Raw genomic sequence first — 72089 nt, 5'->3', positions numbered from 1 at the left:
GATGTCTCCACCATGACATGGACCAGATTTGTTGAGCTATTCCACAAAAAGTACTACAACTCGGTAGTCATTCCTACAAGGGTCGAGGAGTTCACTAGTCTGAAGCAGGGCAACTTGACGGTAGCAGAGTATGCTCGGCAGTTCGACCGATTAGCTAAGTTTGCACCAGAGATGGTTCCAACTGACTTTCTGATAGTTACCAAGTTTTTTAGAGGACTTAGACCAAAGATTAAGCTAGGGGTTAAACTAGAAATCCCGGGAAATACTACATATGTCGATGTTCTAGAAATGGCTATAGAAGTAGAAAGGCTTCAGGCGAATGTTAGTAAGGAGGAAGTCAGTAAGCCAGAGCCTAAACAGCAGGGTCAACCTCATAATGGTCGGAACAACAACCATAATAGCCATCAGGATAACAACAATAGTAATGGTCAGAAGAGAAGGCATCCTGACAACAAGCAGTCCGACAACGATAGAAGAGCACGAACGAACAATGGAGGTAGTAGGTCAGGTTATGTAGAATACCCACAGTGCTCTAAGTACCAAAAGAAACATCCTGGTGAGTGTCATGCAAACACTAAAGGATGCTACAATTGTGGTCAAGAAGGACATCAGAAGAGAGAATGTCCCCAGCTCAAGCCAGAGGAGAAAAAGGACAATAAGATGGTTCCTGGCAGAGTCTTTTCCTTAATTCAGGGAGAAGCTGACGCTAGCAATAAAGTGGTCGCAGGTCAGATTCCTATCCTCAATAATGTATGTTCAGTATTATTTGATTCGGGAGCCACTCACTCGTATATCTCGTCAGGAATGATAGAGAAATTAGAAAAACCTTGTGAAGGATTTAGAACTAGGTGTGTAACAGAGGTGCCTTCAGGCGAAGTAGTCATATCATCACAGATAGTACAGGGCGTACCGATAAAAATTGAGGATGTAGAACTAGAAGGAGACCTGATAGAGCTACAGATCAAAGACTTCGACGTGACACTGGGAATGGATTGGCTAGCAAGGCATGGTGCAACCATCGACTGCAAACGTAAGCAAGTAACGTTCGAGACTCCTGACGGTCAGAGACTATGCTTTATGGGAAAAGTTTAAGGGCTACGCACACCGCTTATTTCATCTCTCAAAGCTCAGAGGATGATAGAAAAAGGATTTCACGCATTCTTAGCTAGCATCATAGATGTGGTAAAGGAAACACCACTAAATGTTGGAGACGTCCGCATCATAAAGGAATTTCCAGAAGTATTTCCTGACGACTTACCAGGGTTGCCGCCGACTTAAGAAATTGAATTCACAATCGAACTAGTACTGGGCACCGAGCCTGTCTCCAAGGAACCATACCGGATGGCACCTACCGAACTCAAGGAGTTAAAGACGCAGTTACAAGAACTCTTAGACTTGGGTTTCATTAGACCAAGCCATTCTCCATGGGGAGCACCGGTTCTATTTGTGAAGAAGAAGGACGGAAGGATGCGGATGTGTATAGATTACCGCGATCTGAATAAGGTAACGATTAAGAACTAGTACCCACTACCCCAGATTGGTGACTTGTTTGATCAACTCCGAGGAGCAACCATGTTTTCAAAGATCGATCTACGGTCCGGGTATCATCAACTCAAGGTACGGGAAGAGGATATTCCTAAGACAGCTTTTAGAACTCGTTATGGTCATTACGAGTTTCTAGTTATGTCTTTTGGTCTTACCAACGCTCCAGCCGCATTTATGGATTTAATGAATAGGGTCTTCAAGGATTATTTGGACAAATTCATCGTAGTCTTCATCGACGATATCTTGGTGTACTCAAAGGACGAAGACGAGCACGAAGAACATTTAAGGTTGATCTTGTTACGACTAAAGGAGCATCAACTTTACGCTAAGTTCAAAAAGTGTGAATTTTGGCTTTCGCAAGTAGCGTTCCTCGGCCACATAGTATCCAAGAAAGGAGTTGCTGTAGACCCATCTAAGGTAGAGGTTGTGAAGGATTGGCCAAGACCAAAGAACGCGTCTGAGGTAAGGTTTTCTGGGATTAGTAGGTTATTATTGGAGGTTTGTAGATGCCTTTTCTAAGATAGCCACTCCACTCACCAATCTGACCCGAAAGCAGCAAAGGTTCAACTGGACGGATAAGTGTGAAGAGAGCTTCCAGTTGCTTAAGGATAAGTTATGCTCAACACCAGTACTTTATGTACCGACACCCAACGAGAAGTTTGTAGTCTACTGTAATGTGTCGAAGCAAGGATTGGGTTGTGTGCTGATGCAGAATGACAAGGTGATAGCCTACGCCTCAAGACAGTTGAAGGAGTATGAGCAACGCTATCCAACGCATGATATGGAGTTGACAGCGGTGGTCTTTGCATTAAAAAGATGGCAACATTATCTTTATGGAGGACGGTGTCAGATTTATACGGACCACAAAAGATTAAAGTATTTCCTCACGCAAAAGGAGCTCAACATGAGGCAGCGCAGGTGGTTAGAACTAGTAAAGGATTATGACTGCGAAATTCTATACCACCCAAGAAAGGTAAATGTAGTTGTTGATGCGCTAAGCAGGAAGAGTTATGGAAGTCTAGCAACATTAGCTGGAATAGAAAAGCCGCTACAGCAGGAGCTGATCAATGCTGGAATAGAAGTAGTCATTGGTAAACCGGCTAACTTGTCCATCCAGTCAAGTCTGTTAGAAGATATACAGATTGGGCAAGGGCTTGATGACACGTTAGTAGCACATATGGATGCAGTTAAAGAAGGCAAGTGTAACGCTCTGGTTACCCCAAGACCGTTACGATGAACGTTGAACCGTGAATTTAACTCGCTAATCGAGTTCTTTGGTTAAAAAACGTGCTTCTAGGTGTTATTAATAGGTTAAGGTGGAAAACCAATCAAAATGAAAGGATATATTTTATTTAAAACATAAAACTGTTCATGGGCCCATAAAAATGTTTACAAGTTATTTACAATGCAAAATGGTCACTACATTATAAAATTTACAACCCACTAATCTAAGCGGCAAAATAGGGTAAACCCACTAGTTCCCCTGAGAACTCCTTGGTCGTGGTGTTCAAGCGGCCGCATATGTACACATCACCACCTAAGCTCTCCACTCAAGGTTGGGTGAGATTTTCTTTCCCTTTACCTGCACCACATAGCACTCATGAGCCAAAGCCCAGCAAGAAACTCAATACTGCATGAATATAATATCAAACGATGATCATAATAACCATCTAGGACTTTTAGTCCATAATAAAGGAGTGACAGTTGTAAAAGTCACTAAGGTGGGTTCCGTTCCCATTAGCCATGTGACAAAACAGTCACCTAGGCCTTAGACCCTAGCTCTTAGTAACTAGTCATAGACTAGTCAAGCGCTTTTAGTTTTCATCGAACATAGGGTCGGTCCAGCATTAATGCTCATATTGAGTCACCCAATGCGGATGTCGATTAGATCTAATCTTTTATCGGCTCTGCGTTCATGACGCTTATGCCGTTTCTGGCTCTTAGGTCAGTAATACGCGACCAATGCCAATCCTTAATAGTCAGGGCCACGCACAAGTAAGCAATGCTACCAAGCATATATCATATGTCAAATATCCAAATACAGGGCATTCAACATGCTTACTTAACAATGGCTAGCATAATTAGGATCATGCATAAACACAGAGACTCAAGTTCTGATCAATCTCATATTCATTATTCATGGCATGCCCTAATCACATGTTTCTTGTGCATCATATGCATCACATTTAAACATCCAACATGCATCAAGAATAACCATGCATGTCACATATTGGGTGCAGGTTTTCTTACCTCTGATTCGAGCGAAAATAAGTAAAAGAACGACCCTTGAGAATGATCTATCTTTTAGTTCCTTAGCAGTCACCTAGTCATAAAAAAATATGGGATTCCATCAATAAAATGATTAACGAAGGTTCCCGAACCAAAACCTAGCCTCTGGGACATCGAATCCCACTAAACCGAGTAGTAGGAATGATCCTGAGGCCTAAGATTAAGTTCCCATGATCAAAACACCCATTTGGCCTCAAAAACCCTCATGAGCCGTGGCCCCCAACCAAGCCAGGAGCAAGTGTCGCGACGCACCTTACCCAGTGTCGCGGCCCCCATCACACACAAAACCCACCGTCATCAACATCGAGCTCGGGCTGCAGCGCCCAAGAACAGGGCTACGACCCCACCTGGGAAACCTGCCATAACTCTACTTTCTCACTTTTAAATCCCTCCAAAAACATACCTAAACATCTCCAAATCCACAAATCAAAGTTCCCAAACATCCCAATCATCCAAAATCATAAAATCTTGAGGCTCAAATGAATCAAAAACTCATTAACACACAAAATCCAAATCAAAGCTTAAAAACTCTAAAACTCAAAGCTTAAAGCTTAGATTACCTTTGATTGGGTTGTTTCTCGCTAAATCCTTCAGTCAAGAAGCTTATAATCTTTCCTAGGATCGTTATGCCTCGATCCTCGTTTGATTTCGACTCCTAGAACTCGAGATTTCTTCGAAATTGCCACGAATGGTAAAAAGAACTAACAGGGAAGAGAATAAAAATGTTTTTAATGTAAGGTTCTTTCTGACAGACTACTTCAGGCTTAAGTAATCTCAAATAAATCCTAATGCTCGGGGTCCCAAAAACACCCCCGGGGACCAAATAGTCAAAACTCCCAGAATTTCCTCCTGATCTCAATAACACCCAATATATCATCAAATAAACATTCTCATTACCCAATATCTCAATAATTGACCCTGTTATGAAAAAACCGCTAACTTGCAACCTAAGACCGTCTCATGCCGAATAGCTCGAATACATCCACATAATAATGGGAACTCATCCATAAATCACAACATGCACCAAAATATAAAAACATGCCCTCAACGGGCCAAATTACCAAAATGCCATTATAATCAAATGTGGACCCACATGCATGCATTTAACATCATATTATAATATAATTCACATAAACATACATATAATCATTTAATGGCATAATAAAACAATTATGGCCCTCCCGGCCTACTAATCCAGCCATCAAACCGCATTAGGGATTTTGGGGCATTACAACTATCCCCTCCTTACAGAAATTTCTTCCTCGACATTTACTTGAACATCTCAGGATACTGACTCTGCATATCTTACTCCAGCTCCCAGGTCGCTTCCTCAACCTTGTTATTCCTCCACAATACCTTAACCAAAGGTATCGTCTTATTTTTGAGGACCTTATCCTTTCTGTCAAGTATCTGGACTGGCTGCTCTTCAAAGGAAAGATCTGCCTCAAGTTCCAGATCTTCATAGCTCAAAACATGTGTCACATCAGATACATACTTCCGAAGAGCTGAAACGTGAAACACATTATGCACGGCTGACAATTCCGGAGGTAAGGCCAACCTGTAAGCCACCTGACCAATCCTCTCCAGGATCTCAAATGGACCTACAAATCTAGGGCTCAGCTTACCCTTCTTCCCAAACCTTCTCACCCCTTTCCATGGCGAGAATCTAAGGAAAACATAGTCTCCCACTTGGAACTCCACGTTCCTACGCTTGGGATCTGTATAGCTCTTCTGTCTACTCTGAAAAGCAAGCATTCGAGCTCTAATCTTCTGAATGGCCTCACTGGTCCTCTAAACTGCTTCAGGATCCAAGTATCTCCTTTCACCTGTCTCATCCCAATGAATGGGAGATCTGCACTTTCTACCATACAGCATCTCATAAGGTGCAACTCCAATGGTAGAATGATAACTGTTGTTGTAGGAAAACTCTATCAAAGGTAGATACTTACTCCAAGATCCAACAAAGTCCAGTACACACGCTCACAGCATGTCTTCCAATATCTAGATCGTCCTCTCAGATTGCCCACCTGTCTGAGGATGATAAGCAGTAATGAACTTCAACTACGTTCCCATGGCCTTCTGTAAACTCCCCCAGAACTTGGAAGTAAAAGTAGGGTCACGATCTGACACGGTCGACCTTGGTGCTCCATGGAGGCGCACGATCTCTTTCACATAGAGATCTGCATACTGATCAACTGTATATGTAGTCCTCACTGGCAAGAAGTGACCTGACTTGGTGTAGCAATCCACTATCACCCAAATAGAATCATGCTGACCAATAGTCCTGGGTAATCCCACCACGAAATCCATCATGATGTCCTCCCATTTCCACTCCGGGATATCCAGAGGCTGTAATAACCCTGCCAGCCTCTGATGCTCAGCCTTGACCTGCTGGCATGTTAAGCACTTAGCCACATACTCTACTACATCTCTCTTCATCCCCGGCCACCAATACAACGATCTCACATCCTGATACATCTTCGTGGTGCCTGGATGCAAAGAGTAAGGTGTAGTATGAGATTCATCCAGAATCTCTCACCTCAAAGTAGTGTCTAACGGAACACATATCCACCCCTTGTACCGCAGCAAGCCTAAATCAGACACTGTATAATCTTTGGATGCTCCAGCCAAAACATCCTCTCTGAACTTGATCAGCTGTGAATCACCCAACTGACCCTCCTTAATTCTCTCCAACAGTGTAGACTGTAGCGTAATATTGGCCAACTGGCCCACCAGCAACTCTAAACCAGCTCTGGCCATATCATCTGCTAACTCTCTGGCTATCAGCCTCGCACCATAAATCTGCCCCGGACCCTTCCGGCTTAAAGCATCAGCTACCACGTTAGCTTTTCCTGGATGATACAAAATCTCACAGTCATAATCTTTTACTAACTCCAGCCAATGCCTTTGTCTCGTATTCAAATATTTCTGTGTGAAGAAGTATTTCAAGCTCTTGTGGTCCGTATAGATCTCACACTTCTCCCCATAAAGGTAATGCCTCCACACCTTTAAAGCAAAGACCACAACCGCCAACTCCAAATCATGAGTGGGATACCTCTTTTCATACTCCTTCAACTGACGTAAAGCATAAGCAATTACTCTCTCTGGCTGCATCATAACACAGTCCAAGCCTTGATGAGAAGCATCGCAATAAATCACAAACTTCTCCTAAGCTGTTGGAAGACTCAGTACTAGAGCTGTAATCAATCTCTGCTTCAGTTCCTAGAAGTTGTTCTCACATTTATTTGACCACACAAATTTCTGATTCTTGCATGTCAGTTCAGTCAATGAAGTAGCAATCTTTGAGAACCCTTCCACGAAACGCCAATAAGAACATGCCAATCCAAGAAACTTCTAACCTCTGAAGCATTCTTTGGCCTTGGCCAATCTCTGACTGCCTCAATCTTCACTGGATCTACTTTAATCCCCTCCTTACTGACAATGTGCCTAAGAAAAGATACTTGAGATAACCAGAATTCACATTTCTTAAACTTTGCAAACAATTTGTGTTCCCTCAGTCTCTGTAGAACCAACCTTAGATGTTGCTCATGCTCTGACTCAGACTGAGAATAAACCAGGATATCATCGATGAAGACGATCACAAACTGGTCCAGATAATCCTTGAACACTCTGTTCATCAGATCCATAAAAGCAGCTGGGGCATTAGTCAATCCAAAATACATAACTAAAAACTCATAATGCCCATACCTGGTACAAAAAGCATTTTTCGGTATGTCCCCCTCCTTGACCACCAACTGATGATAACCAGAACGAAAGTCGATCTTTGAGAATACCTTCTTACCTTGCAACTGATCAAACAGATCATCTATCCTTGGCAAAGGATACTTGTTCTTGATTATTAGCTTATTCAGTTCTCTGTAATCAATACACATCCTCAGAGAACCATCCTTCTTTTTCACAAACAGAACTAGTGCACCCCAAGGTGAGAAACTAGGTTTGATAAAACCCAAATCCAACAGTTCTTGCAACTGTACCTTTAATTCTTTCAACTCAGTTGGGGCCATTCTGTAAAGTGATCTAGACACTGGCTCCGTCCCTGGTGCCAGTTCTATCACAAACTCTATTTCTCTATGTGGTGGCAACCCTGGAAAATCTTCTTGAAATACATCTAGGAATTCACAGACTAATCTGGTCTCTTCTGGTCTCACTGGCATGACCTGAGTGGTGTCAACCACACTGGCTAAGAATCCAATGCAACCTTCTTGCAATAGATCTCTAGCCCTCAAAACAGAAATCAAAGGTATACGAGGTCCATGCATAGTACCAACAAACACAAAAGGATCCTCACCTTTAGGCTCAAAGGTGACCATCTTCCTTCTACAATCAATGGTTGCCCCATACTATACCAACCAATCCATACCCAATATCATATCGAAGCCAGTCATAACTAACTCTATCAAATCCACTAATGACTCTCTGCCCTCCACTATCACTGGCAAAGATCTGACCCATCTCCTGGATACCACTAACTCCCTAGTGGGTAATAAAGTTCCAAACCCCATAGCATAAAAATCATAGGGTCTACACAGTCTATCAATAATTCTACTAGAAACAAAAGAATGTGTAGCACCAGAATCAATCAATACATTATAAGGGTTTCCAGAACTAAGAAGCTGACCTGTAACTACTGAGGGAGAAGCCTCAGCTTCTGCTTGTGTCAATGCGAACACTCGAGATGGGGCCGAGCTAACCGTTTTCTTGGGTTCTTCTTTTCTTGCCTTAGGGAAATCCTTCTTAAGATGGCCCACTGCTCCACAAAAAAAGCAGGCCCTTGCCCTACACTCTCCCAAATGATGCCTCTTGCACCTAGGGCATTCAGGATAAGACTTTTAGGCTTCACTACCACCTTGATGACCCATTGTGATACCACGAGGTCGCCTATCAGAACCTGGAACTGGGAAGGTGTCAGGAGCCTTCCTCTTCTGATCACTGGGGCCTCCACCCCTACCAGAACCCACAAATGAAGGACCTGTCCTCCTGAACACCATTCTGGCCGCATTATCTCGCCAGATCTTGTTCTCTGCACTCTCAGCTGTGAGTGCCTTCTCAACCACCTGTGCATAGGTAGTAACCCCAGCCACAGTGGTAATGCGAACATCATGGGCTAATCTATGTAGTAGCCCCTGGAGAAATCTCTCCCTCCAGGTCCCATCAGTGGGCACTAACTCCATGAAAAACTTTGCCAATCGATCAAACTTCAGGGCATACTCATTCACTGACAAACTCCCCTGAAGTAACCTGATGAACTCCTCAGACTTTGTCGCCCTAATGGCATCATTATAATATTTCTCGTTGAACAGAGTATGAAACTCTTCCCAACTCTGGGCATTGATGTTTCTGGTTTGGGTTATAACTTCCCACCAAATACGGGCATCCTCCCGAAACATACACGTGGCACAAGCCACCCTCTCATTACCAGTCACCCTAATGAAGTCCAGGATGGTGGTAATCAAGCTCATCCACTGCTCAGCTTTAGCAGGATCTGTACTATCCTCAAAAACTAGAGGTTGCTGCTTTTCTGAACCTTTCATAGAGAGGCTCCCATTCGTTACTTATCCAGATAATCCTTGAAAACCCTATTCATCATGTCCATGAAGGCTGCTGAGGCATTGGTTAATCCAAAGGACATAACCAGGAATTCATAGTGTCCATACCTCGTTCGGAAAGCGATCTTTGGTATGTCCCCCTCTTTAATCCTTAACTGATGGTAACCTGATCGGAGGACTATCTTAGAAAACATTGTTCTTCCTTGTAACTAATCAAATAAGTCATCGATCATAGGCACTGGATACTTGTTCTTAATGGTCAACTTATTTAGCTCCCTATAATCAATGCATCCTAAGAGATCCATCCTTCTTCTTGACAAACAACACTGGAGCACCCCATGGCGAGAAACTCGGTCTGATGAACTCCAAATCAAGTAACTCCTGCAGTTGAATCTTCAACTCCTTCAATTCTGTTGGAGCCATTCTGTAAGGTGTCCTAGATACTGGCTCCGCCCCTGGTACCAACTCTATAACAAAGTCAATCTCCCGCTGCGGCGGCAACCCTGGCAAATCTGTCGGAAACAAATCCAGAAACTCAGACACCAATCTAGTCTCACCCGGTCCAACCGACACCATCCTAGAGGTATCCACAACGCTTGCTAGAAATCCCATGCAACCTTCCTGCATCAGGTCTCTAGCCTTTAATGCTAAAATCACTGGTACTCGTGGTCCACTAACCGTCCCCACAAACACAAAGGGTACCTCCCCTTCCAGTTCGAAAGTCACCATTCTGCGCTTGCAATCAATTGTTGCCCCATACTTCGATAACCAATCCATCCCTAGAATCATATCAAAGTTGTCCATCTCTAACTCAATCAAATCAACAGACAGTTCCCTACCATCTACCCCTACTGGCAATGCTCTAATCCATTTCCTAGAGATTACCAGTTCTCCTGTTGGCAACAAAGTCTGAAATCCCCTAGCATACACACCACTAGGTCTACAAAGTTGATCTATCACTCTAGCAGATACAAATGAATGGGTAGCCCCTGAATCAAACAATGCAGTATACAAAGAACCAGCGCTAGAGATCTGACCTGTCACAACTGAGGGGCTAGCCTCCGCCTCAGCCTGTGTCAAAGTAAATACCCTGGCAGGAGCAAGACTGTCACTCTGCTTCAGCTCCTCTTTCTTGACTTGAGGGCAGTCCCTCTTCAGATGACTAGCACTTCCACAGACAAAGCAGGCCCTGTTCCTGCACTCACCCTGGTGTCGTCGTCTGCACTGCGGACACACTAGAAAGCTCCTCCAGTTGTCACTGCCACCCTGACGGCCAATAGAAGCACCCCGTGTCCTCCTATTTGAACTGGGAGGAACAAAAGAATCGGGGGCCTTCCTCTTCTACTCACTAGAGCCACCACCACGACTGGATCCAACAAAAGGAGGCACTATCCTCCTGGCATCGCTCCTAACAGCGCTTTCCTTCCAGATCTGATCCTTGGCCCTCTCAGTTGTAAGGGCCTTGTCCACTACCTGAGCATAAATAGTAGTCTCTGGATCCAAAGTAATATTCACATCGCGGGCGATCATAACGTTCAACCCCCGCACAAACCTGTCCCTTCTTGCCGCATCAGTCGGCACTAAATCTGGCGCAAACTTCGCCAATCTATCAAACTTCAAGGCATACTCTGTCACTGTCAATTGGTTCTAAGTTAGGTTGATGAACTCGTCAACCTTCGCAGCTCGAACTGCCACACTGTAATACTTCTCATTAAATAAGTTTCTGAACTCTTCCCAAGTCATAACTGTTACGTTCCTTCTCTGAACTACCATGTCCCACCAGATGCGAGCATCCTCTCTAAACATGTAGCTAGCATAAGCTACCCTCTCATTTCCCTGAACCCTCATAAAATCCATAATTGAGGAAATCATATTCATCCACTGCTCTGCCTGCAGTAGGTCTGGTCCACCCTCGAAGGTGGGAGGATGTTGTTTCCTGAACCTCTCATACAAAGGTTCCCACTTATTCTCCATAGCAGATTGAACTGGCACTGGCGCCACAACCTGCTGAACTGACAGCCCAGTGACCTAAGGTGAGGCCTGCTGCCTCAACTGTCGCAGCTCTTCCTCTGTTTGCTGCAGTCTTGCTTCCATCTCGACAAACATCTCTTGCAAAATCTGTGGGGCAGGTGGAGGGTCCTGACCCTGGTTGTCATCCTCGGCCCTACTGCCGCGGAGTTTAGATGATTGTCGAGGCATCTCAACAAATATGCCTACAACCAACGACGCCGCTCATCAGGCATGATAACAACATCCAAAACCACCTCCCAAACACATTAACTATCCACAAATAGTAATTCACATAACATACAGATAGCATATAACACACAATGGGCCATGCCCTGGCATCATGCATATGTTAACTCATTCTTCATGCTCTATATGAAATAAGTAGGCAAACAGGGCATTCGAGCACATATTCAAGCATATCATACCAACCAACCCTGAGTCGAGCTTGTCACTGACAACGAGCGTACATGTTCGGTCAATCTCCAGAACCATAAACCTTGGCTCGCTCTGATACCAAGTTGTAACACCCTACTGCCTTAGAGCCGTTACTAAGTGAGTTTAAAATGTGCATTCAACTCGCTAATTGAGATTTTAGGACAAAAAGTGTGATTAAGCCATAAGCAGAGTTATAAACTTTGAAAATAATTCCATTTACTGAAAATCATAAAGTGTTTGACACTTGGGATCCCAAAATACCGTTTAGAAATATTTACAACATATAATTACAACCCAGGTCGACTAGACGACAAAATCTAAGTTTTAATACAACCATCTCCCAAAATCATTGGCTGTGGCAGCTAGGCAGGCCAAACATGTACGCACTGCTTCACGCTCTCCGTACTCATGGTTGGTCGACTTTTCCCTTGCCCTTAACTACACCATAGAGCATCCGTGAGCCGAAGCCCAGCAAGAAAACCCTCACAAGCAGAAACATATGCATAACAAACACATAGCATATAAACATGCCATCAATAGGCTAAACACATATGGCCAAGCCGTCCCAGGCGCTTTACCAGGCCCTAGGTTTGCGGTCCACACCGTGAGGATATCCCAGGTATCCTTGAGGGCCTCGCCCTGGCAACTCGCACTCCACGTGCTCAACGCTACTCCCGACCCCTTGTCGTACTCGGCCTTGCACTCAACGTGCCCAACTACATTCCCGACCCTTTGCCGTTCCCAGCCCCTGCCAACCTCGGCCTGCGCCGTTCCCGGCTCTTGCTGAACACTTACACGTTTGAATTCTTAGCATAATAAACATACACTTAACATTATCAAACTCAAACAAAGGGCTACGCCCTGCAATTCAAACATATTGGGCTTAGCCCTGCATACAAGCTCTATGGGAACAGGGTTTTTTTACCTGCGTCCCGAGCTCTCCGAGCACCGATATCCCGAGCACAGTCCTCTAACTTGAGCCTCGCCGAAACCCTAGTCACAACACATTAACAATATTCATCAATCAAGTTCTAATCCATTAAATAACTTTGAGACATATCTCTAATCTCCGAGACGTTGAATTCTATCAATTCGGGTGATAAAATCCATCCCGAGCCTTAACCTTTGAGTTCCCAAACCTAAACACACTTAAAAACACAAAATGGCACTAAGAGTCGTGACCCTATAAGACCATGCCGCGACTAACCTCGAAACAGAGGCTAACACCTCCCTGAAACATGCATGGGCTGCAGCGCACTTGACCAAGCGTCGCGGTGCGCCTCAAGCACCATGGCCTCCCAAGGTCATGCGCGCACACAGGCCGCAGCATGCCCCTCCTAGGGCTGCGGCCCTCGCCTCCAAACCCATAAATCTCCATCTTTTCCTGCATTTTCTTCAAACCAACTCACCCAAAACCAAACTAGCAATTCCAAATAATCATCACAAAGGTTCTAGCCTAGTTTTAACATCAAAACCTATCAAAACCCTGCTCCAAAAACTTAGCTAAACACCCTAGAACAGATCATATCCTACTCACATGCATTTCCTAAGAAAACAGTAGAAATCAACCATACTTCTCAGAGTTAGAACTTACCCTTGCTGAGTTTTGATTCAAAGTTGATCCCCTAAATTCCCAACTTCAATTCCTCAAGCTCCAAGCCCTGATTTACTGGTTAAAATCTCCCAAGCTCTGCCCCAATTCTAGTTCTTGACTGATTTCTTTCCCTTGCTTGTTTCCTTGAGTTTGTCTTAGAGAGTAAAGATGAGAGAGATTAGAAACTATCTTCAGCTGGGAAGGGAAAGTGAATGTAGGTTTCTAAGTCTCCAAAAGCTTCCTAGACTTTATTTTATTTAACTTAAGCTTTAAGGTTACCTCAAGGCTCGGGGTGCCAAAAACGTCCCTGAGGGCAAAATGGTAAATTTCCCCAATATCTCATCCTAGACATTCTAACCTCAAATATATCTCCAAATATTTATTTCCATAACCCCATAATACATCTAACACCCAAAAATACCCCTCGACTCGCCCTGAGTCGGATTCTCAACCCCGTTGTGACTTTCTGGCTAACTGCTCTCTAGAACTGTCTCGGATCGTGCTACACAGATATATAACACACACATATCATATTTATCACATTTATGCCCCTAATATCCAAACGGGGCCCACATGCATATTTAATTCAACTAAACATGCATCTCTATCACATATTCACATATTAGCATATTAAATCATTTATTTCCCTCCGGGCACGCTAACCAAGGCCCTAAGCCCTATTAGCAAATTTGGGTCGTTACAACATGTATCAAATAATAGTTCACAATCAACAATACTAATAAGTATGTTCCAGTAAATTCAGTACTATATAGCACACGGTTGCTGAAGATGCAGTATTCAGGGCACAGTCTTAAAATGGTGTCTCATGTAAACAGGTAAAGCATTTATAATATATTTAAGCAGTTATACATATAAATACATAAATAATTACCAAACCATGAGTCAAGCTTGCCTTCAGCGGTGAGTGTACATGCCCAACCAGTCTACAGGAACCCTAAACCTTGGCATGCTTTGATACCAAGTTGTAACGCCCTAGTTACCCCAAGATCGTTACGGTGAACATTGAACCGTGAATTTAACTCGCTAACCGAGTTCTTTGGTTAAAAAATGTGCTTTTAGGTGTTGTTAATAGGTTAAGGTGGAAAACCAATCAAAAGGAAAGGATATATTTTATTTAAAACATAAAACTGTTCAAAGGCCCATAAAAATGTTTACAAGTTATTTACAATGCAAAATGGTCACTACATTATAAAATTTACAACCCGCCGATCTAAGCGGCAAAAATAGGGTAAACCCCCTAGTTCCTGTAACGACCCAACTATTCTAAGACCTTGGACCATTAGAACTACTAAACACAGCTATTACTTTGAAGAACATATACATACGAAATAATAATAACTTTATTAAAACTTTAACATAATATTGTGAAAATTTCAAAGTAAAACAAGAATTTTGGTATGGGTACCAATTATTTAAAACATAAAACATAATTTTAAACTAAATAAAATTGTTTACAAAACTAAATGCGGAAAATACATAGAAACATAATTTTTTAAAAAAACTAAAAATAACGTCATCCTCGATCAACACGCAGTCCACTCAGTCCATTCATCCTCAACACACATGCTAATCTTCCAAGAATCCTTCCGCCTCCATATCTAGTTTTCCTGTATCACACTAAAAAAATGAAGGAATGAGCCTAATGCCCAGCAAGGAAAATCTAACAACATACAACATAAATCATAAACATGAGGCTATATCATAAACGTATACTATAAAACATATGACTATATAAAAACAAAATCTATTACAATGGCCATCATACTTCTTGGGACTTGCTAGCTAGGCAATCATATGCCCATAAATTTACGGGGGTAGTTATCTAAACAAGTCATATAAATTTATGGGGCTCGTTATCTAAACAATCATATGCCCAAGGAATCTACTATTGGGACTTGTTATCTAAACAAGTTCAATATTTGTTATCTAAACAAATTATGTGATTGTTATCTAAACAATTCATATACTAAAACAACTAAAACATATCATACATATAACATAAACATATATCAAAACATAAAAGCATACAAAATCTATCCTATTTTCCTTACCAAAACCGGGATATTCGATAACAAATGCGGGACTTGGAACACTCCTAAAACCAACAATAAGGATGGTGGGTATTTCTAAAAAGTAAAGAATAAATGTGGAAACTAAACCTTCAAGAAGAAACTTACCAAGAAAGATCTTTAAATTTTAAGAACCTAATCAAAAACCAATATTACAAGTTAGGATCTGAATAAAAGGAACTAAAGAAAAACTAAAGTAGTTTAAAGAACTGGACTTAAAGAATAGGAATACCTTAGTTGACCCTATGGATTGGTCTAACTTCAATACCGAAATACACTAAACCTCACTTCCCAAGTATTTTATAAAGCTTAAGAATGACAAAGCTTTTCCCCAACCAAAGTGTTTATCACTTTATGGTAGTACTAGCACCTTGGAGTCTCTGATCACAGCTTGAAGAATGAGGGGAAGGGCTGGGTACTAGGTCCTATTTATAGAGGTAAGGAGTGAAACTAACCCCATTTTGATTTGAATAAAAATAATGAATATAATTAAAAATATTTGAATATTCTTCAATCAGAGGTTTAAGACTTAGTCAAAAACGTTCAGAGGTAGGTCTAAGTAGATAAGCCTTATTTTTAAAATTAAAAACAAAAATTAAAAAAAATAACCCACTAAGGGCGATATATCGCCCCTATATGGCGACATATCTACTCTGCCCTAGTCCCGAGCCTCCGTTCGTGAAACGCCAGCGTGTTTTCTGTATCCTTCATCAAGCAATATATCGACTCCCATGCTACAATATACCGGCATACGTGAATAATTTAAACACGTAATTGCACTTTTTTAGCATAATTTGAATGGGATAACTATTTTGACTGAGTCACACTACGACCCTAACAGTTTCTGGTGAATATTAAAGCTTATATTTCTTTATTTTATCATCAAATTACTTAATTCCTTAATAATCATGCTTATGACAAGTGTCATGTTCTTATTGGCTCTATCTAAACCTTAGGTTATAATAAAATAATATATCTAGGACCAACAATATTAATCAAACCTTATGTTATAATTAATTTTCTTAAACTATAGGTTAAACTTATAAAATCTATAAGTGTTGCTACGAGTGTTCAACTAAGTCTCGGCTTGAACCAAAATCAATAGTAATGAACATACTATAACTACTACTAGCTATTACTACTACTACTACTATCTAACTAGCTAAGTAAATTCTGGGACTCTACAATTCTCGCCTACTACAAATAATTTCATCCCCTAAATTTACTTATCAAACAATTCCGGATACTGGGCTAACATGTCCTCCTCCAACTCCCACTTTGCCTTCCGTTCAGAACTATTACTCCATAGGACTTTGACTATCAGAATACTCTTAGACCGTAATTCCTTCATCCCTCTATCTAGGATGCTAACTGGCTGTTCCTCGTAACTCATGTCTTTCTGGAGTGCTATCGTATCATACTTGAGGATGTGAGATGGGTCTGACACATATCTATGCAGCATCGAGATGTGGAACACATTGGGACTATCTGCTAGAGCTGGCGGTAGGGCTAATCTATATGCAACTACTCCCACTTTGTCCAATATCTCAAAAGGACCTATAAACCTGGGACTAAGCTTGCCTTTCTTCCCAAACCGCTTCACACCTTTCATAGGAGATATCTTTAAGAAGACTTGATCTCCGACTTTGAATTCCACATCACGCCGCTTGGCATCCGTATAATTTTTCTGACGGCTCTGAGCAGCGAGCATACATTTTCTAATCCGCACTACTGCATCCTGAGCTTCTCTATCAGCTTCGGTTCCAAGAAGTTGCCTTTCTCCTACTTCGTCCCAATGTAACGGCGATCAACACCTCCTTCCATAGAGTAACTCATAAGGTGTCATCCCGATCATTGACTGGTAGCTATTGTTGTAGGAGAATTCTATCAGCGGCATATATTTACTCCATGATCAAATACACAAGCGCGCAACATATCTTCTAAAATCTGTATGGTACGCTCGGACTATCCGTCTGTCTGAGGATGAAATGTCGTACTAAGACTTAACTTGGTACCCATAGCTTGCTGCAAGCTTCCCCAAAATCTCGATGTAAACACCGATCCTCTATCGGACACTATAGTCTTAGGGATTCCATGCAGTCGTACTATCTCCTGAACATAAATGTCTGCGTAATGGTCTGCTATGTACGTAGTCTTGACAGGCAGGAAATGAGCTGACTTGGTTAGTCTATCTACTACTACCCAAGCTGAGTCATGCTGCTTACTTGTTCGTCGTAGTCCTATCACGAAATCCATGGCTATGTCGTCCCATTTCCATTTTGGAATATTAAGTGGTTGCAATAAACCTACAGACCGCTGGTGTTCTGCTTTCACTTGTTGACATACTAAGCATTTAGACACATACTCCGCTACATCTTTCTTCATTCCTGGCCACCAATACAACGCCTTGAGGTGTGAGTCATCTTGGTCGACCCTGGGTGAACTGAGTATGGGGTATTGTGCGCTTCTTCTAAAATCTTCATCTTAATTCCATGACCATTCAGCACGCATACCCGATCCTTATATCTCAAAAACCCTTGTCCTGATATCAAGAAATAAGTGGCCTTGCCTTCTTTAACTGCATCCATATGTACTACTAATGTGTCATAATGCCCTTGCCCAATCTGTATCTTTTCTAACAGACTTGATTGAATGGACAAACTAGCCAGTTTACCGATGACTACTTCTATTCCGGCATTGATCAGCTCCTGCTGTAGCGGCTTTTCTATTCCAGTTAATGCTTCTAGACTTCCATAATTCTTCCTACTTAGCGCATCAGCAACTACGTTTGCCTTTCCCGAATGGTATAGGATTTCGCAGTCATAATCCTTCACTAGTTCTAACCACCTGCGTTGCCTCATGTTAAGCTCCTTTTGAGTGAAGAAATACTTTAAGCTTTTGTGGTCGGTATAAATCTCACACCGTTCTCCATAAAGATAATGGTGCCAGATTTTCAACGCCAAGACCACCGTTGCCAACTCCATATCATGTGTTGGATAGCGTTGCTCATACTCCTTCAATTGCCTTGAGGCGTAAGCTATCACCTTGTCATTCTACATCAGCACACAACCCAATCCTTGCATCGACGCATTGCAGTAGACTACAAACTTGTCATTGGGTGCTGGTACACAAAGTACTGGTGCTGAGCATAGCTTATCCTTAAGCAACTGGAAGCTCTCTTCACATTTATCCGTCCCGTTGAACCTTTGCTGCTTCCAGGTTAGGTTGGTAAGTGGAGTGGCTATCTTAGAAAAACCCTCTACAAACCTCCAATAATAACCTGCTAGTCCCAGAAAACTTCTTACCTCTGACGCGTTCTTTGGTCTTGGCCAATTCTTCATAGCCTCTACCTTAGATGGGTCTACAACAACTCCTTCCTTGGATACTATGTGCTCGAGGAACGCTACTTGCGACAGCCAAAATTCGTACTTCTTGAACTTGGCGTAAAGTTGATGCTCCTTTAGTCGTAACAAGGATGTCCTTAAATGTTCCTCGTGCTTGACTTCCTCCTTTGAATACACCAAGATATCGTCGATGAACACTACGACGAATTTATCCAAGTAATCCTTAAAGACCCTATTCATTAAATCCATAAATGCGGCTGGAGCATTGGTAAGACAAAAAGACATGATTAGAAACTCGTAATGCCCATAACGAGTTCTAAAAGCTATCTTAGGAATGTCTTCTTCCCGTACCTTGAGTTGATGATACCCGGAACATAAATCAATCTTTGAGAACATGGTCGCTCCTTAGAATTGATCAAAAAATTCGTCAATCCGGGGTAGTGGGTACTTCTTCTTAATTGTCACCTTATTAAGCTCGCGGTAATCTATACACATCTGCATGCTTCCATCCTTCTTCTTCATAAATAGTACCGGTGCTCCCCATGGCGAATGGCTCGGTCTAATGAAACCCAAGTCTAAGAGTTCTTGTAGCTACATCTTTAACTCCTTGAGTTCAGTTGGTGCCATCCAATATGGTGCCTTGGAGATAGGCTCGGTGCCCGGTACTAGTTCGACTGTGAAGTCAATATCCCGAGTCGACGGCAATCCTGGTGGTTGTCAGGAAATACCTCTAAGAATTCCTTTATAATGTGGACGTCTCCAACCTTTAGTGGTGTTTCCTTTACCACATCCGTGACGCTGGCTAAGAATGTGTGACATCCTTTTTCTATCATCCTCTGAGCTTTGAGAGATGAAATAAGCGGTGTTCATAGTCCTAAAAATTTTCCCATATAGCATAGTTTCTGACCGTCAGGAGTCTCGAACATCACTTGCTTACGTCTGCAGTCGATGGTTGCGCCATGCCTTGCTAGACAGTCCATGCCTAGTATTACGTCGAAGTCTTTGATCTCTAACTCTATCAGGTCTCCTTCTAGTTCTACGTCCTCAATTTTGATTGGTATGCCCCGTACTAACCGTGATAATAGGACTACTTCACTCGAAGGCAACTATGTCACAAACCTAGTACTACAAGGTTTGTCTAATTTCTCTATCATTCCTAACGAGATATACATGTAGAGTCCAAGAACTTTACTTAGCTAAGATAGATAGTAGTATTATAGTATTTATAGCATTATCTTTGTAACTGTGGATTTTTGGTTCAGACCGGGAATTATTTGGACACTCATAGTAGTACTTGTAGATTTTCTAAGTTTAACCTATAGTTTAAGAATATTAATGTTAACCTATGGTTTGATTATATGACTGATATTAAGGATAATATTTATTATACTATAAGGTTTAGATAAGGACCAATAGGATTTTAAGCACATGTTATGTATGGATGATTAAGGATTAAGTATTTTGAGGATAAAAATTTAATAAGGGTAAAAGTTTGAATGCTATAAGGTCAGTCAGCAGCTTTCAATACGTTGAGGGCTTAGTCAAGGCTGTTTACTCCATTCAAAATTAGCTAAAAATGTGTAATTTCGTGTTTAATTAATTAGCGTGTGCCGATATATCGCAGCTATAGGGGGCGATATATTGCAGCACGTAGATACGGAAAACACGAGACGATGCACGACAGCCTCGGGCATACTGGCCCAGGCGATATATCGCCTACAGGGGGCGATATATCGCCTCCTTCAGTATATTTCAAAAGTTTTTGAATTCTTTTTCCTTTCAGCCATTCAACCTCTTGATAAGTCCAGCACCTTTTTGAACGAGTCTTCAGCCTCTGCTGAACGATTATTCAAATTATTTTCACCTAAAAAGCTATTATTTTTATTCAAGTAAAATTTAGATCCTTTCATTCCTAAACTCTATAAATAGGACCTAGTACCCAGCCATTATTCATCTTTTGCTCTAAGTTCAGAGGCTGCAAGTGCTAGGTGAGTGTGAGAGTGTAAACACCTGGGTTGGGGAATCATAAGCTTGATCATCATAAGCTTATCAAACACTTAGGGAAGTAAGGTTTTATAGTATTTCGGTTTGAGGTGTAGATTGGTCTTACAAGTCTTCAAGGTAACCCAAAACTCTAGTTCAATTCTGTACTTCTCTTTTAAGTTCTCATAGTCTTCTACTCAGCCTCTAACCTTAATTTTTATTTTGGTTAGGAAATCTAAGTTCTTGAGCAAAAAGGTTTTGGTAAGTATGTTTCTCAAAGGTTTAGTCCTTCCATTCCTTTCATTTATTTTTCTTCAAATCTACTCACCCTGTTATATATGGTTTTAGGAGTGTTCCAAAAGTCCCACCTCTGTCCTCTTATCCCGGTAACTTTGGTAAGGAAAATAGGATAGAATCTATATGTTTTATGCTTATGTTATCTTATGTTATGAAATATGTTATAAAATATGTTATGAATGTGTATGTTTGTAGGCTTGGGCATATGACCCATATGACTAACAAGACCCCAAATAGATTATGGGCATATGACCTACTTAGCTAGTAGGACCCCACTAATCTCATGGGCATATGACTTGTTTAGTCTATGGGGCCTCAAGTAATAATGGCCATTATAGTATGTGTATGTAAAAGTGTTATGTTATGTCTTTATGTTTATTATGAAATTTATGTATATGAAGTATGTGTTAGATTTTCCTTGCTGGGCATTAGGCTCATTCCTTTTTGTTTAAATGTGCAGGAAAATAGCTATTAGTGGCAGTAAGGTTCGTGGATGCTTGGAGATTGTGTATCGATGGTGAATGGATTCAAGGAGTCGAGAGTTCGATTTCGAGGATGTAGTCTTTTATTTATGGGTTTATGTGTAATTTTTCCGCACTTTCTATGTGACCCCTTTATTTTAAATTATGTTTTGTTTTTAAGACAATGGGATCCCATATCCTTCTTGATATTTTTGTAAGAAACTCTTATTTTTACAAGTTACCTAATAAAATTATGGTATTTTCGTAATGTAAGCTTTATTAAGGATTTGTATGCATAGTTTCATTAATGGTCCAAAAGTCTAGAGTAGTTGGGTCATTACAATACAAGTATGTTGTTCCTGAATCAAACAATACTAGAACATATACTATCGAGGATAGGGATCTGACCTGTAGCTGCTTTGTTACTATCATGGGCTTCTCCCTGGGTCAAGGCAAAGACTTTGGTCTAGAACCATCGTATTATCCCTCTTCTCCTTTTGTTTGAGTTGTGGACATTCCCTCTTTCGATGACTTTCCTGGCCACAAATGTAGCATTCCTTGGTATTTGCACGACATTCCCCAAGATGTTTCTTTTGGCATTTGGAGCACTGCAGGTATTCTATATACCTCGGCCTATCACTTGCTCGCATTCTTTTGCCACCATTGGCCTGCTTACTATCAGGATGTTTTCTCTTCTGCCTATTATTGTTGCTATGATGCGGCTGCGGATGAGTCTGTTGTCATTGTAGCATCTCTTCCACTTGTTGTCGTAGCCAGACAATTTCTGCAGTGATGTCAACCGGTGGCGACGGCAACGCACTTTGAGTAGCAGCAGTAGTGGTAGCACGCGCTTCTCGAACTGGAAGGGCTTCATTAGTCTCATGAGTGGCACTGGAATCATCGACATTGGTAATGGTGCGAGCAGACCCTCTGAGCGACATCTTCCGCAAAGTTCTAATAGTCGAGGAAACATATTAGAACTTACCCTAATAGGCTCTAAGACAAAACTTAATCTAAGCAAACATAACTCAGACCTATTAATTATGATTTCTTATTAAAAATTATATAAGTCTTCTTTATAATTAAGGTGTGTTTCTAAACTTAGAAAAATAAGCCATCTTTATTATTTTCTGAGTTTGTTTCTAATCTTCCGATATGACTTAATTCTCAGGCTCGAAACTCATCGTTGTTCCAAAGTTAACCATATTGAGGGAGGGTTGGGATCAGTAAAATCGTTCCCACTACTATGGCCCCCTAACTCTCAATATAGAAACTCAGTCCATTGATTTGTATCCATTAATTATTAATGAACTTGGTCATTAATTATTAAATTTATTATTTATTATGATTGCAAAAGAATATCAAACTCATACATGTCAACAAGAATAACAATGATATTCATTTGGAAAAAAAAGGTTTTCACTAAAACAATCATAAATGCAAAATAAAACAATAAACTAACATAAATATGGTGAAAAAAAATCAGGCTATTAAAATAAACATAAACATAATAAACATAAACATGATAACGATAACGATAACGATAACATAAACACTTACATTGGCGGTTAGATTCGAAGATTGAGCGTGTGTATCAAGGAGAACTTCATGGATATGAACCGTTGCTCTGATACCAACTGTAATGACCCAACTGTTCTAAGACCTTGGACCATTAGAACTACTAAACATAACTATTACTTTGAAGAACATATACATACGAAATAATAATAACTTTATTAAAACTTTAACATAATATTGTGAAAATTTCAAAGTAAAAATATAATTTTGGTATGGGTACCCATTATTTAAAACATTAAACATAATTTTAAACAAAATAAAATTATTTACAAAACTAAATGCGGAAAATACATAGAAACATAATTTTTTTTAAAATAACGTCATCCTCAATCGATACGCAGTCCACTCGGTCTGTTCATCCTCAACACACATGCCAAGCTTCCAAGAATCCTTCCACCTCCATATCTAGTTTACCTATATCACACTAAAAAAAATAAAGGAATGAGCCTAATGCCCAGCAAGGAAAATCTAACAACATACAACATAAATCATAAACATGAGGCTATATCATAAACGTATACTATAAAACATATGACTATATAAAAATAACATCTATTACAATGGCCATCATACTTCTTGGGACTTGCTAGCTAGGCAATCATATGCCCATAAATTTACGGGGCTAGTTATCTAAACAAGTCATATAAATTTATGGGGCTCGTTATCTAAACAACCATATGCCCAAGGAATCTACTATTGGGACTTGTTATCTAAACAAGTTCAATATTTGTTATCTAAACAAATTATGTGATTGTTATCTAAACAATTCATATACTAAAACAACTAAAACATATCATACATATAACATAAACATATATCAAAACATAAAAGCATACAAAATCTATCCTATTTTCCTTACCAAAACCGGGATATTCGATAACAAATGCGGGACTTGGAACACTCCTAAAACCAACAATAAGGATGGTGAGTATTTCTAAAAGTAAAGAATAAATGTGGAAACTAAACCTTCAAGAAGAAACTTACCAAGAAAGATCTTTAAATTTTAAGAACCTAATCAAAAACCAATATTAAAAGTTAAGATCTGAATAAAAGGAACTAAAGAAAAACTAAAGTAGTTTAAAGAACTGGACTTAAAGAATAGGAATACCTTAGTTGACCCTATGGATTGGTCTAACTTCAATACCAAAATACACTAAACCTCACTTCCCAAGTATTTTATAAAGCTTAAGAATGACAAAGCTTTTTCCCAACCCAAGTGTTTATCACTCTATGGTAGTACTAGCACCTTGGAGTCTCTGATCACAGCTTGAAAAATGAGGGGAAGGGCTGGGTACTAGGTCCTATTTATAGAGGTAAGGAGTGAAACTAACCACATTTTGATTTGAATAAAAATAATGAATATAATTGAAAATATTTGAATATTCTTCAATCAGAGGCTTAAGACTCGGTCAAAAACGTTCAAAGGTAGGTCTAAGTAGATAAGCCTTATTTTTAAAATTAAAAACAAAAATTTTTAAAAAAAACAACCCACTAAGGGCGATATATCGCCCCTATATGGCAATAAATTAGCTCTGCCCTAGTCCCGAGCCTCCGTTCGTACGTTTGTACAACGCCAACGTGTTTTCCATATCCTTCGCCAGGCGATATATCAGCTCTCATGCTGCGATATATCGACATACGTGAATAATTTAAACACGTAATTGCACTTTTTCAGCATAATTTGAATGGGATAACTACTTTGACTGAGTCATACTACGACCCTAACAGTTTCTGGTGAATACTAAAGCTTATATTTCTTTATTTTATCATCAAAATACTTAATTCCTTAATAATCATGCTTATGACAAGTGTCATGCTCTTATTGGCTCTATCTAAACCTTAGGTTATAATTAAATAATATATCTAGGACCAGCAATATTAATCAAACCTTATGTTATAATTAATATTCTTAAACTATAGGTTAAACTTATAAAATCTATAAGTGTTGCTACTAGTGTTCAACTAAGTCCTGGCTTGAACCAAAATCCACAGTAATGAACATACTATAACTACTACTAGCTATTACTACTACTACTACTACTATCTAACTAGCCAAGTAAATTCTGGGACTCTGCAGTTCCCCTGAGAACTCCTTGGCTGTGGTGGTCAAGCGGCCGCATATGTACACATCACCACCTAAGCTCTCCACTCAAGGTTGGGTGAGCTTTTCTTTCCCTTTACCTACACCACATAGCACCCATGAGCCAAAGCCCAGCAAGAAAACTCAATACGCCATGAATATAATATCAAACGATGATCATAATAACCATCCAGGACTTTTAGTCCATAATAAAGGAGTGACAGTTGTAAGAGTCACTAAGGTGGGTTCCGTTCCCATTAGCCATGTGACAAAAGAGTCACCTAGGCCTTAGGCCCTGGCTCTGAGTAACTAGTCTTAGACTAGTCAAGTGCTTTTAGTTTTCATCGAACATAGGGTCGGTCCGGCATTAATGCTCATATTGAGTCATCCAATGCAGATGTCGATTAGATCTAATCTTTTATCGGCTCTGCGTTCATGACGCTTATGCCGTTTCTGGCTCTTAGGTCAGTAACACACGGCCAATGCCAATCCTAAATAGTCAGGGTCACGTACAAGTAAGCAATGCTACCAAGCATATATCATATGTCAAATATCCAAATACAGGGCATTCAGCATGCTTACTTAACAATTGCTAGCATAATTAGAATCATGCATAAACACAGAGACTCAAGCTCTGATCAATCTCATAGTCATTATTCATGGCATGCCCTAATCACATGTTTCTCGTGCATCACATTTAAACATCCAACATGCATCAAGAATAACCATGCATGTCACATATTGGGTGCAAGTTTTCTTACCTCTGATTCGAGCGAGAATAAGTAAAAGAACGACCCTTGAGAACGATCTATCTTTTAGTTCCTTAGCAGTCACCTAGTCATAAATAAATATGGGATTCCATTAATAAAATGATTAACAAAGATTCCCGAGCCAAAACCTAGCCTCCGGGACATCGAATCCCACTAAATCGGGTAGTAGGAACGATCCCGAGGCCTAAGATTGAGTTCCCATTATCAAAACACCCATTTGGCCTCAAAAACCCTCATGAGCCGTGGCCCCCAGCCAAGCCTGGAGTAAGCGCCACGGCGCACCTTACCAAGTGTCGTGGCCCCAGCACACACAAAACCCACCATCATCAGCATCGAGCTCGGGCCGCGGTGCCCAAGAACAAGGCCGTGGCCCCACCTGGGAAACCTGCCATAACTCTGCTTTCTCACTTTTAAATCCCTCCAAAAACATACCTAAATATCTCCAAATCCACAAATCAAAGTTCCCAAACATCCCAATGATCCAAAATCATCAAATCCAGAGGCTCAAACGAATCAAATACTCATTAAAACACAAAATCCAAATCAAAGCTTAGAAACTCTAAAACTCAAAACTTAAAGCTTAGATGACCTTTAATTGGGTTGTTTCTCGCTAAATCCTTTGGTCAAGAAGCTTATAATCTTTCCTAGGATCATTATGCCTCAATCCTCGCTTGATTCTGAATCCTAGAACTCAAGATTTCTTCGAAATTTCCACGAATGGTAAAAAGAACTAACAGGGAAGAGAAAAAAAATGTTTTTAACGTAAGGTTCTTTCTGACAGACTACTTCAGGCTTAAGTAACCTCAAATAAATCCTAATGCTCGAGGTCCCAAAAACACCCCCGGGGACCAAATAGTCAAAACCAGAATTTCCTCCTGGTCTCAATAACTCCCAATATATCATCAAATAAACATTCTCATTGCCCAATATCTCAATAATTGACCCCGTTATGACAAAACCGCTAACTTGCAACCTAAGACCGTCTCATGCCGAATAGCTCGAATACATCCACATAATAATGGGTCTCATCCATAAATCACAACATGCACCAAAATATACAAACATGCCCTCAACGGGCCAAATTACCAAAATGCCCTTATAATCAAATGTGGACCCACATGCATGCATTTAACATCATATTATAATATAATTCACATAAACATGCATATAATCATTTAATGGCATAATAAAACAATTATGGCCCTCCCGGCCTACTAATCCAACCATTAAACCACATTAGGGATTTTGGGGCATTACAGCAAGGCCACAGGTTTCTCAATATCAGGACAGGGGTTCTTGAAATATAAGGATCGGGTATGCGTGCCGAATGATTAAGGGATTAAGATGAAGATTTTAGAAGAAGCGCACAATACCCCATACTCAATTCACCCAGGGTCGACTACGATGACTCACGACCTTAAGGCGTTATATTGGTGGCCAGGAATGAAGAAAGATATAGCAGAGTATGTGTCTAAATGCTTAGTATGCCAACAAGTGAAAGCAGAACATCAGCGACCTACAGGCTTATTGCAACCACTCAGTATTCCATAATGGAAATGGGACAATATATCCATGGATTTCGTGACAAGACTTCCACGAACATATAAGCAGCACGACTCAGTTTGGGTAGTAATTGATAGACTAACCAAGTCAGCTCATTTCCTGCCTGTCTAGACTACGTACAAAGTAGATCAGTATGCAGATATCTATGTCTGAGAAATAGTAAGACTGCATGGAAACCCTAAGACCATAGTGTCCGATAGAGGATCGTTGTTTTCATCGAGATTTTGGTGAAGCTTGCAGCAAGCCATGGGTACCATGTTAAGTCTTAGTACGGCATTTCATCCTCAGACCGATGGTCAGTCCGAGCGTACCATTCATATTTTAGAAGATATGTTGCGCGCTTGTGTACTTGATTTCGGAGGATCATGGAGTAAGTATTTGCCACTGATAGAATTCTCCTACAATAATAACTACCATTCAACAATCGAGATGGCACTCTATGACCTGCTTTATGGAAGAAGGTGTCGATCGCCGTTACATTGGGACGAGGTAGGAGAAAGGCAACTTCTTTGACCTTAAGCAATTAGAGAAGCTCGGGATGCAGTAGCACTGATTAGAAAGCGTATGCTCGCTGCTCAAAGCCATCAGAAAAGTTATGCGAATGCCAAACGGCATGATGTAGAATTCAAAGTCGGAGATCAAGTCTTCTTAAAGATATCTCCTATGAAAGGTTTGAAGCGGTTTGGGAAGAAAGGCAAGCTTAGTCCTAGGTTTATAGGTCCTTTTGAGATATTGGACAAAGTGGGAGCAGTTGCATATAGATTTGCCCTACCGCCAGCTCTAGCAGATAGCCACAATGTGTTCCATATCTTTATGCTGCGTAGATATGTGTCAAACCCATCTCACGTCCTCAAGTATGATACGATAGCACTCCAGAAAGACTTGAGTTACGAGGAACAACCAGTTAGCATCCTAGATAAAGGGATGAAGGAATTACAGTCTAAGAGTATTCCGATAGTCAAGGTCCTATGGAGTAATAGTTCTGAAATGGAGGCAATGTGGGAGTTTAAGGAGGACATGTTAGCCCAGTATCCGGAATTGTTTGGTAAGTAAATTTTTGGGACGAAATTCTTTTAAGTAGGGGAGAATTGTAGTGTTCTAGAATATTTACTTAACTAGCTAGATAATAGTAGTTAGTATTAGTTTATAGTATGTTAGTTACCGTGGATTCTTGTTCAAGTCGGGACTTAGTTGGAAACTCATAGCAACAGTTATGGATTTTATAAGTTTAACCTATAGTTTAAGAATATTAATTATAACATAAGGTTTGATTAATATTGCTGATCATAGAGATATTATTTATTATAACCTAAGGTTTAGAGAGAGCCAATAAGAGCCTGACACTTGTTATAATCATGATTATTAAGGAAATTAAGTATTTTGATGAGTAGTTTTAATAAAAGAAAGATCTAGAAGCTCTAGAACCTTCCAGCAGCTGTTAGGATCGTATTATGACTCAGTCAAAGCTATTTATCCAATTCAAATTATGCTAAAAAAGTGCAAATACGTGTTTAATATATTCACGTATGTCGATATATCGCAGCATAGGGGTTGATATATCGCCTAACAGAAGGTGCGGAAAACACATCGACTTTGCACGAGCGATCGAACGAACCTCGGGAATACTAGGGGAGGCGATATATCACCTAGGGTGGGCGATATATTGGCTCCATGGGTATATTTTTGAAAGTTTGACTTTTGAATTTTAAAAATACCCTTAACCACTTAGACCTGCCTTTGAACGATTTTGACCAAGTTCTGGGCGTCAGTTGAACGAAAATTCAAATCTTTTTCATTTTATAATCATTTATTTATTCAAATTAAAAGGGGTTAGTATCACTCCTTGAACTCTATAAATAGGACCTAGTGCTCAGTCATTTTCTTCATTCTTCAAGCATTTGATCAGAGCCTCTAAGGTACTAGTGTTACTATAGAGAGATACACTTGGGTTTTGGGTTAAAGCTTTAATCATTCTAAGATTTTATAAACACTTGGGAAGTGATAAATAGTGTGATTTCGGTATTGAGGTTTAGACCAATCCATAAGGTCAACCAAGGTATTCCTATTCCTTAAGTCCAGTTCTTTATAATTATTTAGTTTTCTTTAGTTTCTTTTATTCAGATCCTAACTCTTGTTATTGATTCTTGATTAAGTGTTTAAGTTCTTGAAACTTAAGGTCTTTCTTGGTAAGTTTCTTCTTGATGGTTTAGTTCCCATATTCATCTTTATTCTTAAAGATTCTCACCATTTTTCTACTGTTGGTTTATAGGAGTTTCTAAATTCTGTTCTTGTTCCCAAATATCCCGGCTTTTGGTAAGGAAAATAGGATAGACTTTATGTGCTTTTATGTTATGTTATATTTATGTTATGTTATGATATGTATATGTATATGTATAGTATGGTTTATAGTCCTTAGGCATATGACTTGTCTAGCTAGCAAGCCCCAATAATTTATGGGCATATGACTTGCTTAGTTAACAAGCCCCAAGAAGTATGATGGCCATTATAGTCCTATATGATAAATGTTTTATTAGTCATATGTTTATAGCCTTATGTTTATGATCTATGATTGTTAGTAGATTTTTTCCTTGCTGGGCATTAGGCTCACTCCTTTATTTTTAGTGTGATGCAGGAAAATAGATATGGAGGCGGAAGGATTCTTGGTAGCTTGGCTTGTGTATTAAGGATGAATGGACTGCGTGTCGATCGAGTATGACGTTTATTTAGTCTTTTGAATTTTGTTTCTTTTGAAATTCCGCATTTAGTTTTTGAACATTTAATTTAAAGTTATGTTTTATGTTTTACAAACAATGGGTACCCATGCCATATTACATTTTAAACTTATAATTTTATGTTATTGATACAATATTTATTTTGGAGTTTTAATAAAGTTATGATTATTTCTTATGTTTCCTTCAAAAGTAGTAGTTAAGTCTAGTAGTTTTTAATGGTCCAGGGTCTTAGAAATAGTTGGGTCATTACAACTATAAACGAACAAGCTCCTCTGATTATTCTTTGGACTCTGTTCATTCCATGTGTCAACATAAGCGAGAACAGCCTTGCTTTGCATAGAAGTCGAATGTCTTTGAGCTTGCAAACTTTCAAGTTGTCTTCACAAGCTTTTAATCCATCCATCCTGAGTTGGCCTCAGAATGGTTTGAGCATAATCATTCGAGCTGTATTCCCTTTTTCCTGTTCGCCCCTTGTAAAAATGCATGGGCGAACAGGTTTCATTAAAGGTTTAAGTTGAGCTAGAAAGTCTTTCGAGCAAACATATCTAACCATCTTTGCACAATTCTTACTGTCCCTTGTGTGTGCGAACAGGGCTTTGTGGAGACCTCAAAATGATCATGAGCCGAATATTCCTTTTCTGTTCGCATAGCATGAGCTTTTATTAGCGGACAGGATCTCGAACACTATGTCATCTCAAATAGGTGCATATGTCATCTCAAAAACCTTGAAAATTTCTTGTCTACTCGTTTTACACAAGTATAGTTGAGAACATGAACTTCTGTGTTATAGTTTCAGCTCGGATGATTATTGTCTCGGAGATGAACCTTGTCCCCAACTCGGTTGTACACTAAGGTTTAGTTCAGAGATGAACTCTGTTTATGGATAGAATGACTTGTGTGGAGTGATGACTAGCTCTAGTATGAGTACCGGATACTGCTCGGATAACTTGTGTAAAGGGGTGATCAGCTCGAACGATTTATATGGGTTAGCTCGAAGGGTGCATATAGGCCAGCTCGAAGATAAATTTTGTTTATGGCTCGAATGTCTCTGATCTAGGAATCGTCACCAATAATTTTGAGCTGTTAGTTCCGTAAGATCCCTTTGTTTTTGAAGCTTTGTTCAATCCTGCTAGTTTGAAAGATTCATAAACGAATAGAATCTCGATGCCATGAGAGCTTGAGTTTGAACCTAGGTTCCATGAAGCTTGCAAGTTAATGTCCTTGATAGCTCGTATACATCATCTCATAATTGCCTATGATATGGGGTGAAATGGATTCTTTTACATAAGCGTGAGAACTAGATTCTTGTACATAAGCGTGAGAACAATATTCTTGTACATAGACGTGAGAACAGGATTCTCTTGGGAGTGAGAACAAGATCCTGTGAATTTAAATCTTGCTAATAGTCTTCATTTTGAATCCTGGTCCTTCCTTGTAGGAATCATGTTAGCCCCTAATGTATACACCTAGGCGAGCAGATTTCACTTTTTGTTCTCATGCGTTGTGTACAAGTGAGCAAACATGAGATTTTTCGAGTTTTACAAGCTTCATTGCGATATCCATCGATTCCATAAATGCATACATGAAATTAGGGTTCCAAGTAATGGATTTATCATTGTTAATAACTTGAACAGGCCTCCGCCATAAGTTGATCTTTCCTTGAACCACCGTGATTGCTCAACCTTGTAACTCGAAATCGCTAGATTTTCAATTTCAGCCTTGTGCCCTAATTTGGATGCAATTCAGTGTAATTATTTTTCACATAAATCTGCAATTTGTCTTGGACGAATATGGTGTTTGTTTACGACTTGCAATTGCACCACAAATGGCCTAGGTAAAAACGAACAGGTGGACGAATCTAGCCCTTGACGACGTTGGGGGTTTGCTGGAGATAATTTCATCAAAGTCTTATCAGCAGACTTCGTTAGTTTGAATCCCTTCATCTTGAACCTGATCTCTCAATGAAAGCACCAAACTGTTGATACCATTTTCCGTCAACTTGAGAACATAAGAGCATGAGTTCAAGAATTGAGATATAATAAAATAAATAACACCATATTTTATAGTGGTTCGGCCCCAAAAAGATGACCTACGTCCACTTAGTCACTTTTATTAATATTTAAGCTTGAAGAACCATAGTTTCCGGCAGACTTACGTTACCGATTGCTCTACAGTCCTTCTTCACTTTTACATTACATGAGGACTGTTTATACAATAATGAAGTTTCGACATTATCAATTGTCCCCTTTATTTCTATCCCATCTCCTCTTATTTATAGTGAGGAGTTTAGTGTTACATTTAGATCATGTGCCTAAGCTATTGGACTTGGCCCGTAAATAATACATTACAACACAAATACAATTACATTTTGATAAATGACAACTCTGTCCCCCTTTGCTAATTCTGTTAGCGCAGATAGTATGTGTTGAATGAACAATATCCTCCAGTTATCGTGTAATGGTTTGTCTTGTGTGAATAGAGGTGAAATAACTTGTCTTGTGCGAAGAGAAGTTGAAGAATGTGGCTACGCAACCAAATCCCTTCTGTGAGAATATGAACTACTTTGTGCTTTGTGAGAACATGAACTACTTTGTGCTTTGTGAGAACAGAAATGTAAGTTCATCATCCCTTTATAATTGTTATTATTATTTTTTAAAATATCATAAATGCCCAAAAAATAGGTATAACACAAATAATATATAGAATAGCTTAATAAAATAAGATTATCCTTTACCATTTAGATTTTGGATTGTAGTTGGGGAAAAAATTTCTAAAATATTATATTATTTCTTAGTTGGATTCAAATGAAAACTAAAAAAATTCTTTTTTTTTTCGAAAAAATTAAATTTAAATATAGTATAATTTTATAAAATTTAGAACACTTATATATATATATATAAAGAATTAGGGAATCAATTTTGATTGATTTCATTAGTAATAGCGTTTTTCATTTTTGGTATGTATAAAAATTATAATTCACTGATTTATTGTATCAAAAATAAAATTCGAATAGTTAGTTACACGCTATTTTTTTGGATAGAAGCTAAAAATCCACTTTTTTTTTGTCAATCTTTTGGACGGATCTTTTGGACGGTATGTATAAAAATTATAATTCACTGATTTATTGTATCAAAAATAAAATTCGAATGGTTAGTTACACGCTGTTTTTTTTTTTATAAAAGCTAAAAATCCACTTTTTTTTGTCAATCTTTTGGACGGATCATGACATGGATTTGTAAGAATCTTTCCTGAACAACTTTGTAACAGCATACTAAATTTTAAGCTAGAAAGGTAAAATCAATATAATCAATCTACAAAACCATACTTATGTTTTATAATTTGACGACCTTTAATAAAGGAGATTTTTTAGATTCCAGACCTGAAAGCAACCAAATGTGCTGAGAGCTGACTTAAGCTTCATAAGCTCTTCTGCAGAAGTACCAAGAAGACCAATATCCATAACTTGGACATGTGGAGATCCACCATGGCCATCTTTGTGGACAAAGTTTTTAGGCACTTCTTCTTCTTTGAGGGCTAGTTCTTGAAGTACAGTTTTAAAAGTGAGCCCATCTTGGAAATGCTTGGAAAGATGGATCGAGTTTCAGCTAGGTGCTTTGCTCTTAAACTTTGCACTTTGGTGTTTATTTCTTAAGGCTAATTAGACGTTTACAATATAAGTATAAATACGGGTGCACTCTTAATGGTTACTACCCATAAATGGTTACTTTAATATTAATCATTTGATTAAAATTAATGGTCAATATTTATAGTTGTTAATTAATATTTTAAAAAATAAATTTTGATTTTTTCAAATTTTTGAAATGGTTACCTGATGAAAAAAGTATATTTATTATGAAAATATAATAATGTATGTCAATTTATAAATATAAGTTGTCTCTCATTGGTTGGAAACAATATTAATTATAGCAAAAATAATAACTAAATTCGAAATTAATATAGAAAAAAAATATTTACTTATTGGTGAATTGCTACACCAAGTCACTATGTTGTCACATAGTATCCATCTACGAATAGTAACCATTGAGAAGTCTTCCATATATATATATATATATATATTCTTTCTGAAAGAGGGTTTACAGTCACCTTTACTATTTTCCAAATATAGAAAGAGTAAATCATAAAATCGAAATTTGAAATTTTGTTTTATTTTTTTAATTATTTTTATGTCTGAAATTAAATTTAGTTTGTTAAAACTTGTCTTTCTGTATGTGTTTCTAAGTCTGCTACATATTCATTTATTAAATTTTGAATTTTTGTCCTTAAAAAAAATAGTAGATAGAGTCCATTATAAATTCAAGAGCCTTAGAACAAAATAATTAGTTTTTCTCTCAAATGCTAGCTAATAAACTATAGAATTTTTTTTAAAACCAATAGTAACTATCCATTTTAATACCAGTTTCTTGAATTTGAAGTTAGAGATGATCATAACAATAAGTAATTTGATTATTATTTGTATGAACCAAATTTTTTGTATTAAAACCATGTGAAATGACATATGGCATTAAAATATGTTTTATTTCTTTTAGTAGGGCAACACTTGATGCATTGATTGATTAAATTTAATATCATATCTTATATATTTTAATTTAATATATAATATGTGGATACCAGTGTATTAAATCTAATCAATCTTCATATAATGCATCAACCATTAAGTGATATTAGACACTATGTGATCAAACAGTGCAATGGTCCAAATAAGTGATATGCCTTAGCACATGCGATTAAACTACCAATCATTAGCAATCATTAGCAAGACATATAAGGAATATTCTTATAATTAATTGAATAAGTCAGTTCGCACGAACGAGTAATGTGGACCAATGAAATAAGTTTATTCATAACTAACTCTTGATGATTTTGCCTTGGAGACCTTCTTAAAAACTTTTGGGTTGTTCTAGCAAATTATGGCTACTCTTTTGAATTGTCTTTGAATTGTTGAAAGAATTTTACTAACTTAAGCGTCGAATAATCTTTTTACATGTAACCACGGTGGTCCAAATCAACATTCATCGTTAACTCAGTCAATAACATGAACATACAACCAATCATTCATCCCCATTCATTAAATTTTTTTCGAATGATTATTTTCTGTATCAAAACTGTTATGAAAAATAATCTATCCATTGATTTTTAAAATTTAAAACTATGTTCCATTGAGTTTTAAAATTTAAAATTATGATCCAAATTATGAATTGACAACAATGTCTACCCTAACTTTCAAATGTTGTCTTATCCATAAAGTCAAACTTACCATATTGTTAAGTTTAAAAAAGGAATAGAAAAGATCTTTTGTGTAGGTCCTGGTGTACAGTGCACTCTGGACAAAGTCACAAACCATGTGCATTGAACCTTGCTTTTGCATACTCAAATCACACCTAATATGATAAGTTAGATAAAACAACATGATCCTTCAAAGCATAATATCTATGAAGATACAAGGTGGGATTCTTTATCGCTTATCTTGATAATTGAGTAGTATATCCTTCTGGATATTACATCCTTAAAATAGTAAGTCAATACCAGAACTCAACCCAAAACTGCTTGAATAAATGGAGTCACAGTCTGAAGTGGCAGAAAAGTATAACCAGAAGAACACAACTGGTGATGGTGAACCTTTCAATGCTCCTTGTCCTATCATGGACATACCAGTTATTGATCTTGACCTTCTCAGGACTTCCTCAAATTCTGGTGATGAACTTGTCAAGCTTAAAGCAGCTCTCAGCTCATGGGGTTGCTTTCAGGTTTGAAATCTATCAACTTTTTTTTTCCTTTCTTTCTCATAAAGATCACAATTATACTGAAAAATTAATTTGGTTCAGTTTTATTAACTGAAACCTTTCAAGGGAAAATTCTATATCAGATGAACTACTATAAGATGTGATCCATAAAGTTAGATCAAGAATTATGTTTGGTTCTTTGTAGCTGTCATCTACTCAAATGTCTGAACTACTATCTTCCTATGATGAAAAATTAATATTGTTATGGTTTAGGGATACTGTTAAGGTTAAGGAGTTTACAGCCAAAAACGCGGTGGCAAGAAACTTTTAAGCTGAAGTTAACTGTGATTGCGCTTTAGATTTTCCTTCTAAGATTTTGGAAATATACTTGATAGAAAGTGCTTGGTGTTTTAGGCAATAAACCATGGAATTACACTTGAGTTCTTGGATAAGATGCACGAAGTTACTAAAGAATTTTTTGAGCTTCCAATGGAAGAAAAGCATAAATACTCCAAAGAAAATGGCATCCAAGGGTATCGAAACGAGTTGACTCTTTCAGAGCAACAAAATCACTGTTGGAATGAGTGCTTACCTTGCCATAAGCCCTGAAAATCAATGCATACCTAAACTTTGGCCTGAAAAGCCTGAAGTTTTCAGGTAGTTCAGATTGCAAGAACTTTAAGTCTGAAAGTTAAACTGGGATGAACGCCAATTCAAGTATCCTCAATTGTTCTTGCTCCTAAACTTGTGCAGGCCTATTTTGCATGAATATTCTATCAAGTTACAACTGATAACTAAAGTTGTGTTCAAGGCCATGGCAAACTCATTGAACTTGGGAGACAATGTATTCTTAGACCAGTATGGAGAAAGAGCAAAAATGTCTGCGAAATTCAACATGTATCCTCCAAATCCAAGACCTGATATGGTTCTTGGTCTACAACCACATGCAGATGGCACAGCAATCACCATTAATTTGCAGGATAAGCACACTGAAGGTCTACAGTTCTTCAAGGATAACCAGTGGTTTAGAGCTCCAACCATTCCTGAGGCTCTTCTCATCAGTGTTGGTGATCAAGCAGAGGTAATGACTATGAATAAAAGTTATAAATGAACATACATTTTAAAACATGAATAAGCACATTAATTTTAGTAAATTATCCAAGAGACATTGACTAGTAAGCTTATTTAGTGGTTCTGTGTAATTATGCAGATATCAAGTAATGGAATTTTCAAGAGCTTAGTGCACAGAGTGGTGACAAACTCAGAAACGGAGAGGATTTCTTTGGTTGTATTCTATATCCCAGAACTAGAGAAAAAGATTGAACCTTTTGAAGAACTGATAGATGAATCAAGACCAAGATTATACAAGAAAATAAAAAACTATCCTGACATTTATTTTCAGTACCATCAGCAGGGAAAGAGGCCAATTGATGCAGCAAAGATTGAAATTTAACTCTTCATACTCTCAAGTGTCAAGGTGCTTAAATACATTAAAATTGGACAAAATGATTGCTGTGATGGTCAACACCTGCAGCCTTGTCCAGCATTTCTCTATATTCTTATTACTACTGTCTTGAACACCCTACTTCTAGTCTTCTAAGCTCAAAAAGTCTCATAACAGTATAGAAGGACATTCCAGTTATGAACCTTGGCCTTGTTGGAATTTCTTCATCTTCAACTAAAGCAAACCAAACTTCAGAAACTTCAATAAGCTCTCAGAACATGGGGCTGCTTTCTGCTCTGAAAGTCCAAAATACTAATAAACTATTACACCATTGTACTGAGAAAAGTGTTTGTTGTTGATTTAGCTTTCTGGCTCATATATTCATTTTTGAGCTTTGAATGTTTGCAAATCAATAGTGTTTGGAAATTGATCACATTTCCCTGCTGTTGTTAAATTTGGTTATGTTAATCGTTTTGTTGGTTAAAAGTATAATAGCTCAAACATTTGGAATGAAGCAATAATCTAATAGCATCTCCAATGGAGTGCTAAATTTGTGAAGTAATGCTATATTTTAGCATTTTAAAAATGTTTTTCTAATGGACTAGAAACTGTTTATCTTAATAAATTCTCAACAGATTCATCTTATCTATCATTTAAAATACATCCACAAATCTATTTTTTCTTAGTTTAGCTAATTTTTATTTATATCATTTATATATTAGATTTTTTTTAATAGAGGAAGAATGAGAATTAATTAAAAAAAAGTTAAAAGTGATGAATAATATATTGTAAATATAGAGAGAGTGCTATAGCAAAATGTAATTATTATTATTTTTTATTTGTAAAATACAAAATCTGATGGGAGTGCTTTTTTAAGAAAAAAAGTTACATTCAATGAATCATTTGATTTATATATTTTAATAATATTGTTCATAATTCATATACAAAAGTAAACCAATTGATTTAAAACATTTTAGCATTACTTTTAAGAGACAAAAATATGTAAATAGTCAGTGTAGTATTTTTTTAAAAAATTTGTTAACAACAAATTCTTTTATTCAAAAGCATCCAAGCACTAACAGAGACCTACAAAAGAAAAACTTGTTATTATTATTATTTCATTAATGTCATTCTCAACAACAACAACAACAACAAAAAGAATCAAATATGTCAATGTAGCTAGTGCTTGTGCATTTTCATAATACAACTCCCGAATTACAACTAATACTCTGAATAAAAACATATAACCAAAATCAGAACTGCAAATGAAAGAATGACCAAAAAAAATCCTCCCACCAATTTAAACTCGTCAAAACTCCTGCCTACCCTTAACTTATGAAGAGGGCCACATCTTTATTGCTTTTCTTCGTTAAACAAAATTATCTAGTGTCCTTATAATCGTGTATTGAATTCTACTTAAAATGCATCACCCAGCTCACATATCCCATTGCTGTACAAAATCTAATACAACTAATGGAACAATAAGCAAAAGAGGAGGCACATCACTGAATCTGTAAAGACGGACCAATCAAGTTACCACAATACTCGAACTCGATAGGAAACCCTTCAAAACAAACCAAATGACTAGCCAAAACCAACAGATTGCTGTGAATGAACCTAACAAAATAGTGAACTCAATCATTTTTAAAGTTATCAGAAGAAGGTGGTAGCATGGTACCATTTTCAGACAGCATCAACATAGGTTTTTCCAGCAAAACTTCGGGTTCGGCATTCTCAAACAATTGCCTCCGAAGAACACCGTGCAAACGACCAAAAAGCTGCTTCTTCAATGACTCAAAAGCTAGGTCTAATCTCTCTAGTTGCTCCATTGCGTTTACATTATACATGAACAAGCCATAGTAAAGATCAAAGCTATCTCCTGCAGTGTTCTCCACCAATTTCAACAAAGTCTCGTACCCTTTTGTGTCTATTGGCGTCGACTCCAACCCCAACTTTTCCAAAATTCTTCCCATTGTATGTGTGATAAATTGTGACCCCGCTGCATGTCTATCATGTTCGGCACAAGTCATTTCCACCATTTGGCACCCTTCTCGCGCAAAGATATCGAGAAATCTATTGCACCTCAACACTCGTGGCTCATCATTTCCAATCCTAACCTTGTCGTAAACAAAAGTTAGACCATTCCACCCATTCTTACCACTCTCTGGTCCAAACATAGGATGCGTGCAGAGAATATCGAACCCTGGTGGTAAATTTTCGAGAAACAAGTTTCTTGGGAATTCTTTCACAGAAAGCACATCAACGAACATAGTATTTCTCTTCAATCTTTGAATTGGCAATGACATGAGAATTTTTTCGGTTGAAAGAATAGATGTACAAAGAAGTATTACATCTGGATGCTCTTCGCAAAGATCATCAACATCAGCAAAGTAGGACACCCCTAATCTTTGGGCGACATCCGAGTAGTCCGATCGCGAATAGGCTAAAACAGTGTGGCCGTGACGCACAATTCTTTTGGCCAGGAACTGACCAAAGTTGCCAAATCCAATAATGGCAATCTTAAGCTTCAAGTCCTTATCGAAGTTATTAAAAATCTGGACTTTGTTTTCATTGGGTAGAGCAGAATTCCGTGACCTGAAAGATAAAGATCACAATGAATATGGACAAATTCAATTCCATAAATGATACACAAGTAAAAAAGGACACAATCCCAATTCGACATCTAGTTGAAAAGACCTTCAGCATTGATTACTAAGAGAAAAAAGAATAAAGAATAAAGATAGCTTCTTTTTTTTTCTTTGGATAATAGGCATTTCAACCGAACATATCATCCACAGTAAACGTACCCAAAAAAAAAATCATACACAAAAAGAAATTCCAGATTCCAGAACTCAACTAAAAAGAAGGGAAAATAATTTAAAAAATAATTGAAAGTCAATGGATTGTGTAACCTTACTAAAAAGAAGGGAAAATAATTTAAAAAATAATTGAAAGTCAATGGATTGTGTAACCTTACCTAATAACATCCGAAAAGGGTGACAAAGCAGCACCATTTTGAGAGTACTTAGGCGCCGAGTTATTTTCCCGGGAAACCTGCAACTTTTCTGATTTCCCAAACAATTGTTTCCTCACAACATCATGTAAACGCCCAAAAAGTAGCTTCTTTAAAGCCTCAAACGCCAAATCCAACCTCTCCAACATTTCAAGCGAGTTCTTATTGTACATAAACAACCCATAATACAAATCAAAGCTATCAGCAGCAGTGTTCTCCACCAAATCCAACAATGTCTCGTACCCTTTGGTGTTAATCGGCGTCGACTCCAACTCCAACCGCTCCAAGAGCCTCCCAACAGTGTGAGTTATGAACTGTGATTCGGCGGCCAATCGATCGTGCTCGGCGCAGCTCATCTCCACCATTCTACACCCTTCTCTAGCGAAAATACCCAGAAATTTATCGCACCTGGAAACCCTAGATTCCTGATCCCCAATCCGAACCTTGTCGTAGACAAAGTAAAGACCATTCCATCCGCGGCGACCGCTCTCGGGCCCGAACATGGGGTGCGTGCAGAGGAGATCAAAGTCACCAGGGAGTGTCTTAAGCAACATGCTTTTGGAGAATTCTTTGACGGAGAGAACATCGACGATCAACGTGCTCCGCTTCAATCTCTGGAGCGGAAGTGACTCGAGGACGAGCTCGGCGGAGATTATCGAAGTACATAGAAGAATCACATCAGGGTGTTCTTCGCAGAGATCGTCGAGGTCCCTGAAGAACGAGACGCCGATATTTTGTGCCGTGAGAGAGTAATCGGATCGGGAGTGAGCGAGGACGGTGTGGCCATGTCGGACAAATGTCTTGGCAAGAAATTGGCCGAAGTTACCGAACCCAATTATGGCGATTTTGAGCTTGTTGGAATCACGAAACTCGGCAGCGAGTTTGGACTCGTAGTCGAAGACTTGGGCAGCGTCAAGGGATTGAATTTTGAGCCGACGTCGTCGGCATCGGCGGAGGCCATGACGGAAACGAGTGGTGGTATAAGTTGCGTGGGAGATAGAGGGAGGTAATAATGGCGGATGAAGCCAAGAATGGAGGGAAGAAGGTTTGGGGGATGAGATGTGAAGAGGTGAAAGAGATAGCATAGTTGGTTTGGAGAGAGAGATGAATTTGTTAATGGCTGTCTATTGATTATGATGATTGAATTTGGGTTCGGCTACTCTCGGAATCACCATTTTTTTGTAATTGAAGGTGGCCACGTCGTAGCTCTGCAACTCAGGTGGCTTTAATAGAAAAATAAATAAGAATTAAAGAGAAAGAAGAAATACAACTTTCCTAAAGCATGTTTTGTTTTGTTTTTTTTCAATTTTTGCGGGCACATTTGTCAAATTATTAATAGTTTTTAATAGGAAGCGTAGAAAACTAGAGAAGTGTTTTTGTTGGCAATGAAAATATTGGAAAATTTCACTTCTAAGCATAATAGGGTGTCTTAATTAATAAAAATAAAAAATACTATTCACACTTTTAATTTGATACTGATAAATTTTTATAAATAAAAAATATCTCTCTCATTATTTCAACAACACTTATCTTCTCTTTCTCTCTCTTCTCTTTTTTTTTTATCTCTCAAGAAACCCTCACCCAAAAGCCACGATTTGCACTCTGTCTACAATCACAGTCACATTTTGTTATCAAATCGTTGAGAGTCATCTTCATTGTGGGTGTAAAGATCCCAATATTAAAGGTAACATTCTTTTTTAGGGACTTTGAAGGAGAAAAATCATCGATAAGAAGATTGTTCATTTTTTGTGTTGCATATTCTTTGTTTACTTTTTTTTTGGCTATATCGATTAGATCTGAGTATAGGTTGGTGAGTTTTCTGCAACTATTTTGTTAGATATGAGCTCGATAGTAGTTCGATAGGGGCTCAATAACAGGTAGAAGATAGGTTTTTTATGAGCTTGATGATGCCTCGATAAGTATACTAATTAGCTCTCGATGAGTGCTCGAATGTGCTCGATGAAAGCTCATATGAGCTCGATGGCTATACTTGTTTAGGGTCGTGTTCGGTGAAAATATTTGTTGCTCGATGTAAGTTCGATAGAGTTCGATATAAGCTCGATTGAGTTCTTTTGACAACTTGAAAAAAAAAATACAATTTTTTTAACAATTTCTTGTTTTTTTTATGACAGGTTCCATCGTTTACGTTTTTGTATCTTACAATGGTGTTTGGAAAATGGATGGGAAGAAGTGGATTTTCAAGGATGCTCAGTGCAGAGTGATACTGATGGAGAATGATGTAACAAACTTGCCACTTCTTGACATATTGCACAAGGAACTTCGTGTTGATAAAGAGTTGTATGGGTTGAAATTGGAGTTTCCTTACACATGCGGCGACTAACCATTTACACTCGTTCATGTTGAAAGTGATCTTGGTGTCCGTGCATTCTTAGGAATAACATCGCAAGAAATGATTGCCTTGTGTGTCACTCCTGTTAAGAAGATTGTCATAGCAAATCCATATTCTGTTGGGATTAGGCTTCACAAACCTTTGTCTGTATTACAAGTCAATAACAAAATCATGCAAGTAAATCAATCTCATAGAATAGTTACACAAAAATTACATAAACACGGTAGATAAAAGTTTAGAGTAGACCTTCCTTGAAGAACAAACCCTAGGGGCATAAAATCACAAGCTATGATTTTATGTGAGACACAAAAGTGACAAGGCTTGACACAAATGAAGATTTGTTGTCCAAAAATATTTATTCCTAGTCTTCCTTTGAAGATGCTTGAAGATACAACCAGTGGAATGAGATTGGGATTCACAAGCCTTGGATCTCCATACAATTCAAGCTTTCTTGATGAAGATCTTGAAAAAAAACTAGTAATCTTGGAGTTAGAGAGAGAGAGAGAGAGGGTTCTTCTTTAGTGAGATAAAGAGGTGAGTGATCAAGTCACCAACTATCTCATTTGAACACCTTATATGGTATAGTGATAACTCTAAAAAATAGAGTTATTTTACCACATTTTATGCTAATTGTTGCTTAGTCTTTGAGTTTTTAAGTAATTTTGAATTTATTAGTCTTATTGTAATTTTTTTAGAATTTTATATGTTTTTATAGATATTTTATTATAATTTGTTATAGTTTAATTATTTGAAATTAGTATTGTTAAGTTTAAAGTAAAAAGATGCACTTTTGAGCTTAAATGTTTAAGTAAATTAAGTTTTAATTAATATTTTCAAAGAATTATTATGACTCATTTTATAATTGAAATTATTTGATTATGATTTAATTTATTTTGTTGGATTATGGCATTTAAGGTGCTTGAAGTAGAAAAATAAAGAAAAGAAAATAAAGTTGTGATGAAAGGAGAATTATGGCATTTTTTAGAGGAAATAAGCAAACAAATGGCACCAAGCCCAAGCCCCACGGCCCAGCTCGAAGACCCCAGCTGCCCCAAACCCCTCTCGGCCCGCCTGCCCTCTCCCAGCCCCTGGGCCCGACGCCTCCCTGCCCAGCCCGCCTGCCGAAGCTCCTCAGCCCAGCACCTGGGCCCACGCCTCCCAGCTGCCAGCAAGCCCCACGTCCCAGCTCCTTTCTCCTCACGCCTGGGCCTATTTCCAGCATTCGGCCCACTTGCCACTAGCAGCCAACCAGCCACTTTCTTACACTTCTTGAGCCAAATTTGTTCTATTGTCCCCTTGTCCCTAAAATGTCATTTTTTTACCCAATTTTTCTACACATTTCACTACAAAATTCATCATGACACCCTAAAATTTACCCATACTTGTCATATTATTATTAATTTAATTAATCTAATCAATTTTAATTGATTATTTTAATAATCTCATTTTGGCTATAAATATGTAATTTCAATACCATTTTGGGTGTGCTTAATTTTTGGGTAACCATCATCTTTTCTACCATTTCTCTCTCTACCATTCTCTCGTCCATTTTAGTGTTTTTCAAGAGCATTTTCAAGTATGTATTTTATTTATTTTGTAATTTATATTCTAGTTATGTGCTTCTAATCTTTTTCATAAGATTATTAAAATCATGATGAAGCAACTTGTAACTAGATAATATTTATGTTGTATGTTGATTTCCCTTGTAATGCAACAAAGTTTATGGATTTTTCTTCTTCATATATGTCTTTCATCTTTAATATCTTATATTTTGGATTATTAGATAATATTGCTTTGTTCTTCATTTTGCAAAACATAATATTCTTTGTGTAAGATGTGTCATTAAATTGTACACATCCAATGCTTAGAACAAAAATATTATGTTTTGCCTTATAAATAATGTTATTTGATTTTTTGTTGTTTCATTAGGTTGATTCACATTAAATACTTTGAAATTATATTGTTTTGAAAAGTGAAGAAAAATCATATCTTTTTAGAAATAATTTGTGCTTAAAATTATAAATCTATTTGGAAAATGATAGTTTGACTTATTTTAACTATCACTACAACTTGGGAATCAATATGCTAATAAGTATTATTAAACTTACATTTTGTGGATATTAGTATCTTAATAATCTTTCTTTTACAACTTATTTTCAAATCATAATTGATTTATTTTTATTCTCTTATATAGCTTTATTTTAAATCTTTTATTTTATGTTCATGACATTAAATCCCATCAATCTTTGGAGCTAGGTTAGAATTTATTAATTTTGGTTTAAAATAGTTTTCTTTTTTATTTTAGACAACTTCTTTGGGTTCGACATCCTTGCTTACATGATCACTATTCTATATGAACGATTCGTGCGCTTGCGATATAAATATTTAAAACATACCCATTTTGGGTCCATCATATAGGATCTCATTAGACTCAACCAATGAGATTAGAGCATTTATATTTATGTTTTGGAGCAAAAACACGTAATCGTACAGACATTCTGTAACGGACCAGGCGATACGTCACCCTATACCAGGCAACATGCCGCCTGATACTTCTCTCTCTAGGGTTTTGAGAGCCCAGGCGACGTATCGTCGGTGCCTCTGTAATACGACTCCATGAGGTGTCTCAAAACACCTTCAAATGCTCCCAAACTTTTTGGATACTCTTATATATTCCAAATAAACATTTTGGACCCAAAAGTTTATTTAAAATGCCTATACTCAAAATCAACTTTCACATGTTGACATTTGTGAAATTGTTATTGTTTTAGCACATTTTCGTGCCTAAACAATTCCATGTATTTAACCAATCTCAACATTCCTCCACTTTGTTAAATACATCCTCTCTTTTCTAGCCAACGATATTAGCGCGTAAAGTAAAGTACCTTTTGGGTTTGAACTTTACCTTAGTGAAAACACTACAAATCTTAAATCAAAATGCTAAGGTATTCTTAAAAGATTGAACCCAACATTCTTAGTGATAAAAAGCGGTAATGTCTCACACACCTCCATCTGATTACTTATTTATTTCCCATTGTTCACGTCCAACAATATTAATGGCATTGTACTTGATTCATTCATGAACCATCCGGAGAGAAAACTCCTACTCTCTTGAGAGGCGGGCCACCTCTAGGTTCACATAGGTGAAATTCTTACAATATATTTGCTACCTTTAGAGATGTTTGTTACTCTTAACTAAATTTCATTATAAAACCTTAGGCTTAACCTTCACTTCGGTAGCAACCAACATTAACTCACCCTTGATGAGACTTTAAATTGTTAATGTTGAAACTATTCCCTTATCGAATGACTTGTTCTTATCCATTGAACTCTACACTTGATGTAAACAAGTTTTGAGTTGGGTTGTCGTCATTGGAGAATCTCTCCCAAGAGGTTTGGTAAACGGATCTGTTAAGTTCTCACACGATTTCACATATGAAATTGATATGATACTCTTATCAATCAATTCCCTCACATAGTCATGTCTTATACTTATATGTCTAGACTTCCCATTGTAAATCTTGTTGTAAGCTCTAATCAAAGTATATTGATTATCACAATGTATCAAAATCACCGATACATCAACTGCGGTTCTTGGTATCTCCAACATGAGATCTCTTAACCAGTCGGTCTCTTTGTCGATTGCCGCTAGAGCTACAAACTCGGATTCCATGGTTGAGTGACATATACATGTTTGTTTCTTAGTACCCAAGAAACTGCACCCCCACCAAGGGTGAACACCCAACTGGTTGTGGAGAGATTATCTCCTACACCAGATATCTAACTTGCGTTGGTATATCCCTCAAGTACCTTATGAAACTTAGAATATTGGAGGCATAATTGTTTGGTCCTTTTAAGGTATCCAAACACTCTTACAACCGCCTTCCAATGTAAGATACTTGAATTGCTAGTAAACCTACTAAGTCTACTAACCGCAAATGCAATGACCGCTCTGGTACAATGAGTGGCATACATAAAACTTCCAATTACACTTGCATACTCTAGTTGAGCTATCGCTCTCTCTTCATTCTTTTCAATCTTTAGACTTGAATCAAAGGGTGTGTTTGCCTCTTTGATATTGAGATGACCAAACTTTTCAAGCATTTTCTCAATATAATGAGCTTGATCTAAGGCATATCCATCAACAATCCTTCTAACTTTAATAACTAAAAAGGTATCAACCTCTCCAAGGTCCTTCATCTTGAAGTTAGAAGATAGAAACCTCTTTGTTTATATTATGCCTTTCATTTCATTACTCAATATCAATAATTCATCAACATATAGACACACTAAGATGACATAGTCATCACAAGTCTTAGAATATAAGCACTTTTCCACACTATTGTATCTAAACCCATCTAAAACAATGGCATCATCAAACTTCTCATGCCATTGTTTAGGTGCTTACTTGAAACCATATAATGATTTGACAAGCTTACACACCTTATATTCATTCCTCTTTAGAACGAACCCTTCTAGTTGTTCCATGTACACCTCATCATCGAGGTTACCATTTAGGAATGTTGTCTTGACATTTATTTGATGAACATATAGGTTGTGTATTGATGATAAGGAAAACAACAATCTTGTAAATGTTGTCCTTGCTACCTGGGCATAGGTATCAAAGTAATCTATGCCCTCATTTTGTCTGAACCCTTTGCCATCAATCTCGTCTTATAAGCTTGAATGGTCCCATTAGTATTGTACTTATTTCGAAATACCCACTTACAACCTATTATCTTTGATCCTTGTGGTAAATCAACAGTCTCCAAAGTGTGGTTTGACTTGATTGAATCTACCTCGTCATTTATTGTCTCTTTCCAAAAGTTAGAGTCTCTTGAGGACATAGCCTCTTGGAAAGTCTTAGGATCATTCTCCACTTGAAGTACCATAGGATACTTATTTGCTTCTCCCATATGGTTTCCCTGTATTAGATAAATAGTCTTCACTTGAGAGGTTTCACTCGGTGATCCTATCTCTTTGAGCCTTTGGCTCCTTCTAGGAAATATAGGTTGCTCTTCAACCCTTGAAAGTAACTCCTCTTGAGTTCCTTCCAATGAGATTGGTTCTTGAGACTTATTGCCACTATACAACAAACTCTCAAAGAACTCCACTTCTCTTGATTCAATTATCACATTAAACTCCAAGTCTAATAGCCTATAGGCCTTGCTATTTGAAGCATAGCCTACAAACACACATTTGATGACGCTTGGACCGAACTTTGTCATTTTAGGCTCTGTGCTCTTGCAATAAGCAAGGCACCCTCACACTTTGAGATATCCTAAGTTAGGTCTCTTTCCCTTCCATATCTCATAAGGTTAAATTTGATTCTTCTTTAGAGGAATCCGGTTTAGAATATGACAAGAGGTAAGTAAGGCTTCTCCTCATAAAGCAAAACTCAAATTCGCATGTAATAGCATAGCATTAATCATTTCAACATATGTTATATTCTTTATTTCCTCTATACCATTTTGTTGGGGAGTATAAGGGGATGTGCATTCATGTATTATACCATGCATCTCACAAAACACATTAAACTCATTAGAAAGTATTCATCGCCCCTATCCCTTCTAATCACTTTAATTTTCTTTTCCAATTGATTTTCAACTTTGGCTTTATAGATTTTAAACATGCTAAAGGCCTCATCCTTATTCTCAAGCAAGTACACATATGTGAATCTATAACAATCATCAATAAAGGTAATAAAATACTTATGTCCTCCTTTAGTAATTATTCCATTCAATTCACACAAATCACTATGTATCAAATCTAACAAATTAGTTTTCCTTTCAAAAATAGGAAAATGTTTATTTACCATATTAGATTTAACACATAATTCACATTTTTCATGCTCAACATGATTTCATACAATTAAACCACAATTAATAACTCTTTTAATTGTACTAAATCCTATATGAGCAAGTCTATTATGCCACAAAGTAATAAAATCAAAATCAAGCACATAAGAGGAAGATGAGCATGAATTATTATCAAAACCATTGTTCTTAGTACACAATTTAATCATCCCATCACAAACATAACCCTTTCCCACACAATAGTTTCCCTTAGATAAAATTAGCTTACCGGCCTCAAACCCCGCTTTGATGCCCGATTTGCTCAACAAATGCCCACTCACAAGATTCCTACTCATATCCAGAACATACAACACATTGGTCAAAATTACATTCTTTCCGGATGTGAATTAAATATCAACATTCCCCTTTCCCAACACCTTGGACCTTTGCTCATTCCCCATTTGGATCTCATTCTCATCCTTTGACTCCTCAAAAGTCTTGAAGACCTATTTATCATAGGTTGCATGAATGGTGGCACAAGTGTCACACCACCACCCTTGCACCTTTCCTTGGATGGCATTCACCTCACTTAAAGTGGCAACCAACTCCTCTTGAGTTGTATTAACTTTAGATCCATTGTTATGTGGTTTTTGATACTTACATTCTCTAGCCTAGTGACCATTCTTGCCACAAACAAAACAAGGGCCTCGCACACCCTTGAATTGTTCTTCATTCTTTCTTGGAGCTAGATGAGTATCTTTCTTTGATTGGGGTTTCTTGTGAGTCTTCCCTTTGGATTGAGAGGGTTTCTCTATGGCATTAGCCTTGGATTTCCCAACATTGGACTCTTCCATACTCTTGTCTCTAGACCGAGAATCCTCTTCAATCCTTAGGTGTTTTAAGATTTCTTCCAAAGATATCTCTTCATTCTTATGGAGAATCTTTGTAACGATCCAAATTTACTAATAAGGCTTAAGGGCCTTGATTAGTGTGCTAGGAGGGCATAACTGGATTATATGTGATTTAATGATTAAAAGCATGTTATAAGATTATTTGAATATCTGTGATGCATGACTATGTGTATTAGTATGCATGTAGGCCCTGATTAGGTTAGAAGGACATATTCGTAATATTGGCCTGTTGAGGGTATAAATATAAATAATTGTGATAAATTGTTCAGACCACATTATTATGTGGATATATTTGTAATCTGTGACTCCAGGCGATCCTAGTGAGCGGTTTAGCGAAAAAGTCACGGCGGGGATTTATACCCGGCTCGGGACGAGCCTGGGGGTATTTCTGGGAATTTAGGAAATATATTGGAGTCTATTTTGATACTTAGGAATATAATTGGTGATTAGTTAGGTGTCGGGAAGTAAGCGGTAAATATTAGGGACATTCGAGGAATTAGCAGGAATTGGGTGTAATGACTAAAATCTTAGGAGGTTTAAAAGCTTAGTTTTAAATGGGAGGGCAAATTGGTCATTTGAGTTAAAAGCAGGGATAAGTAATATTAAGCTTTATACCTTAGTGGAATGTGTAGAAGGCAGTAGAGGTCTGAAAAAGGATTGAGACAAAAGAAAAGAAGGAGAAAAGAAAGAAGGGAAAACAGGGCACTACTTTGGTACGGTTTGGGGTTTCTTCTTCAATCCTTGGGAACTTTTGGAGCTAAAATTCAGAGGAGCTCTTGGCTAAGGCTTTGCACTTGAGACCTTGATCAAGTTTGAGAATTCAACAGGGGTTAGGCATCCAATTAAGGTAAGGTTTTGAGGTTGTAACCCAGTTTCTGGTTCTTAGTGTTAATATGGATTTTGAGTTGAGTTTTGGTGGGAATTCTAGGGAATTGAGGCTGAAGTTTTGAGGAGTAAAAGCTAAGGAAGAGTGGAGGATAGCCTAAGGATGAACTTCTCTATTGAAGGTAAGAAGTTCTGAACTTGGTCACTTGAATTCTGTGGTTTCAGTTATTTTTCTTGTTGAGTTTTTGAGCTCTAAGTTCAGCTATGGTGATTTCTTTGATTTGGGGTGCATGTGATTGGGTTTTGTATGGTTGGGACTTATGGGGTGAGATATAGATGTTGGTAGGTTTTTTTTGGAGTTTGGTGAAGGTTTGGAAGGATTTTGGAAGGTTTTGGCTCGAGGAAGTTCAGAGAGGAGAAGTATAGGTATTGCCTAGCTGTGACTAGCGCTATAGCGCTAGCCTTAGGGGGCTAGGCTTGGGTGTCTGGGAATCTGTTGGCTCTGTTTGTAGTGTTGTAGCTCCCACTTTAGGGCGCTGTAGCGCTACCCTGTTCCCAGAAAGGGATTTTTGGGTTATTTCTTAGGGTTTTTGCCCAGGGGCTTGGGGTTTGGTTCCACCACCCCGTTTGGTGGAATTAGGGCTTCCCGAGGGCTTGGGATTAGTCCCGAGGCTAGGTTTTGGAATTGAAGTTTGGAGTTGGTTCTAACTTGTGGCCATGACTAGGTGTATGCTAGGGCTCAGACGGGATCGTGCTTGAGGGTTGAATTAAACAAAGTTATCAGAATCTAAAGGTAAGAAAACTGCACCCGGTTATGTGTTTGTGTTGGGACTAAGAGCTCCCTATATCTATATGATGTCATAGATGGTATTATGCCATGGGACATGTGATAAACGGCCTAAGAGTGCCGTAAATAATACTTGCGCACAAGGCGCGGCTTGGCCACTAGTAGCTGAGGACAGCTTAATATTCACTGAGCTTAGTTTAAGCGGGTCGGAGTCAGTGAGATAAATAGAGGGTGCGACCTAACGACGTTAACCCTGGTTATCATGTGTAAATTGATTATTAATGTGAAATGATGTACTTGGTATGCTGAATACTTGAATAACGTGAATGTTTGGACTGTTGAGTATATGATTATACTACATAAGTAATCTGGTTGTTTGCTTGATGATTGTGCTCTGTTGTTGTGTTCTCTTGCTGGGCCTTGGCTCACAGGTGCTACGTGGTGCAGGTAAAGGCACGGGCAAGGTGGATCAGTCCCGAGATGGAGAGCTTTGGGGTTGAATGTACATAGTCAGCCGATCGGCCGCCACGGCCGGGGAGTGGTACAGGACGAGAAAAGCCTAATTGTCTGTTTTTCCTTAGAGTGGCTAGTAACTGTATTTTAATCCTGAGATTTTGTAAACTGTCTTTTAACTTTACTACTTTTGGGATCCCATGTAAAGAAAATGTCTGATTATAAGAAATGAAACTTTTGAGACCAAAATCTTTTAACCCTAGTTCAACTGTAGTTTCAGTAACACGTTTCTAACTAAATGACTTGATTAGCAAGTCTTGCACCTTTATAAACACACAGTGTAACGGTCTTGGCTATCCAGGGCGTTACAACTTGGTATCAGAGCGTCCTAGGTTTAGGGGTTCCTGAAGACTGGCTGGACATGTACATTCGCCGCAAAAGACAAGCTCGACTCAGGGTTTGGTAATTGTGTATACATGACTACATGCTTAAATGAATAGAATGGAATATGACTGTTGATACTTGTTGGATTAATAGGGAGCATGAGATACTGATAGGGCCTGGTCCTTGACTATTGCATGATGATATTTAGGCATGCTTATTAGCATTGTTAAGCATGTGAATGAAAATATTTGAATATTTGGATAAACTGTTATATCTTGATTGTTTATGAATGTTTGAGTCCTAGTGGTGGATCATGAAAGGATTATTACCCTGTCATCATAGTTTGACCACCGAGTCGTTGATTGCAGATTGACTTGGAAAATTATGCGTCCAAGAAAATCTACGCGACTAGCCGACACCAGGTCTGAGACTAGAGATGACGACCAGGGCCAGACCCCTCCACCAGTCCCTGAGAACTGGCAGCAGCTTATGGCTGATATGCAAGCATGGCTACAGAGCTAGGATGAACAGATTTGAATTCTGCGATAGCAAGCTCCATCAGGGAGTGTTGCCCCTATTATGCCACCTGCAGCGGTACCAATTGTAAAGCCAGTAGAGGTTGGGAACAGATGGGAGTCGTTGTATAAGCAGTTCAGAAAACAGCAGCCCCCGATCTTTGAGGGAGGACCTGATCCACTGAAGGTCGAACAGTGGATGACCATGATTACTACTATCCTGGATTTTATGAGGGTAGAGGGGCATGACAGAGTGGCCTGTACCACATATATGTTGAGAGAGGATGCCCGTATCTGGTGGGAAGTGGCATCACAGACTAGAGATGTTACTGCTTTGACTTGGGAAGGATTCAAGGACTTATTTAGTCAGAAGTACTATAATGTTGCCATTAGGGCAGCGAAAGTAAATAAGTTTGTGGGATTGGTTCAGGGCAGTATGACAGTTACAGAGTATGCCCTGAAGTTTGACAGACTTGCGAAGTTTGCACCAGATCTTGTGCCTACTGATGCAGCTAGGCAAGATAGATTTATCAGAGGGCTTAATGCTATGATAGCCCGAGATGTGAGGATTACAACAGTTCCTGGAGGGACAACTTATGCCCAAGCTGTAGAGAAGGCTCTTACCGCTGAGGAAGCGGAGAATAAGATATGGAGAGAGAGAGTGCAGTGAGGCGAGAGGGCCGCAGGGCGGTGCCTCCATATTCTGGTTCTGGTAGGGGCAGAGGCCCCAGTGATTTGAAGAGGAAGACCCCTGATGCTTCGACCGCTCCTGGTCCTGATAGGAGAGGTCGGGGTACTCAAGGTGGCCGTCAGGGAGGTGGTGATTCATGGAGGACCTATCCTGAGTGCACGAGGTGCAGAAGACGCCATCCGGGCGAGTGTCGGGCTAAGGCTTGTTATGTGTACGGGGTGGTGGGACACCTCAAGAAAGAATACCCGATAGTGAAGAAGGGAGATGCAGGAAAAGTGTACAGCTTAACTCCAGCTCGAGTGTTCACCCTGACGTAGGCGGAGGCCGAGGCTAGTCCCTCGGTAGTGACAGGTTAGCTTTCTAGCGCTGGCTCTCCTTTTACTGTATTGATTGACTCTGGTGCTACACATTCATTTTTTTCTAGTAAGGTGATTGATAAACTGTGTAGACCTAGTGAGTATTATACTTCGGGGTTTGGGACTATTTTGCCTACAGGAGAACTGGTAGTTTCTAGGAGGTGGGTTAGAGCACTGCTAGTGATGGTTAATGGCAGGGAATTGTCAGTAGACTTGATTGAGTTGAGTATGGAGGACTTTGATATGATCTTAGGCATGGATTGGCTGGTTAGATACGGAGCTACTATTGACTGCAGGAAGAAGATGGTGACCTTTGAGCCGGAGGGCGAGGATCCCATTTTCTTTGCGGGAGCGGTGCATGGACCCCGCATACCCATGATATCAGCGCTGAAAGCCAGAGATCTGTTACAAGGAAGATGTATGGGTTTTCTGGCTAGTGTGGTGGATACCACCAGGGTTCTGCCAACAAGACTGGAGGAGACCAAGATGGTCTGCGAGTTCTTGGATGTGTGTTCCTGAGGACCTACCTGGGTTGCCGCCGCGTAGGGAGATCCAGTTTGTTATTGAGTTGGCGCTAGGGACAAATCCAGTATCGAGGGCACCATACAGAATGGCACCAGCAGAACTGAAGGAATTGAAGATACAGCTACAGGAGCTTTCGGATTTGGTGTTCATCAGGCCTAGCTACTCGCCATGGGGTGCTCCAGTTTTGTTTGTGAAGAAGAAGGACGGGACTTTGAGAATGTGTATAGACTATAGGGAATTAAACAAGTTGACTATCAAGAATAAGTATCCCCTACCAAGGATTGATGACTTGTTCGATCAGCTGCAGGGTAAGATGGTGTTCTCAAAAATTGATCTTCGATCTGGTTATCACCAGCTGAGGATCAAGGACGAGGACATACCGAAGACGGCCTTCCAAACGAGGTATGGGCACTATGAGTTTCTGGTCATGTCATTTGGTTTGACCAATGCCCCAGCAGCCTTTATGGACCTAATGAACAGAGTGTTCAAGGACTTTCTGGATCAGTTCGTTATTGTCTTCATCGACAACATCTTAGTGTACTCCAGTTCAGAGGTAGAGCACAAGATTCATCTTCGACAGGTTCTGCAGAGATTAAGGGAGCATCAGTTGTATGCCAAGTTTAAGAAATGTGAATTTTGGTTACCAAAAGTGATGTTCCTTGGACATATTGTTGGTGCTGATGGGATTAAGGTGGAGGCAATTAGGTATTGGCCGAGGCCAAGGAATGCCTCGGAGGTGCGAAGTTTTCTTGGTCTAGCGGGTTACTACAGACGGTTTGTGGAAGGCTTCTCAAAGATAGCGGCACCGATGACAGAATTGACACGGAAGAATTTGAAGTTTATTTGGTCAGACAAGTGTGAGAACAGTTTCCAAGAGTTGTAGCAACAACTTATTACCGCGCCTGTGTTGAGTCTTCCTTCGGGGGAAGGGAAGTTTGTTGTTTACTGCGATGCGTTGAGGTTGGGTTTAGGCTGTGTTTTGATGCAGAACGAGAAGGTCATAGCTTATGCGTCACGACAGATGAAGGAATATGAGCAGCAGTATCCTACCCATGATTTGGAGTTGGCAACGGTGGTATTCGCACTAAAGGTTTGGCGACATTATTTATATGGGGAGAAGTGCGAGATATACACCGATCACAAGAGCTTGAAGTACTTTTTCACCCAGGACCTGAACATGAGGCAGAGACGTTGGCTAGAGTTAGTGAAAGACTACGATTATGATATTATTTACCATCCGGGGAAAGCCAATGTAGTGGCGAATGCATTGAGCCGGAGAGGCCCAGGTCAGTTATATAGTTCCACCTAGATCTCGAGAGAGTTAGCTGATGAGATGGTCAAAGAGGGGATAGAATCTGTAACACCCTAGTTACCCCATAACCGTTATGGTGAACCAGAAATTTGACCCGCTACCCGAGTCCTTTGGTTTAAAACGTGTTCTAAGTGTCATTAATAGGCTAAGGTGAAAATCAGCAAAAAGGAAAGGACATGTTTTATTTAATACATAAAACTGTTCATGGGCCCACAAGAACATTTACAAGTTATTTACAACTCAAAAAGTTCATTACTGTTTCAAAATTACAAACCCGCCGACCTAAGCGACAAAAATAGGGTAAACTCCCTAGTTCCTCTGAGAACTCCTTGGCCGTGGTGGTCAAGCGGTCGCATATGTACACATCACCACCTAAGCTCTCCACTCAAGGCTGGGTGAGCTTTTCTTTCCCTTTACCCGCACCACATAGCACCCATGAGCCAAAGCCCAGCAAGAAAACACAGTATCATATGTAAACATTATCAAATGATTATCATTATAATCACACAGAGCTCATAGCTCTCAAACAGATGAGGGAATATCACTTGAGGTTCTAGAAAACCATACTGAGTGACTGACAAGCAAGTCACTAATTTAAACAGAAGAGTGGCTGCTAGGTAAGCCACTAGCCTTAAACAGATGAGAGACTGATAGGTAAGTCTCTAACATAACAGATGAGTGACTGATGGGTAAGTCACACAAGCGCTTAAAATATTCATCGAACTTGAGGTTGGTCCGGCATTAATGCTCTTTGAGTCATCCAATGCAGATATCGATTAGATCTAATCTTTGTTGGCTTGCGTTGAACACGCTAAAGCCGTCCTGACTAATGAGTCAGCACCGTGTGACCAATGCCCAGTACCACTGCCGAACCTGACTAATGAGTCACAGCTTCACAGTTGATACTGACACCTTTGCCAATTCTGACTAATGAGTCAGTGCCATACACAAGTGAGCAAGATTTGCTAAGAATTCGATAATCAATCCATGTCCACATTTACACAATCAACATGCCTCAAGTATAATCATGCATGTCACATATGGGGTGCAGTTTTCTTACCTTTGATTCGAGCTAGAATGAATAAAAGAACGACCTTTGAGAACGGTTTAGCTTTTAGTCCTTTAGCGGTTACCTAATCATAACACATTATAGGAAACCATCAATAAAATGATCAACATAGGTTCCCAAACCAATATCTAGCCTCCAAGACATCAATCCCCACTAATCCGAGTAGTAGGAGTGATCCCGAGGCCTAAAACCATGTTCCCAAGGTCAAAACATGCAAACGGGGTGAAAACTGGGCAAGGGCTGCGGCCCTAGCACCTTGGGCCACGGCCCCTTGAACTTCCTGAAGCAAGGGCCGCGGCGCCCAGCAGGCACAAAAAGCCCCACCTGCTTCTTCAAGACAGGGCCGCAGCACCCCAAGAACAAGGTCGCGACCCCCAACTCTGGGCCATTCCAAAACATGTTTCTAACACTCCAAAGCCTCCAAAATCATACCTAAACATTACCCAATCATCAAATCAAAGTTCCCAAGCTTCCCAATGCTTCAAAACCCTCAAAACCCAAGGTTCGAACGAACCGAAAACTCAACAATTTACAAAATCTAGTTCAAAGCTTAGAAACTCGAAAAACTCAAAACTTAAACTTCAATTACCATTGATTGGGTTGTTTCTCGTCAAATCCTTTGGTCAAGAAGCTTCTAATCTTTCCTAGGATCGCTATGCCTCGATCCTCGCTCGATTCCGACTCTTAGAACTCGAGATTTCTTCGAAAATGCTTCGGATGGCAAAAATGAACTAACGAAGGAGAACGAGAGGTTTTCTAACGTACGTTCTATCAAACAAGCTACTTCAAGCTTAAGTAACCTCAAATAAAACCTAGTGCTCGGGGTCCCAAAAACACCCCCGGGGACATTATAGTCAAAACTTCCAGAATTTCACCCTGATCTCAATAACTCTCAATTTATCATCAAATAAACATTCTTACTACCCGATAATTGACCCCGTTATGACAAAACCGCTAATCCACTAAATAGGACCGTCTCATGCTGAATAGCTCGAATATATCTCCATAATAATGGAATCTCATTCACAAATCACATTATGCACCCAAATACACAAATTTACCCTCAATGGAACAAATTATCAAAACATCATAATTATTCAAATGTGGACCCACATGCATGCATATAACATCATATTATAATATAATTCACATAAACATGCATATATTCATTTAATGGCGTAATTAAACTGTTATGGCCCTCACGGCCTACTAATCCAGCCACTAAACCGCATTAGGGATTCAGGGCATTACAGAATCGGTGGTGGGCTGGTTGGCCAATATTACTCTGCAGTTGACCCTGCTAGAGCGGATTAAAGAAGGGCAATTGGTAGACGCTCAGTTACAGGAGGTTAGAGAGAATGCCTTAGCGGGAGTAGCTAAGGGCTATTCTATTTCTGAGGTTGGTTTGCTTCGGTATCAGGGATGGATTCGTGTTCCAGATGATGAGGGAATCAGATGAGAGATATTGGATGAGTCACATACGATGTCATACTCACTTTATTCGGGTACCACGAAGATGTATCAGGATCTACGGACGTTATATTGGTGGCCCAGGATGAAGAAGGATGTGGTAGAGTACATAGCCAGATGTTTAACCTGTCAGCAGGTGAAAGCTGAGCAACAGCGACCGGTAGGGTTGCTTCAGCCTTTGGGTATCCCCAAGTGGAAATGGGAGGATACTACGATGGATTTTGTGGGAGGTTTACCCAGAACAGTAAGACTTCATTGTAATGCCCTGAATTCTCCGTTATGGTTTAATGGAGGGAATAGTAGGCCGGGAGGGCCATACTTGTTTAATTATGCCATTAAATGATCAAATGCATGTAAATGTGGATTATATTATAATATGATGTTAAATGCATGCATGTGTGTCCATATTTATAATTACAGGGGTGTGATGGTAATTTGGCCCGTTGAGGGTAAATTGTTTATTTGTATGCATGTCGGTGATATATTTTGAGACCACATTATAATGTGGGTTTGTTCGAGCCATTCGGCATGAGACGATCATGGTATGTTCATTATCGGTTTGGTCATAACAGGCTTAAGCCCGGGGCTCGGGGTGAGTCTCGGGGTGTTTTAATGATTAGAGCATTACCGGGAGTTATAGTGTAACGGGATATGAATTATTGGTGTTTGGAATTATTGAGATTAGCGGGAATTGGAGAGCGTTAATTATGATTAACGGTATAGGTTCGAAAGGACAATTTTTCCCTTGGAATGACTTTAGAAGCCTTAAGTGACCTAGGGGCATTTAGGTCATTTGGTTTCGATGTATATGAACCTTTAGTGGACTGTAGAAAAACAGAGCAAAACAGGGTTTTACTTCTCCTTCCCGTACATCAATTTCCCTCATTCTCTTCCATTTCCTCTTTGGAGTTTTTGAGCTCAAAGTGTGGAATCAAGCTAGGAAATCAAGGGGCTGAGTTTGTAGACTTGGTTCAGCCATTGAAGGGGGTTTAATCTCGGATTTGAGGTGAGTTTCAGCCATAAATTTCTGGTTTATCTCTGTTTTGGTTTAAGATTTCAGTTTGTAACTCTTTTGATGGATAGTTGAATTAATGGAAGTTTGATTGAATTTTAACTTGGGTTTTGATGAGGGTGAGTTGTGGATAAATTTTAGGGGTTAAATTGGGTGTTAGGTCGAAGTTTGGAACTGGTTTGAAGGTTTGGTTTTGAGGGAAAACGCAGGGGAAGTCGAGCTGGTGTTTGCTGATTTGGGTAAAGGGCCGCGGCATGGCTATGGTGAGCCGCGGCCTATGTTGGCTTCAGAGGTGGAAACGCCTCTGTCAAGAGGGTGAGCCGCGGCCCATCAGGGAAATTTTGGCCAGAAATGTGTTTTTAGCTTGGGGATTCAAGCCTTAGGCCTCGGGGTCGATCCTACTACCCGGTTAAGTAGTGTTTGATGTCTTGGAGGCTAGGTTTTGGTTTGGGAACCTTTTATGATTTATTTTATTGATGGAATCCCGTAATTGGTTATGACCAGGTAACCACTAAAGGACTAAAAGGGTTGATCGTTCTCAAGGGTCATTCTTTTATTCATTCTAGCTCGAACCAGAGGTAAGAAAACTGCACCCCAAATGTGACATGCATGGTTATTCATGAGGCATGTTGGTTGTATAAATGTGGACATGAATTGATTATGGAATACTTAGCAAATGTTGCTCACTTGTGCATGGTACTGACTCATTAGTCAGATTTGGCAAAGGTGCTAGTATCAACTGTGAAGCTGTGACTTATTAGTCAGGTTCGGCAGTGGTACTGGGCACTGGTCACATAGCGCTGACTCATTAGTCAGGACGGCCTTAGCGTGTTCAACGCAAGCCAATAAAGATTAGATCTAATCGACTTTCTGCATTGAATGACTCAAAGAGCATTAATGCCGGACCGACCTCATGGTCAATGAGTAATATAAGCGCTTGAAGGCTAGTGGCTTACCTAGCAGCCACTCTTCCATTTGAATTAGTGACTTGCCTGACAGTCACTTAGTATGGTTTACCAGAACCTGTTGAAGGCTAGTGGCTTACCTAGTAGCCACTCTTCCACTTGAATTAGTGACCTGCTTGTCGGTCACTCAGTATGGTTTATCAGGACCTCAAGCAATATTCACTCATTTGTTTGAAAGCTTTGTGCTTAGTGTGATTATAATGATAATCATTTGATAATGTTTACACATGATGTTATGTTTTCTTGCTGGGCTTTGGCTCATGGGTGCTATGTGGTGCAGGTAAAGGAAAAGAAAAGCTTACCCAGCCTTGAGTGGAGAGCTTAGGTGGTGATGTGTACATATGTGGCCGCTTGACCACCATGGCCAAGGAGTTCTCAGAGGAACTAAGGGGTTTACCCTATTTTTGCCGCTTAGGTTGGCGAGGTTTGAAATTTTGGAACAGTAATGACCTTTTTGAGTTGTAAATAACTTGTAAATGTTCTTGTGGGCCCATGAACAGTTTTATGTATCAATAAAACATATCCTTTCCTTTTTATTGATTTTCACCTTAACCTGTTAATAACACCTAGAACACGTTTTTAACCAAAGGACTCAGGCAATGAGTCAAATTTTCCGGTTCACCGTTCACCGTAACTGTTCTGGGGTAACCAGGGCGTTACATTCATGACTCAGTGTGGGTGATAGTGGACAGATACACCAAGTCAGCCCATTTTCTTCCAGTGAGGTCGACATATACTGTGGATCAGTATGCAGAGTTGTATGTGAGGGAGATCGCGTCTCCATGGGGTTCCTAAGTCTATAGTGTCAGACCGGGATCCTATCTTTACCTCCAAGTTTTGGGGTAGTTTGCAAAAGGCTATGGGGACTCTGTTGAAGTTCAGCACAGCCTTTCATCCTCAGACTGATGTACAGTCTAAGATGACGATTCAGGTGTTGGAGGATATGCTCAGAGCATGTGTGATCGACTTTGAGGGGTCATGGAGTAAGTATCTCCCATTGATTGAATTTTCATTAACAATAGTTACCAATCAACGATTGGAGTGGCTCCCTACGAGATGTTATATGGGAGGAAGTTTAGATCACCCATTCATTGGGATGAGATGGGTGAGAGGGAGTATTTGGGACCAGATATGGTTCAGAGGACAAATGAAGCTATAGAGAAGATCCAAGCTAGGATGCTCGCCTCATAGAGCAGACAGAAAAGCTACGCTGATCCCAAGCGTAGGGACGTGGAGTTCCAGGTTGGGGACCACGTGTTTCTTCGAGTTTCACCATTGTGAGGGGTGAGGAGATTTGGAAAGAAGGGCAAGCTGAGCCATAGGTTCATCGGACCTTTTGAGATCCTGGAAAGGATCGGTCAGGTGGCTTACAAATTAGCCTTGCCACCATCATTGTCAGGAGTCCATGACGTATTCCATGTTTCCATGCTCCAGACGTGCGTCTCAGATGCGACACATGTGTTGAGGTATGAAGACTTGGAATTGCAGACATATCTAGCCTATGAGGAGCAACCGGTTCAGATCTTGGATCGGAAGGACAAAGTACTACGGAATAAGATGATTCCTCTTGTTAAAGTGTTGTGGAGGAATAGTAGGGTCGAGGAGGCGACCTGGGAGCTTGAGTCAGCAATGCGGGCTCAGTATCCCGAATTATTCAGGTAAATTTCGAGGATGAAATTCTCATTAGGAGGGGATAGTTGTAACGACCCAAATTTACTAATAAGGCTTAAGGGCCTTGATTAGTGTGCCAGGAGGGCATAACTGGATTATATGTGATTTAATGATTAAAAGCATGTTATATGATTATTTGAATATCTGTGATGCATGACTATGTGTATTAGTATGCATGTAGGCCCTGATTAGGTTAGAAGGGCATATTCGTAATTTTGGCCCGTTGAGGGCATAAATGTAAATAATTGTGATAAATTATTTAGACCACATTATTATGTGGATATATTTGTAATCTGTGACTCGAGGCGATCCTAGTGAGCGGTTTATCGAAAAAGTCACGGCGGGGATTTATACCCGGCTCGGGACGAGCCTGGGGGTATTTATGGGAATTTAGGGAATATATTGGAGTCTATTTTGATACTAAGGAATATAATTGGTGATTAGTTAGGTGTCGGGAATTAAGCGGTAAATATTAGGGGCATTCGAGGAATTAGCGGGAATTGGGTGTAATGACTAAAATGCCCTTAGGAGGTTTAAAAGCTTAGTTTTAAATGGAAGGGCAAATTGGTCATTTGGTTAAAAGCAGGGATAAGTATTATTAAGCTTTATACCTTAGTGGAATGTGTAGAAGGCAGTAGAGTTCTGAAAAAGGATTGAGACAAAAGAAAAGAAGGAGAAAAGAAAGAAGGGAAAACAGGGCACTACTCTGGTACGGTTTGGGGTTTCTTCTTCAATCCTTAGGGACTTTTGGAGCTAAAATTCAGAGGAGCTCTTGGCTAAGGCTTTGCACTTGAGACCTTGATCAAGCTTGAGAATTCAACAGGGGTTAGGCATCCAATTAAGGTAAGGTTTTGAGGTTGTAACTCAGTTTCTGGTTCTTAGTGTTAATATGGATTTTGAGTTGAGTTTTGGTGGGAATTCTAGGGAATTGAGGCTGAAGTTTTGAGGATTAAAATCTAAGGAAGAGTGGAGGATAGCCTAAGGTTGAACTTCTCTGTTGATGGTAAGAAGTTCTGAACTTGGTGACTTGAATTCTGTGGTTTCAGTTGTTTTTCTTGTTGAGTTTTTGAGCTCTAAGTTCAGCTATGGTGATTTCTTTGATTTTGGGGTGCATGTGATTGGGTTTTGTATGGTTGGGACTTATGGGGTGAGATATAGATGTTGGTAGGTTTGTTTTGGAGTTTGGTTAAGGTTTGGAAGGATTTTGGAAGGTTTTGGCTCGAGGAAGTTCAAAGAGGAAAAGTCTGGGTATTGCCTGGCTGTGACTAACGTTGTAGCGCTAGCCTTAGGGCACTACAGCGCTAGGCTTGGGTGTCTGGGAGCCTGTTGGCTTTGTTTGTAGCGCTGTAGCGCCCACTTTAGGGCGCTGTAGCGCTACCCTGTTCCCAGAAAGGGATTTTTGGGATATTTCTTAGGGTTTTTGCCCGGGGGCTCGAGTTTGGTTCCACTACCCCATTTGGTGGAATTAGGGCTTCTCGAGGAATCGGGATTGGTCCCGAGGCTAGGTTTTGGAATTGAAGTTTGGAGTTGGTTCTAACTTGTGGCCATGACTAGGTGTACACTAGGGCTCAAATGGGATCGTGCTTGAGGGTTGAATTGAACAAAGCTATCAGAATCTAAAGGTAAGAAAACTGCACCTGGTTTTGTGTTTGTGTTGGGACTAAGAGCTCCCTATATTTGTATGATGTCATAGATGGTATTATGCCATGGGACATGTGATAAACGACCTAAGAGTGCCGTAAATAATACTTGCGCATAGGGCGCGACTCGGCCACTGGTAGCTGAGGACAGCTTAATATTCACTGAGCTCAGTTTAAGCGGGCCGAAGTCAGTGGGATAAATAGAGGGTGCGGCCTAAGGGCGTTAACCCTGGTTATCATGTGTAAATTGATTATTAATGTGAAATGATGTACTTGGTATGCTGAATACTTGAATAACGTGAATGTTTGGACTGTTGAGTATATGATTATACTGCATAAGTAATTTGGTTGTTTGCTTGATGATTGTGCTATGTTGTTGTGTTCTCTTGCTGGGCCTTGGCTCACGGGTGCTACGTGGTGCAGGTAAAGGCAAAGGCAAGGTGGACCAGTCCTGAGATGGAGAGCTTTGGGGCTGAATGTACATAGTCAGCCGATCAGCCGCCACGGCCGAGGAGTGGTACAGGACGAGAAAAGCCTAATTGTATGTCTTGCCTTTGAGTGGCTAGTAACTGTATTTTAATCTTGAGATTTTGTAAATTGTCTTTTAACTTTACTACTTCTGGGATCCCATGTAAAGAAAATGTTTGATTATAAGAAATGAAACTTTTGAGACCAAAATTTTTTAACCCTAGTTCAACTGTAGTTTGAGTAACACGTTTCTAACTAAATGACTTGATTAGCAAGTGTTGCACCTTTATAAATACACAGTGCAACGGTCTTGGCTATCCAGGGCGTTACAATCTTCTTCCTATAGCCTCTCCAATATGGAGGTAGTTTGTCTATAATCCCTCCCACAATGAAGGGTTCCGGCAATGTTATCTTGAGGGTGGACAACTTATTCACAATAATTTGAAGCTCATGAATTTGAGGAAGTAAGGGTTTAGCATCAAACAATTTAAATTCCATGTATTGAGTAATGAGAAATTTCTTTGTTCCTTCTTCTTGGGTTTTGTATTTCTTCTCAAGAGCTTCCCATATCTCCTTAGCCGATGTTGTATTTGTGTAGAGATCATAGAGACGATCCAACAATGAATTGAGAATGTGGCCTCTACAAATAAGTTCATCTTCTTCCCTTTTCTTCCTTTCTTTGATCACTTCTTGAGAGTCATCATCCTTTGAAGCCTCCAATGTCTTCAAATCTTTGTCAACGATGTAGTGAACTTTCAAAGGTGTGAGGAGAAACTTGATCTTGTCTTGCCATCTAACAAAGTTAGAACCATCAAATTTATCTAGTCTAACTAGATCTTGAGACATGATCTTTAGGTCTGAGATTGAAGAGCTTTCTTCCATGACTTTATCTAGCACAAAAACCTTTAGAAACACAAGAACTTTGACACAAAAGAAAGGTTTAAAGATAGAGATTTTTGAATGTTGAGATTAGGCTTCACAAACCTTTGTTTGTATTACAACTCAATGAAAAAATTATACAAGTAAATCAATCTCATAGAGTAGTTAAACACAAATTACATAAACACAATGGATAAAAGTTTAGAGTAGACCTTCCTTGAAGAACAAACCCTAGGGACATAAAATTACAAGCTATGATTTTATGTGAGACTCGACATTGACAAGGCTTGACACAAATGAAGATCTGTTGTCCAAAAATCTCTCCTTTGAAGATGCTTGAATCTACAACCAGTGGAATGAGATTGGGATTCACAAGCCTTGGATCTTCATGCAATTCAAGCTTTCTTGATAAAGATCTTAGAGAAAACCAGTAATCTTGGAGCTAGAGAGAGAAGGGGGGTTATTCTTTAGTAAGAGAAAAATATGAGTGATCAAGTTACCAATTAACTCATTTGAACACCTTAAATAGTATATGATCCTCATTATACTCAATCAATGAGATTACAGCATTTAAATTTAAGTTATTGAGCTAAAACACGTAACCGTACGAACATTCCGTAACGAACCAGGCGACATCAGGCGACATGTCGCCTGGTACTTCTCTCTCTAGGGTTTTGAGAGCTCAGGTGATGTGTCACCTCCTAGAAGGTATCGTCGATGACTCTGTAATACGGCTTAATGAGGTGTCTCAAAACACCGCCAAATGCTCCCAAACTTTATGGGTACTCTTATATACTCCAAATAAACATTTTGGACCCAAAAGTTTCATTTAAAAATACTTATACTCGAGAATAACTTTCACATGTTGAATTTTGTGAAATTGTTATTGTTTTAGCACATCTTTGTGCCTAAATAATTCCACCATGTATTTAACCAATCTCAACATATTCCACTTGCGATCCCAGTGTTAATAAAGTTCACAGTGAGGTGGACACTTTTGTTCTAGAAAGAGATCTTGTGGGAGATCATCTTAGTGTTGATATCCTAGCTGGAGGTCCTAATTATGTCCTGAGGGACAACCTGTATGAGTACGACCCCTATGTGAATGACGATCCAGTAGATGAATTTAATGAGGGGTCGAGGGACGATTCAAAGGCATATTATAGTGTAGAAGTACCGATTGACAGGTCTGATGATTTGTAAGTCAAACAATTACAAGAACATCCAGTACTTCCTATTTCACTGGCGGACCTACCAAGTCAAGGATGTCGAACACCTGGCACAAGCTCTAGTCATCATGGGGAGCACAAGATAATAGCACAGAGAGAGTTCCAATATTTTCAACAAAAGATCGCAGAAGATGGAGTGCTCCCATGTTTACGAAAAAAGATATTATGGCCTCTGGTCGATCACAAACCTCCTCATTCGGTGCACCGTTGGGAGATATCCACCCTGGGAAGACTTTTGAGAACAAGATGGATTTGAAAACCAAAGCGGCACTCTTCGCAATGAAGAATAATTTTGAGTTTGTGGTGAAGAAGTCTGGTATTGATGTGCGGTATATCACCTGCAAGGATCCTGACTGTGGTTGGAGATTAAGGGGGAAAAATAGTGTGGTCTTCCATGTTTGGGATCACTCTTTACAATAGTGTACATACGTGCTCACTAGAAGTATGACAAAAAGACCATTGTCAAGTAGCACCTTGGGTCGTTGGGCACCTTATCAAGAAAAAATATGCTATTGATGGAACTAGCTACATGGAAAAAAACATAAAGGAGGATATGAAGAAATCTTTTGGGATAGATATGAGTTATATGAAGGCATGGAAATGCAGAGAGAAGGCACTCGGTTATGTCAGGGGGACACCTGAAGACTCCTACTACAAGTTACCTTCTTACTTGCACATGTTGCAGCAAAAGAATCCAAGTACAATAATTGATTTTGTCACAGAGGGTGGCCGCTTTCTTTATTGCTTCTTCTACTTGGAGTTTGTAGAAGGGGATTTAGATCATGTCGCCGTGTGATATGTGTGGATGATACTTTCTTCAAGATGGGGTATGGTGGCCACATGTTGTGTGTTGTTGCATTGGATACAAATAGCCACATTTATCCAATTGCGTTCGGATTGGTGGACAGTGAGAATCATAATTCTTGGAAGTATTTCATGATTAAGCATGTGCTCAGGGACATCAATATGATGCAAAGAGAAGATAGAAGAAAAATGTGTTAAATCAACAAAAGTTAGCAAAAATCATCTTAAATGGCTGAAATGTAGTTTGAAAATCATGCATTGAGCTCCTATCAAGCTCAATCGAGCCTTCATCGAGCTCTATCAAGCCAATTCAAAACCCTAGCCCCCACAACTCTCAATGCTCTTTGTTCCCCCATCGAGCCCCTATCGGACTCCATCAAGCTCATATCGAGCTAGTTCAATACCCCCCCCCCCATTAATCTATCATTGAGCTCATATCGAGCCAGTACAAATAGAATTAAAAATGAATAAACATAACTGAATTTGTTAAACATTTTAAATAAATAGCTTACCTCATCATCGAGCCATGACTGGGGTATCTTCAACGTCAGAAACCATGACGAACCGTGAGACCCTGTCTTCACATCTCTCAGAATCTTGTTTGGGATGTCTCCAAGCAGCCACGTGCAAAGTGTCCAATACTGTTTGGGAGCTATCTTCTTTAGAGGGTCGAGGACCAATGCCTCTTCCATAGTTGCATCACCACGAGGTCTCTTTCTCATTGGATTAGTGTAGTCTTGAAAGGGCTTGCATCTTTTCCTCTTAAACTCAACCTCAGCCACCTCCTCACAGTTGACAATAGCGACTCCCGGAGTTGCAGGAACAGGTGTCACAACGATGGTGGGAGGAGTAGATGGCCCATCAAATGCAAAGTCATCTGGCATATCTAGTGACTCTGAGTCTGAATTTGCAGTATTGCCCCTGAAGTCTCTCGATCGCTCCTAAATAAATGTTACGATTCGATTGATTGTGTCCATGATCACAGACTGGTTCTTTAGGAGGGTCTTTTGTCGACCCTCGACTCTCTCCAACCACTGTATCAACTCTGTGATATCATCTAGAACGGGGGCTGGGGCTGCAGCAGGGGTTGTGGGAGGGGTGGGCCCTGCAACCTCCTCCTTGTCAGGGCCAGCATCATAAAAAAATTTTGCTACCTAGGCAACCTAAGAGATCTTCTCGGCCACTTTCTCAAAATCCAGGTCTGACTCCTCCTCCCCATCAATCTCCACGGGATCCTGAATAAGCCCGAGATATAGAGGAGAATCTCCCGGAGTCAGGGCGTTGTAATATTGGACCTCTGCTGGTCAGGGCTTCAACAATGGTAAGATAATCAATTGCAAACAACATAAAACATTGATTTAAGTCAAATTATCATAAAAGATAGACATATATCTAAGCATAATTTCTTATCATCAATCAAATATAACTTATTGTGCTCTTCAAAAACATTTGTGAAAAGACAGACTTGGTGAAATCCTTATTCTTCTGGTGCGACCAACTAAGCATCCTCAGGACCATATTTCTTGAGCTCACAACAAACTCCTGCATAAGCTTCTGAATGGCCTCGTAAGCATAATATTGTAACGCCAAGGAAAAACCATGCATAAAAATTATACTTCGATTCTTGTTGCACCTTCGCATCCTTCGTCCAATTACATAACACCTTCTAGTGATGCATGTCATTCTTACAAGAATTGATAAGCTTCTTGAGAGAGAACTTCCCCCATGGATAGCTGAAGAAGTAGTCTATGTCCTCGACCAGCTTCAGTATATCTCGCCATATATTTAAATTTCCCTCCAAGGCATTTAGAAACCCCTCAACTAAGAAACATAGACCCAACTTGTACACATCTCTGACAACAATGCAGGTTTTGAAGGTATTCTTCAGTCGTAGGAGCTTTACTTTCTCATCATCATTAAAATACTCATTTATCAAGCGATCACTGGTCAGACGCTCATCTAACTCTGCTTATGACGGTCCAGAACTGAAATTCAACCCCGTAACCAGAGAAAACTCTCCTATACCGAATCTATAGGCCTTCAAGTCCAAAAAGAAATGCACCTTATCTTCTTTTTTACTTGCCATTATCCTCAATAATAGTTGATGCACCAAAACTCCTGAGAAATTAAATTCTTAAGCCAAGAAGAACTATTTGAAAGGGGATCCCTTAGCCCTTTCTATCAGTCCAAGCTGCACAAACCTATTCTTAATGGTATCCAAATGACTACCACCCCTATATATGACTCAGCCAAGAAAGTGATCACCAAATAGAATAAGCAACTTCAACTTCTGCATTGGCACATGAATATAGTTAGTGATAAAATAGAGAGTTAAACAAAATTGGGGGAAATTTTCATAGGAAAACTGAGTCAAACATTGTCATCGAGCAACCATTGAGCCCTATCAATCCATCATCGAGCTACAACATAACTCTATCGAGCCACTATTGAGATTTTATCAAGCTAACATCGAGAAAAATCAAAATCTGCCTTAATTAAGAACCATCGAGCATGCATCAAGCTATAATCGAGCCTATCAAGCAACATTATCCCTAAATATATCGAGTCTATCGAGCCATTATCGAGCTCCTATCGAGCCTATCAAGCAAAGTTTTATCTTCAACTACAGACCCATCGTGTAACATTCCAAAATTCCTAATAAGGCTTAGGGCCTTAATTAGTGGGCCAGAAGGGCCTAATTGGATTTATTTGTGGTTTTATTGAATATTTATCTGATTATGTGAATTACATGATTTATATTATAATAAAATTGATTATGCATGTTTAAGTGTATTAAATATGCTTAAAGGCCCGCTTTTGTTAAGAATGGGCATTTTTATAAATTTGACCGGTTGAGGGTATAATTGTAATTATATGTATTATGTGTTTGAGACAATATTATTATGTTGATATATTTGAGATATTCGGCATGAGTCAACTCTTTTGAGCAAGGTAGCAGAAAACTCACAGCGGGGATTAATACCTAGCTCGAGGTGAGCCTAGGGGTATTTGGGTAAGTTGGTGAATTACCGGGAATTATTGGATATGAGTTATATTTGGGGAAAAAATTGGTAGCTTGAGGATTAGTGGAATTAACTGGGAATTGTAAGTGAAATTTGAGGTTTAGTGGGTTTATTGGTGTCAAATGACCTATTTTCCCTTGGGGGCTTTGAGGAGAGGCTTAATAGGCGGGGGTATTCTGGTCTTTTGCCAAGGGAATAGCTTAAGACTTAGCCAAAGTCTGAAGCAAGCCTCATAATTCATGTTCTCTTCCTCTCTCCACTCTCACTCTACCTTGTCTTCCAGATGAACACTTTGGAGTTTGATTTTTGGAAGCCAGCCTCAGTGGAATTGGATTTGTTTCTTAGAGGATTAGAGGCTTTCAAGCTAGGAATCCAACTGGGGTAGCTCGATTCTCAAAGGTAATCTTAGTTTAGAAGCTTTTAAGTTTGTCTTTTTGGTGTTTTTGGAAATCTCTTAATTCTGAGTTTGGGTAAGTGTTAGAGGTGCTTGATGGTTGTTTTTTGTATTTATGAGTTACTGGAGTTGTGTTGGGTGGTCGAAATTGGGTTGAAGTTGAGTTTGGATGGATTTTGGGAGAGTTGCGATTTCTGAAAAACGTAGGTTTTTCTGGGTTTCGAGGTGATGCCGCGAGAGCGTCATGGCCCGCTTGAAGGCTCTCGAAACTGGGGGTTCCTCAGACCGCCTTGGCGTCGCGGTACTTAGTGGGCAGTGCTGCGACGCAAAATGTGAGGAAATTGTAAGCGGGCTCTCTGCCAAGTTAGGCGTCGCGACCCTTAGTGGTGGTCGTCACGGGGAAAATTGCTTAAGAATTTAGGCTGGCCTCTCGGCCTAGTGTGGGGTCGAGATGCTAATTGGGAACCTTTGAATGTGAGGTTTAGGGTTTTGGGAACCCAAATCCAAGGGCTCGGGAATGATTTTACTACCTGGTTTAGTAGAATTCAAGGTCCTGGGGGATAGGGATTGGTCTTGAAGCCCTTTATTGGTTCAATTCTTGATGGACATTCCTTGATATGATGTGACTAGGTAATACTGCTAGGCTCGGAAGGAAAGGATCGCACTCGGGGTCACTTCGCCTTATTACTCAAGACTCTAGGTAAGACAACTGACACCAGTAATGAGATTAGGGCTTTGGCCCCAGTTATTGAACGTGGTTATTGTTGGAAAAACTTATACATGATCTTTATTTATTTTCATGTATATCTAATATTAAACAAATTAATACGAGATAGCCTAAAACATGTTTCTAAAATTGAATTCAATGAGAAACAAATAATATAATACTTACAGTATACGCAGCGGAATTAAGAGTCCTTCCTTCAGTTTCTCTAACTCTTGTATCCTCTCTGTCGCAGAGTATTACCAAGAAACTGAACCGATCTTCTATTTTCTTCACGATCTTCCAATGTATCCTTAGAACCACCTAGACTAGTGTGGGCAATTCTCAACACATGAGATAGATATAGAGAGAAGAAGAGAAAATAACAAAGAGGCTTAGAAAAGGACTTGTGTTTAGAGAGAATCTAAAACTATCAGAAAATCTGACTTGTGACTTATCTGCCGTCTCTCTAAAATCTTCTCTCTAAGCACTCCTTTTATAGACTCAATTAGGCCATTTAATTTAATTAAAAAATCAATAAAATGACAGCCATTTTGAAGCCCTAGGTCGAAATTATCATGGGCTATAGGCCCGTGAAATTTCCCATTTGATTATAAGCCTATTGGACTTAAAATCAAGGCCTGTATTATTTTCTATTGATTTAATTAATTAAATAATTATTTAAATCCTTTATCAAATTAATTATTTATAATATGAACCTTGATTTAAACTTATTTATTAATTTAGATACCAATTTATCTTAATTAATAAATCTGCCATAATTTATCTTTTCTTCTCAAAATTACACAACTCTGTGAAACTATCCAAAATTGACCTAGTCAACTTTGATAATTCTAATTGATGATTAAATCAATTAATTGAGACTATCTAGATGATTTTATCCAAGGTACAATGGGGACCATGGGCCTATGAAATCAAGCTCCAATAAGTTATCATAAATCTAACAAATAAATTTACTAACTTATTAATTCCTCGTGACTCCACTATAGACTTTGAATTGCACTCTTGAATTCATAGAACGCTCTATAACAAATATAGATACGCTATTAATTATCCATTGCTACAACCATAATTGTCACTCAATCCTCTATAGACGGTCTACAATGAGATAGGACTAAAATACCGTTTTACCCCTCATTGTATTTTATCCTTAAAACACTTAGTTCCTTGTAAATGATATTTCAGTAAACTAATTTAATTACTGAAATGAGATCTCTATCATTTAACACCTTGAACCAAACTAAAAGGAAACCATCGTTTCACTTCTTCATTAGAAGCTATAGATGTTCATATCTATGATT

At 39.2% G+C, this 72089-nt stretch overlaps 1 protein-coding gene and 1 pseudogene across 3 annotated transcripts; one reads left to right on the top strand and one right to left on the bottom strand.

Moving 5' to 3' along the window:
- Positions 1 to 35729: 35729 nt before the first annotated feature.
- On the top strand, positions 35730 to 38081 carry LOC133782813 (protein SRG1-like; annotated as a pseudogene).
- Positions 37136 to 41845, bottom strand: LOC133782812 (arogenate dehydrogenase 1, chloroplastic). 3 transcript variants are annotated; one of them, XM_062222205.1, is made up of 3 exons: positions 40501 to 41844; positions 39202 to 40118; positions 37136 to 37167 (listed from the first exon to the last, which is right to left on the bottom strand). In XM_062222205.1, exons 1-3 carry the CDS (start codon positions 41619 to 41621, stop codon positions 37151 to 37153), a joined length of 2055 nt encoding a protein of 684 aa, XP_062078189.1. In that variant the 5' UTR covers positions 41622 to 41844; the 3' UTR covers positions 37136 to 37150. The 3 variants fall into 3 exon arrangements, with proteins under 3 accessions (XP_062078189.1, XP_062078188.1, XP_062078190.1); XM_062222204.1 differs by lacking the exon at positions 37136 to 37167 and adding an exon at positions 37511 to 37819 and having other exon boundaries at positions 40501 to 41845; XM_062222206.1 differs by lacking the exon at positions 37136 to 37167 and adding an exon at positions 38482 to 38609.
- Between the last annotated feature and the right edge of the window lie 30244 nt (positions 41846 to 72089).

The sequence above is a fragment of the Humulus lupulus genome, chromosome 6 (assembly GCF_963169125.1).
Source record: "Humulus lupulus chromosome 6, drHumLupu1.1, whole genome shotgun sequence".
In the NCBI taxonomy this organism is placed as follows: domain Eukaryota; kingdom Viridiplantae; phylum Streptophyta; class Magnoliopsida; order Rosales; family Cannabaceae; genus Humulus; species Humulus lupulus.
Note: the sequence above shows the minus strand (reverse complement) of the source record. Positions and strands in the feature narration are given on the sequence as shown.

Excerpts from the sequence above, each read along its gene's own strand:
- LOC133782812 (XM_062222204.1), bottom strand. The coding sequence starts at position 41,621 with ATGCTATCTCTTTCACCTCTTCACATCTCATCCCCCAAACCTTCTTCC. Across the intron at positions 40,119-40,500 it reads CCCTTTTCGGATGTTATTAG|GTCACGGAATTCTGCTCTAC; the intron begins GTAAGGTTACAC and ends TTTATCTTTCAG. Across the intron at positions 37,820-39,201 it reads GTTGATGCTGTCTGAAAATG|AGCAGAAAGCAGCCCCATGT; the intron begins GTACCATGCTAC and ends TTGGACTTTCAG.